This window comes from Lampris incognitus, chromosome 1 (genome assembly GCF_029633865.1).
Source record: "Lampris incognitus isolate fLamInc1 chromosome 1, fLamInc1.hap2, whole genome shotgun sequence".
In the NCBI taxonomy this organism is placed as follows: Eukaryota; Metazoa; Chordata; class Actinopteri; order Lampriformes; family Lampridae; genus Lampris; species Lampris incognitus.
The window spans coordinates 18,152,680-18,224,768 of NC_079211.1; the positions used below are offsets into that span (position 1 = coordinate 18,152,680).

General features: G+C 42.5%; 2 protein-coding genes across 3 annotated transcripts; one reads left to right on the top strand and one right to left on the bottom strand.

The window, feature by feature from the left end:
- The first annotated feature begins 3,389 nt into the window (after positions 1 to 3,389).
- On the top strand, positions 3,390 to 27,368 carry sh3tc2 (SH3 domain and tetratricopeptide repeats 2). Of its 2 annotated transcripts, none has more exons than XM_056283450.1 (22): positions 3,390 to 3,627; positions 7,552 to 7,650; positions 8,403 to 8,525; positions 9,521 to 9,648; positions 9,892 to 9,997; positions 11,824 to 11,967; positions 13,162 to 13,360; positions 13,555 to 13,628; positions 13,875 to 14,070; positions 14,483 to 14,619; positions 14,905 to 14,955; positions 16,079 to 16,383; positions 18,524 to 18,718; positions 18,822 to 19,682; positions 20,277 to 20,497; positions 20,622 to 20,788; positions 21,013 to 21,190; positions 21,491 to 21,641; positions 22,004 to 22,126; positions 22,363 to 22,513; positions 22,769 to 22,965; positions 26,089 to 27,368. In XM_056283450.1, the coding sequence occupies exons 1-22, from the start codon at positions 3,561 to 3,563 to the stop codon at positions 27,100 to 27,102; spliced, it is 4,887 nt and encodes a 1,628-aa protein (XP_056139425.1). In that variant the 5' UTR covers positions 3,390 to 3,560; the 3' UTR covers positions 27,103 to 27,368. The 2 variants fall into 2 exon arrangements, with proteins under 2 accessions (XP_056139425.1, XP_056139417.1); XM_056283442.1 differs by lacking the exon at positions 3,390 to 3,627 and adding an exon at positions 6,410 to 6,601.
- Positions 27,369 to 68,070: 40,702 nt separating this feature from the next.
- On the bottom strand, positions 68,071 to 70,385 carry adrb2a (adrenoceptor beta 2, surface a). The gene is made up of 2 exons (XM_056288890.1): positions 70,215 to 70,385; positions 68,071 to 69,794 (listed from the first exon to the last, which is right to left on the bottom strand). The coding sequence occupies exon 2, from the start codon at positions 69,789 to 69,791 to the stop codon at positions 68,544 to 68,546; it is 1,248 nt and encodes a 415-aa protein (XP_056144865.1). The 5' UTR covers positions 69,792 to 69,794; positions 70,215 to 70,385; the 3' UTR covers positions 68,071 to 68,543.
- Between the last annotated feature and the right edge of the window lie 1,704 nt (positions 70,386 to 72,089).

Below are 72,089 nucleotides of genomic sequence, written 5' to 3' on the forward strand. Positions count from 1 at the left end.
CCCCCTCTCTCTCTCTCTGCCCCCCACTTTCTCCCCAGCAAATTGCACGTTTCACTTCATCCTGCACTGTTCACTTTCTGCCATACCACTCCAGCATTATGTTGCAGATACATTTACCATGATTATTACCGTTACATACCTCTGTATATACTGTTACACTTCCATGTTACTTTTACATTTAATGTGTGACTTTTAAATTTAACTTTATTCTTCTTCAGCCCGTATAAACTGCATTTTTAGCTTATTTTTAGTCTATATATTTTTTTTAAAAGTTATTTTAGCTTTAGTTTTTAATTTCTCATGTTGGCCCATAAATACTGTAATTTTATAATTTTTTTTGTTTGTTATTTTTTATTTGTTTGTTTTAACTTAATCTGTTATGTCATATTATTTAGCTTTTTGAGGTTGAACTGATGCCTAAACCTTTCATTGCCATCACCGCTTGCCACACGGTGCATTTGACAAATTAAACAAATTGAACTTAAGTTACCCCTCGACTATTACCCCACCGTGAATTTATGGAGGAGCAGGCAGTGTGTGTGCCCTTTTCCACGTTTAACCTGGTCATTTGTCCAGTTTGAATTCTCCCATGACTCGACGTGAAAGGGTCGCCATCTAGCGGTCAAACACCGCAGATAGCCTTTGAATGGATAGGCAAAGCGAGGACACCGCTGCTGTTTGAACACCCTTAAGCAAACAGTGTCGTGTAATAGAGAGAATGATAGAAAAAAAGCTACTTTTAATGCACTTTAAAGCACCGCCAATACATGTATTCTTGGTACAAGGGTCATTTTCTGCCCGTACCCAGTGAGCTATTCAAGCCTGCCAAATACATTGTGATGTTGGTACTGCCACGCAGTCTGCCAGGGCCTGTGTGCTGAGCAGGGAGAGAGGAAGCCCCAGTTTGGAGACCTGAAGGAAGCAGGACAATTGAGGGATGTGAGAGGCGCCTCTGCCTCTCTCTCTCTCTCTCTCTCTCTCTCTCTCTCTCTCTCTCTCTCTCTCTCTCTCTCTCTCTCTCTCTCTCTCTCTCTCTCTCTCTCTCTCTCTCTCTCTCTCTCTCTCTCTCTCTCTCTCTCCCTCTCCCCCCTGCACACTGCAGCCCAGACTCTCCATGCTGGAGCTCACTGGCAGCACAAGACGTTCCCTCTTTGTCGGTTCATTTACTGCAATTACTCCCTCACTGCCTTTCATTGTCTTGCTGTGCTCAGTGTAACGTCGACTAGTGTGAACCCGTTGCTCTGCCTTGCAAGGGTAAAAAACAAGGGTGCGATTCTGATTCTCTAAAACAAAAGAGGGACTTAGAATACACACTTGGTATGGCGAATCTTATCAAACATACTTCATAATTAGCTAACATCTCATCCACTTATGTCTAATATCTTGTCAGTTTGTATACTCATTTTCCCAGAATTCCCAGAAACAAGACATAAAAGAAGAAAAATAATGGTAGGAAACCATATTAAAAGTGTCACGGATTCTGTCAGGAAATGACATGTTGACTGTTTTTGCTTGACCCACTGGCACTATTATCACGCACAAAGCTATTTCTGATAAGCAGCAGTCGTATGTGGGCTAATGAGATAAAACAATCAAGCTGCCCCAACCAACGCGTGTGCATTTGTGTGTTCATGTGGATGTTACTGCGCGGGTGGCTTCCCGGTGGTGTGCACCGGGTGCTGACCGCGCTCCCGTGTCAGTCCTGCTTCGTATTTTTGTCCTCCAAACTGACAGGGCAGAAAAACAGGAAGCTGGCCTTCCTGAGCATTGAAGGCAGATGGGCAGGAGGGCTATAAGTTCATCACTGCCAGCGGAGGCGCCTCTGTGAGCTAGTGCCCCTTTAGCGACACTAAAGGCAAACTTCCCCTGATGTCTGTTTTTGCTGGATCAAACCGGCACACCGGGACACCGTTCTCCCGCAGCGGACTGTAATGGAAACTGCTTTCCTGGAGCAAAGGGCAGGAGGAAGAGTACTCGGGCGTTGAATTTGCTCACCTTCGACATGTGCAGAATTGTCGAATCACAAATCAACACCGTTCAACTTTGTGAACCTAAGGAAGGTCTTTTATCACCCATAGGCTGAAAATCGTGCAGACTTCCTCACCGGCTTTTACTGCTGCCCTCATTAACATCTCGTATGGCCTTTTAAGGGTGTTTTTGCAGCGGTGGCTGGGTGATTATTGTGTGACAGTCACACACAAGTAATGCTCCACTATCACAAACACCGATCAGCAATATTGGTGCATTCCTTACTAACCCTTACAATCCCTGCCCTTTGTCCTACCACATGGCCTAGCTAAATGGCAACGGCACAGATACACATGCACACGGGCATGTTTGCGCACACACACACACACACACACACACACACACACACACACACACACACGCAGAGTGTAGGCAATTGTATGATCACGTGTACAGGGCTGATAGTCTGTGTTCAGGGTGACTTTGTCATGTTGCACCAGGGGCCGGGAATATACAATCGGTTCCAGAGTTTATATTTAACCGAGCAAGGCAAAACACTAGAAACGAAAAACACTGCTAGCCTGGGGATTATTATCTCACTCCACACAGATAGGGATGGACATGACCCAGAAAGTGGAAAAAAAAGGGAGTCAATGATAAAAAGAGGTCACTGCTGTGTGCACGGGCAGGGTTAGCTGCTCGGTGGTAAGTGGCGTGTACGGGCTGCATATTAACAAATCTTATTGACGTGTTTTGATTTCCCTTTGTGTCGGCACTAACGATGTCCATGAGAATTCAATTTGATCACATGCGCAAGTCCTCGCCGTGAGCAGAGCTGGGGTTTTAAAAGGAATGCAAACACAATTAGCTCGCCCGACGCCTGACCAATTAAACGAGACAGCTGATTGTTCTTGCTCTCTACCTGCTGGTATGCTCTGAATGCGAGCGCGTCACACCAAACTGGTGGGACTGGTGCTGGGGAATGAGGAAACAGGCTGTGTGTTTTTGTACCTGCACTACTCTTTTTCTGGCTGTTCGGAGAGGGCTGTCATCTCCCTGATAAGGACACTGCTTTGTGAGCTCTTATAAAGCGCTAATTAATATGTCTTAGGATCTTTTATCATGCTCCCGGTCTCCTCGTAGCCCCGTGAGTCTCTCAAGAGAAGACCTGCCGGGGGGAAGGGGGGGGTTAGATGAGGAAAAAGTAACAGAGAGAGAGAGAGAGAGAGAGAGAGAGAGAGAGAGAGAGAGAGAGACAGAGAGAGAGAGAGAGAGACAGAGAGAGAGAGAGAGAGACTGCTCAATTGCCCCCCCCCAAAAAAACGAGGGGAGGAGTTTCAGCATACTTCCTCAGTCAGTGGCATGTCAACCGGGGTAGCCTCGGTAGTGTTCAAACACAAACACCCACACACACACTTACACCGTCTTACACATATTCACTTGGCGGTTTGTTTGGTTGGGTTTTTTTCTCTCTCTCCTTTTTTTCTTCCCATACTTCTGGACTGGCACTGGCGAGGGATGGCACATTTTAAAGCAGCGGTGACGTGTATTACACCCAAGAAGCCTTGAGCCCACTCATAACATCCACATTCATGCACATGCCCGTTCTGCCACATACGAGGAATGAAGTGAGAGGGCAGAGTCGACCACAGGACAGAGGTAAGAGCTGCTTTCCGTAGCTTGCTCTAGAAATGTCTCCTCTCCGATTCTCAGCGTTTAGCTTCAGCAATGCTGTACCTCGCATCTGAACTCTGACCCGCCCGCATACATATAGAGCTGCTGGCATCCCCCAAAACAAATCAGTAACATTTAATAAACATGCCATGTAGTGATTTTTTTGTGTTTGGTTCTTCATTTTGTGTAGCAAATATATTACTGTTCTGATACCGTGTGTAAGGTCTTCCCCACCGCATACCACATAACTGTGAAGTGGACTTTACACTTGACAGTGTGTCACTCTCCTTATCTCGCTTATCTTCAAATCAATGCAACCATCCTTCGCAGCAGCCGGGCAGAATATTGGATTATCACAGTGAAAAAAAAAGAAGAAAAGAAGACCATTCAAAATGCATTATGATCAGAAAGGACAGCTTGCTTGGGAGTTGTGCATTTGCCTGTGTGGGAATCTCCCTGCAGCAAGCTCTGCCCCAGACATGCAGGCATGTGAGTGAGTGAATAGGGGGGTTAGTCTAAACTTAGAGTCCATAACCCTCGTCTCATATTACTCTCTTCTACGTGCCCCCCCCCCCCCCGGACACCCATAGCACACATCCCCGGCTTACAGACCCGCATTGCACTCGCGCACCTTAAAACAACTCTTGTTTGTCATTTATTCAAACACGGCCCCAAATGTGTTGACGCCATGTGTTTTGGATTTGGGGTTCTCTGTTTGAATGGGTCGACGAGTGTCAGAATTGCAGTCTGGGCTTTTCGCTGTGGCTCTGAACCCTTAGAAAAATAAGACCATTTGCGGTATGTGGTCACCGGGCCCTTCAGCCCATGTCTCTAAAGACAATCTGTATGCTTTGGACTGAATATGTCAATGGGCCTGGCATTGTTATAGTAGTATGAGGAACACTGCAGCATCCAGTCATTTACAAGAGGAAGGGTTCGCCACCACAGCTGGGAGGAAACAACCGCCAGCTTCCCTGTCGCCAAGGTGTAGCAGGACGTCGTTAAAGGGGCACATAGCAATTTGGCACTGAAAACAGGTCCAATTTACAATATCAGATATGCAACAGCCTTTTCTTTTCCGCTTTTTTTTCCCCCACATGAATTTTAGGAAGACGTCCACTGTGTTCAGCATAATTTTGCTGCTAACAAAGGGCTTGCTTGTGACCAAACTCGCCAGCCTCGTGTCTCGACTGGATTAGACAGACTCTCTCGGACCGTGAAAAAAAAAACCCAAGAAGAGTATGTTTAAGAGTGTCAGGATATCCCCTGGCACGCCTTCAGCCTGTTTACAGCTTTCTGCCTCACAAGACAAACACAAGATTCAATCATCATGACCAATTGGCTGACACATAAACAAGATAAGGAGACCGAGCTTGATTTTTTTTTTTTTGGACCGGTTTCGGACCGGTTTCACAATGGGATCAAACCCTTTGTTTATGTGCCATTAGTAGAAATGTCACATCCTGATGTGCAAAAGAAATTCTCATGGGTGCAACATCACCGGGGTTGTTGCTTAGATACGTGCAGTTTAAGCATCGTAAAGAACTGTCGCGCATCGTGCCTCCAGCAGCTCTCGGGTACCGACCCCTTTATTTCTCCTCTGACATCACAAAGTTGAATTTGTAACACACCACTTGTGGTTTCAAATCAAGCAGTTGACCTCTCAGTAAAGAAAATATTCGAAAATGTCCGAAACAATTTCTCTTGGTTGTAAAAGCAAGAAAGCCGCAGCATTTCCTGTTCCATGTAGCGCATGCAATAAAAAAAAAGAAAAAAAAGTTGCATATCTACAGCTTACCAGAAAGCATCGTTTTATTGGGTGAGTATTATGAGTAACAGCAATCATCCGGAAGAACAATGGCAAAAGAAGTGGACAGAGTGGTGTTGTTACCATCTTCTTCTCAGATTGAGATGTTACGGTTCACATAAGGAAAATTATTTCTTACTCTTCTTTGAAAAGACTGATGCTCTAGTATGTTGCCTTGACTGGAGGATGACGATGAAATCCTAGGCCTTGCCTCACTGGTCTAGCCTGTTTACACATCTCCATGGTGACCTCATAGAGTAGGATGACGTTTTCAAAGTGCTCTGATCCCATTTCATCTAACTTCCGACATAAAGGCTGCAATTGTACTTGAATGAGCTGATCCTCAATCTGTGCCAACAGTTAACTCCTACCCGCCACACTGTGTGACCTTGTAGCCTCTGTCCCTAAGTGGCATTGCCTTACATTGAATCAGCAACACATCTACACACACACTCACACTCACACATGTGCACACATGCATGCATATATGCAAACATGCAAAATGCAAAGCAGAATGGCACACACATGTGTGCACATGGATAACAAGCCGCCCATACACTTACACACACATAAGCCATTATGTTTGTGATATACATGCTCCACATATTTTCACAGACCCATACACACACAACACATTAGGAAGCTCTCACAGAGTGACCCCCCCCCCCTCCCTACACACACACACGCACACACACGCACACAGCAGAGACTGCTTTGTGCTTTCAGAGACTGGGCAGCTAGTGAGGAGAGAGAGGCTGGTGGGAGGAGGAGATGGAGACAGCAAAAGACAGAGGGATTACAGAGGGAGAGCGAGACGGAGACCAACAGAAAGGGGGAGATAAGGCTTGCTAAAGGAGAGAACAGACAGTTACAAAAAAAAACAACAACAACAAAAAAAAACCACGGGCCGAGGAAAGGAAACAGAGTGAGCAGGGCAGAGAAGGCGATACAGGAAAAGAACGGGAACAGGGGCTTGTCCAGCAGAGAGGAAGAGAGTGAGTCGCCAAAGAGGCTTGGGGGTAGCTGATGGTATGGCGCTGATCTCGGGCAGCTGCCGGATTCTGGGCCACATGGCGTCTTGTTGCTGCAGACCGCTGCTCAACTCTTCCTGTTGTGGACCCCTCATCAAAGTCTGCCTCTCTTCCTTGACAGGTCGGTCCCAGCCTGCTATCCGTGTGTCATCGTACTGTCATGAGGACTGGTACTCTCAGATAGGCAGCACTGTAGATCTATAGACAACATGGGTAACAGACCTAGCCATGAAGGTAAAAAGGCATGGAGTGTTGCTGGCATAGCAGCCTTACTGTGTGGTGTCAGAGAGTCCTGTTGGTGCTAACTGTGCTGTATGTTTTGGATACCGGGGGGGGGGGGGGGTAACTGATTGTCTTCTTCAGCACGCTGTCATATTGTATTGCATTGCTAAGTTGTGTGCCTCATTGTTTCGTTGTCCTTCGCTGCAACTGCTTTGCAAAAAATAAATAAATATATATATATATATATTGCACTATTGTATTTGTGTACTGACCAAGCATGAAGAGTTTGTTGAATGAAGACAAATACAGCATTTTAACCACGCTTTCATTTTACTTGGATTTCAGAGTGTGAACTGCATAGCTTCTTATATGCTGCGCCCCAAGTCAAGTCCCTTCCTTACCATGCTGGTTACTCATTGAATCCCTGGCAGTTTATGACTGTGCTGATATGTAAATGCATCCTCATCTACTACAGCGGTCAAGGGCGGGCCAGCCGTGTGTGTCCTCGTGGAGGTGTCTGTTTGGCTGATGTCAGTGCAGCTGTGTGGCTGTGCCGGGCCTTTGTGTTGTCTCCAGTCAGCGTCATGTTATCTCAGATCCCCCATAACTAAACCTGTAACTTTCCTCTGTCTTGGGGTTTCTGATAACTACCGTGTTCATTGTTTACCCCAGTGACCTTAAATGACCTCACCTCCTTCAGATCTTTTGTTGTCAATGTTATTAGTATGCATCTTGTAAACCAAATAACTTATGTACTGTTTACATTGTCCTTTGAGACGTTTTGAGATTTTTTTTTGAACTACAGGCGATTTTCTGTTGTGCAACCATACTCTCTCGTCTCCCTTGCAGACATTTCTCCTGCTGAGCTGGATGCTCTGTGGAGGGAACCACCATATACTCTTGGGGGAACAAATGAGCACTTCTCTGGAAATGATATCATGACTCAAGGTAGAGTAGGCGATGGATTTTTTTTGTGTCAGTTTAAAGTAGTTTTACTATAGGACCCTTCATTAGTTTTTAAAGTCTGCATGGATAACTAGCCTCATTATGCAGATGCGGCACGAGGCAATTTTGCAGAGGGAGTCTAGCTGCCGTGCCTGTGGTCTCAAATCGAGGAAATGTCTTGGACGTTTCCTCAGCACAATGGGGGAAACCAGAGCCCATGGCCACTGTACTTCCATAATTATCTATTATGTGCAAGCATCTGGTTGATATTTATAGTGTTTATGGGGATCCTGTTTATGTATTAAAGGAAAAACACTGGACACCTGCTATCTTCATACACATTTAGGGCTAGCTAACAAGTCTGGTGCTCATATTAGCATTAATTCTGCTATGACCAAAAAAAAAAGAAAAAAAAAAGGTCTGCTCTTGTATCATGTATCAACATTTGAAGCGATCCAGAACTCGCATTGTTGGTGCTGCAAACTCGGCACAGCTTCCTAATGACCTTCTGGATAAAACTATGCTTACATTTATAACACGCCTATCTCGATCAGCACGAGAATGCTTCCGTACCGTATTTTGTTTTGGAAACAACCGATTTACACAGCGCAGGGTATTTATCAAGTCCCCCGCTTCAATTTCCATAAAGATAAGCCCTGTTCTTTCTGCTCAGGGTCGCGAGGGAGACCAAATGATGCAATGCGACTTCTCACTGCTTCCTCTATCTGATGCGCTTTCCCTCTGTCTGTGGTTAGGTGTGGAAGAGGGATCAGGGGTGGAGTCGGCGGAAGGAGAGGCTGAGCCGGATAGCTACTGGAAGAGGAAGGAAGCGTTCCTCAGAGGAAGCACCGTGGGGGTGGGAGAGAAATTCTCCTCAGGTAACATCATGTTTTAACCAAAATCTGTCATTTTTTTTCATACGCTTGTTATTTCGCTAAATTGTCTGACAACCAGGTTGTGTATGCGTGTCTTACATTCGCAGGGCACCTGCATGTCATCTGCATCATGTCAGACGATGCACTTTTCACTCCTACCTACTCAGCAGCAGTTAACTGCGTCCATCGCTCTAGTCTGAGTTTCTCGTATGTCTTCCTCTTTAGATGGATTTAAATGGCCACCCTTAGAGTCCACTCAAAGGGCTGAAAGCTCTGCTATTCCTCTGGGCATCAAAGTTTTACCCACAAAGCATCTCATGGAAACATGAGCTCCCTTAGCCTTCAGTGAACCTGTGAAAGTGTTGTTTCTCCTGGTCTGAATTTGCTGGTTTATTTTACATTTTTCAGGTTAAGTGTATTTATACAGTGATAAAACACAGCAGAACAACAGTAACAAAAGCACATAGTCACACCACACTATAATTAGAAAATAACAAAGGAAAAAAAATATCAATTTCAGTAGATGATTCACTCAAGTTTAACTCTGGATAGGATTTCCTTGGACTGGGCATCCAGAAGAAGGAACGTGATAGGCGTGCGGGGAGCGTAGCGGTCTATTCCGTTGCCTACCAACACGGGGATTGCCGGTTCGAATCCCCGTGTTACCTCCGGCTTGGTCGGGTGTCCCTACAGACACAATTAGGCGTGCCTGCGGGTGGGCAGCCGGGTGTGGGTATGTGTCTTGGTCGCTGCACTAGCACCTCCTCTGGTCAGTCGGGGCGCCTGTTCAGGGGGGAGGGGGAACTGGCGGAAATAGCGTAATCCTCCCACGCGCTACGTCCCCTTGGTGAAACTCCTCACTGTCAGGTGAAAAGAAGCGGCTGGCAACTCCACATGTATCAGAGGAGCTTGTGGTGGTCTGCAACCCTCCCGGGATTGGCAGAAGGGGTGTGTTGTACTGAATTTATGAAGGCGTTCTGTATTGTGTTTTGGTGTAGAAATTGTGCTGGTGTTCAGTGGACGCAGGCGATCTGCTGTGGTTCCTGACTGTGCCCTACAGGAGGCGTTGCGCACACGTCTCAGGGTGGTGGAGAGCAACAGCCAGGATGTCATCCAGCTCTTCAAAGTCAGTTGCTGTCACCAATACAAGACAATCTGTACAACATGTCACATACAATTACTATCAACACTTCAGAAGCTAGACAGTGTGGCACTGAACTAGATGATCAAACATGGAACAATGCAATGCTGGTCAACATAATAGAATCAGATACCGTACATATTTGTAGAATTGAGAATTGCTTTGCAAAGTTGATATGTTGAACATGATCAAAAAGGAATATGAACCTCTTGCACATCGTCTCTGCAGGACTTGTCCGCCCGGCTGGTGTCAGTCCACGCTGAGAAAGACAGCTTTGTACTTAACTTCAGGACTGTGGAAGAGATCTGGAGGTTTTCCACCTACCTAGCATTAGGTAGGACTTATTGATCTGCATATGGTCAATTATTTGTAATTTAAATACTGCTACCACTGCTAACAATTTTACTACTTCTACGTTTACTATTCAAGTCATTCAAATCTTACTTTATTCAGACACATAGGTAGGTCCATATTAAAAAAAACAACAAAAAATACAACACAGGACAACAACACAAAAATATAGGTAAAAACAGCAATTCACAAGTCCACAATGATTAAAACCTATACACGCATTTGTTACAATGTTTCCGGAAACAAGAGGAGTACCTTGTCTCACTTTGTGTAGGCTGTTAAGAGCATTATAATGAAATTCTTAGAGTCAATTAATCGACACATAAATTTGTACATAAAATTCCTCAACACAGCATGAAAAGTGGGAACATTACTAGTCACAAACATATGACTTGCACTTGTCCATCTTGGAAGCTTGAGCAAGATTTTGAATGCATCATTATAGGCTACCTGAAGCTTTTTCATTTTTGCTTTACTATAATCGCACCACAAGTGGGCTGTATAGGGTGGAGTATGGTAGGCCCTAAAAAGAGCAGTTTTAACATCATCTGTACACATATGAAATTTGCGTGCCAGCATATTGGCTTGTGCATACAGTTTTCAACACTGGCGCTGCAGATCATTGTCATCACATAAATCATTCCTGACAATGTGACCCAGATATCTTACTTTGTTCACCGCATTTAGTGCTTGGTCTGCCAAGAAGAATGAAGGAAAATTTTGCTTCTGATCCTCCTTGGTTTTAGCAATCATGACAACTCTCTTTTTAGAGTTATATTTAATGTCACGCTGCACACCATAACTTGAGCAGACGCTGAGCAGTTGCTGTAAGCCAGCCAGCCAGCCAGCACTATAAGGAGACAGTATGACTAAGTCATCAGCATACATCAGATAGTTAATAAGACTATACAGCCAGTCTTACACTCTTTTAACTTTAGAAAGATCATTGACCTGCAGATATTGTCTCACTATTCGCATTATTACTCTTCCTACTTCTACTACTGCTACAACAACAACAATAACTTCTACTACTAGAACATCTACTAGTAATAATAATAATTGATAATAATAATAATAATAATAATAAAGATAATAATAAAAGATGGCCCTGTGATAACCTGGCGGCCTGTCCAGGGTGTCTCCCCGCCTGCCGCCCAATGACTGCTGGGATAGGCTCCAGCATCCCCACGACCCTGAGAGCAGGATAAACTGTTCGGCTAATGGAATGGAATAATAATAAAAAAATTCAACATCAACACAAAAGAAAAATGGTATGAGCACGAGCCCCAAACGGTAACAGAAAAAGACGACATCACAATCTTATGGGACATGCCAATACAGACAGATTGCGAGATAAAGGCCAACAGATCAGACATCGTCATCAAGAAGAAAAAAGAAAAAAGCTGCCCACTCATCGACATGTCCATCCCGACTGAAAGGAGCACCTCAGTAAAAGTAGCTGAAAAATAAAGACCTTGAATTCGAGATTGAACGAATGTGGGGAATGAAAACCACAACAATACGAGTAATGATAGGTAGCCCTGGGACTTGTAAAAAAAGGGATGGAGAAATACACCCAACGGATCCTGGGTAACATCAGAATACGAGAACTACAGAAGATCACACTACTTGGAACATCTCATATCTTAAGAAAGACACTATCCATCACTATCCATCAAATAGACTTCTACCTCATTCTAACCCTAGACCCAAGGAATGGGCCCGCTTATTATGTTGTATTATGGCATGAAGTCAAAGGAAATTTGTATAATAATAATGATAATAATAATGATGTCTTATCTGCTCTAGGCTACGTGGCTCGGTGCTTGGAGAATTTTTTGTGTGACCAGTCCTTCTGGCTGGAGCCAGAATTGCTCAGTGATCTGGAGATCAAAGTGACAGTGGATGAGGAACATCTAGCCACCCTCTACTTGGGGCTGCTGCTCCAAGAAGGTGAGCGTTATCTTAGTGTAGGAACAAGCACATGGACATTGTGATGGACTTTTATTTAAAATCCTCAATTTTAACATGGAAATTCCGAGGGTCACATTGTCTCTCACCGACAACAGATCATCTGATCAGAAGTGTAATCCATAATACAATGCAGTGGAATTCGCATCATAAGTAATACAATCTGATTGGTTGAATGTAATTTAATGCACTGATTACTTAGATTCACAATTCACCATTGCTAACTTCCAAACTGTAGTTTACAACTGCTATGAATCTTTATTTCAAAATGCAAATTGTTAAATTTAATTTCTCAGTCAAAATTTAAAAACACCCTCTCCCCTTAGCAAAAGTATTCCGATGAGTAATTTTCGATTATCACTTTAGTCTGGTTATTTAGTTATAACATATCTTTCACTGATTGCAGCTGCCATTTTTTGTAATCAGATTACTATAATCCCATTTTAATTAGACATAAATCCATATTATCTATGAGCAGTTATGAACAGACTGCCTCACAAGACTTGCAAAAGATGATACCTTGTAGTTCATGCATTCCTGGGTATTAAAAGATTGTGCGCCTCGCTGAATACAGCAAAACTAAACTACAATAGACCTCCAGTTCTCAGTTGCTTTGTGCCTTTGCCATCTAGGACCACAACAACTGCATTTTGTCTTCTCTACAAGAATACAGGCTTTACCTTATATGAGCACCTTGCTGTGGTTCTTTTTAATGCCTCACAACATAAAAGTCACTGTGCTGTTGAGCTAAGTTATTAAATCGCTTTGCTTCAGCAATGCAATTTATTTCCTCCTGTATCAGCATTGCAGACATCATTACTTTCCCTTAAACACTACCCTAGGACAGAACGTTCTAGTAAAATCCATAATAGCATTGCTGGTAAATTCGCTTTGTGAATTACATTAACCTAATAACGAGGATATGAAAAATCAGTCGTTCACCAGGAACTGAATCAGGGCACTCTAGCTGTTCTGCCAAGACTTAATTTAAGTGCTGCAACTTTTAACAAGAAAAAAGCACTTCCACAAACATGCACAAACTACATATATGCTCAGATGCCTGTGTGCATAACTGCTTGAACGTGTGTGTGTGTGTGTGTGTGTGTGTGTGTGTGTGTGTGTGTGTGTGTGTGTGTGTGTGTGTATGTGAACCTGCACATGTCCATTTCTTTGTAGGCGCCTTTTTTGCAAAGGCACTCCACACCAGAACTGATTACACTGATGATGAAGATGAGCTGTTGTTCAAGAAGAATGACTTGCTGATGGTTAGAGACACAGGCCAGGACCACATGTGGGAGGGCACCCTGCTCTCCACCGGGGACCACGGCTTGGTGCCAGTCAATGCTATGCAACCACTGCCATACCCATTCTACCAGTGAGTCATCCAGACAGTTGTGGTGGAATGAGTTGTTTCACTTGCACATTGCTTGGTCTGCACTTGTTTAATCAACTGCATAGTGACATCTTCTTTTGTCAAACATTTCGACCAGCACCACAGACAGAGGCCATTTGTAAGCATCAGTGGGCATAACATCGTCCCCCTGTATAAAGTGCTTCTTATTTTGGCAGATGGTTTCTGAGGAATTACCCAGGCTTTGCAGGATGCTCGCTCCCAGAAAAGGATCAGTCTGAACACCCAATTGGTAAAGCCACACTGCATCAAACATATAAGTCTACACACAGCACATTAAACTCACATCATGCCAAAATCACACACTCACACCTTTTTCATCCTCTATGATTCCTACTATAGTTTGAAATTTTAAAGTCCTATTTATAATAGTACAGATATGTGGTTTGTGGCTTTGCTCATATACATTCACATTCAAAGTGTAAGTTTGCACAGCCTTCGCCTGTTCATATCTCGTTCATCCTATCAAACTCTGCAGTGACGGGGTCTTGTGTGGCAGTGGTTGACTACAGTCCAGTGGGGCGAGAGGAACTCCAGCTGAGTCAGGGAGACATTATAAAGATTCAGGGACTGCTGGTTCGAGGCTTGGAAATGTTCATCGGGACCCACACCTCTACAGGCCACACTGGCTTTGTGCACAAGGCTCATGTCAAGCTTGTGGATGCCATACCCCTGTATGAGGTTTTGTTCTTTGTTAGCTAATGCAGAGTGTAGCTCTAACTCAATAAGATCATCTGTCTTTAAACACTTAAAATAGCTTAACATCAATCTAAGTGAATTTCTTAAAGATATTAGCTATACGTTTTGTCCGCATAGAGGTTACTCTCTATGGAAAAAGTGAATTAGATTATATTCAACATTATATGCTAAGCATGATGACAAAGGAGTAGCTGTTGCAAAGTGGTCTGTGACCTGTTTTGGGGAACTTACCACATAAGTACTTGTGTGTGATGGTTGGACGAATTTACTACTTGTCTTTATCTCATACTGTTTCGTGTGGTGTCTGTGGCCTAGAAAGGGTAGATTGTGTGAGGAGGCCGTTGGGATGGCTGAAATGATAATACTGTCTTTGTCTCTCTCTTACAGTGATGGACAATTGGTCTTTCTGACAGAGGAGGAGAGGGCAGCGCTGGCTCAGGTTAACCCCTGTAGTGCTGAACCGAATGACAGCAGCTTGCTGGAGAGACTGTTTTACTCTGACATCAGCTCAGTTTACAGGCTAGGTAAAGGAATTGCCGCACTGAGTTGCTTATAATATCCTGTGCCGAAGTCTTCTTGCTACATAAACAAGTAAAGCATACATAGGTGGTCCACAGGTAATTGATATTTATTATAATGATTGACTTGACTCTGACTTCTATTTTCTTTTTCACTGAATTAATGCATTGTAAAGAAATCAGATAGTAAAATGTACTTAGCAGTAGCATTTACAAAAGTCCTCCTTCTCAACTTGGGCTTGGAAAATAAACACTTAAACACTTAAATTAATTTACTCTGTGTTCTTCTAGACCGACGGGATGAGTCTGACTTCATGTACATCAGGAACTATCCAAAGCAAGGTAACTTGACAAAATTAAAAGGTATATGACTGGAGGTGTCTAGGTAGCACTGCGGTCTATTCTGTTGCCTACCAACACAGGAAACACCGGTTTGAATCCCCGTGTTACCTCTGGCTTGGTCGGGCATCCCTACAGACACAATTGGCCGTGTCTGCGGGTGGGAAGCCAGATGTCCTGGTCGTTGCACTAGCACCTCCTCTGGTCAGTCGGGGTGCCTGTTCAGGGGGGAGGGGAACTGGGGGTAATAGCGTGATCCTCCCATGTGCTATGTTCCCCTGGTGAAGCTCCTCACTGTCAGGTGAAAAGAAGCAGCTGGCGACTCCACATGTATCAGAGGAGGCATGTGTTGGTCTGCAGCCCTCTCTAGATTGGCAGAGGGGGTGGAGCAGCAACCAGGATGGCTCAGAAGAGTGGGGTAATTGGCCAAGTACAATTGGGGAGAAAAAGGGGGGGAAATCCCCCCTCCCCCCGAAAAAGGTATATAATTATATACCTCTTTGGGTGGCATGGTAGCACAGTGGTTAGCACTGTTGCCTCACAGCAAGAAGGTCCTGGGTTCGAACCCCAGGCCGTCCCAGGTCCCTTCTGTGTGGAGTTTGCATGTTCTCCCCGTGTCTGTGTGGGCTTCCTCCGGGTGCTTTGGTTTCCTCCCACCATCAAAAAAGACATGCATGTTAGAGTTGATTCTCCTGTCTGTGCCCCTGAGCAAGGCAATGGAAAGAAGAACTGGAGTTGGTCCCCGGGCGCTGCAGCTACCCGCTGTTCCTATACAATAGGATGGGTTAAATGCAGAGAACAAATTCATTGTAAGAATACAATTTGTTGTAAGGATACAATGACAAAATAAAGTCGTTTTCTTGTCTTCTTCCGTTTTGTGAATTCAGTGCACTCACTTTCCTGATGGCCTGACAAGAACAGTTAAGATAGATTTCCTCAAAAACCGATATGCTCTTTGAATCAAATTTTTGTATACCACATGCCACTTTCCTCTACCTTGCTCTGCCCTATCTGCTGTACTCTACTTAAGTGTGTCATTATAAAAAATTTTAAAAAATGAAGTCATACAGACAGTTGGCACACAGTCAAACTGATAATGGTTGTTGATATCTCTTTCTTCTGCCAGATCATAAGGCTCCTGCCAGCACTCGCCAGAGCCTCGTTTCAGAGAAAAGTGGCGGGACGCCCCCGTACCAGTCGTCTCCTTGCCCTTCTCTCTCACACTCCTCTCCTCGTCCATCTGTCTATCAATCCCACAACCCCTTGTGGCGTGACGGAGAGCCGCTGTCCTTCACTCTCGATGATACATTCAGAGAGCTGAATGAGTTTCAGGAAGATCCATCTATCTTCTTGGAGGAGAACAGCTGGGAAGGGGATGAATACGAGCTAAGCGACCCCACGCTAATCCTGCTGAACCAAAACCACTTCAAGGTCAGCCGACTTACAACAAACCTTCTTGTCCATTTTATTGTTGGTTTTTTTATGATAACTTCTTCAAAGTATCTTGCATTTTGCCCTGCAAGTTGCAGATCAACAAGAACGCATAGTGCCATAGATGCAAAGCACAACTCTTGCATGGCTAAACTGTGTGTGCTCAGCTATTGGAGTTGCAGATTTTGAGAGCGATTCAGTGCACTCACTGCCTGTTGTCTCATGTGTGTACACACAAACACAGTCTTTGTCCCAAGTTTGCCATTGGAAGTGAGCCTACTGACTCAACAGTTCCAACCAACTGGCCAATGTTGTGTATTATTTGTGCAATATCTTGACTGGATGCTTAATATCGACAGTGTAAAATAGATGCTTTTGCATTGCTTCAGCATACACTACCGTTCAAAAGTTTGGGATCACCCAAACAATTTCGTGTTTTCCATGAAAAGTCACACTTATTCACCACCATATGTTGTGAAATGAATAGAAAATAGAGTCAAGACATTGACAAGGTTAGAAATAATGATTTGTATTTGAAATAAGATTTTTTACATCAAACTTTGCTTTCGTCAAAGAATCCTCCATTTGCAGCAATTACAGCATTGCAGACCTTTGGCATTCTAGCTGTTAATTTGTTGAGGTAATCTGGAGAAATTGCACCCCACGCTTCCAGAAGCAGCTCCCACAAGTTGGATTGGTTGGATGGGCACTTCTTTGAGCAGATTGAGTTTCTGGAGCATCACATTTGTGGGGTCAATTAAACGCTCAAAATGGCCAGAAAAAGAGAACTTTCATCTGAAACTCGACAGTCTATTCTTGTTCTTAGAAATGAAGGCTATTCCATGCGAGAAATTGCTAAGAAATTGAAGATTTCCTACACCGGTGTGTACTACTCCCTTCAGAGGACAGCACAAACAGGCTCTAACAGGTACTATTTAATGAAGATGCCAGTTGGGGACCTGTGAGGCGTCTGTTTCTCAAACTAGAGACTCTAATGTACTTATCTTCTTGCTCAGTTGTGCAACGCGGCCTCCCACTTCTTTTTCTACTCTGGTTAGAGCCTGTTTGTGCTGTCCTCTGAAGGGAGTAGTACACACCGGTGTAGGAAATCTTCAATTTCTTAGCAATTTCTCGCATGGAATAGCCTTCATTTCTAAGAACAAGAATAGACTGTCGAGTTTCAGATGAAAGTTCTCTTTTTCTGGCCATTTTGAGCGTTTAATTGACCCCACAAATGTGATGCTCCAGAAACTCAATCTGCTCAAAGAAGTGCCCATCCAACCAATCCAACTTGTGGGAGCTGCTTCTGGAAGCGTGGGGTGCAATTTCTCCAGATTACCTCAACAAATTAACAGCTAGAATGCCAAAGGTCTGCAATGCTGTAATTGCTGCAAATGGAGGATTCTTTGACGAAAGCAAAGTTTGATGTAAAAAAAATCTTATTTCAAATACAAATCATTATTTCTAACCTTGTCAATGTCTTGACTCTATTTTCTATTCATTTCACAACATATGGTGGTGAATAAGTGTGACTTTTCATGGAAAACACAAAATTGTTTGGGTGATCCCAAACTTTTGAACGGTAGTGTAGCTAAAGTTAGCTTTTCTGACTGATGTTTTTGTGTCAGATGACACATTAGAAACAATTTAAAACTTTTATCAAAATACTGATTTGTTTGAGCACACTAAAGATGATAGAGCACATCTTACTTGCATGTCTGTCAATGGCATTTCTGTGAAATCCTCCCTCGAATGAAACTGCATGGGCAATGCATAGTCTATTCAATTCACTTGCAAGCAATAGAATATAAGGGAGAGGCTAAAAGTGAATAGCGGTGGGGGCGCATTAAAAAAATATTTTGCCAGTTCTTTTACCAATGAGGGTTGCAATATTAATGTTGCAAAACTATGTTTCAGCAACATATATTTTTAGATGCACTCCTGTCAGACATTTTTGGAGTGGTCATGACCCCCCTACATGATGGTAGGGCTAAATGTGAGACTGAAACATCAGTTTGTGAGTGAGTTAGAAGCCAGGTTCTGTGAGGTGCTTTGCATCTAAAAATTCACTCGTCATTGCAATATAACTATACTGCAGGCAGCAACAGCAAGCATGCTTTTGTTTGTGCATATTTTCTAGGAGGACTTCCTCCCGCTGTATGACCTGCAACATTCCTTCCTGTGGGTGACCTTTCATGATAAGGGGGAGGATGAACTCCTGGGGCACCTTGAGAACGTCAGAGAGGTTGCCAAGAGAACCGGAATGCACTGGGCACATCGTCGGGCATGCTTTCTCTTGGGAAGACTCTGTGCTAGGAAGTTAAAATACTCCCAGGTTTGTTCTATATATTTAGGGCTTATGTGGAAGCTATATTTAATGGATAAATTCGAATCTGCATTCGAAATGGATTTTTACATCACAATCCTCTCCACTTCAGGCCCGTGTGTATTATGAGGAAGCTCTAAGTGTCTGTGTGGATGGATTCTCTGACATGCTCCTCCTCATCGCTCTCTACACAAACCTCACGGCTGTCTACTTGAAGCAGCGTATGACAGACAAGCTGCCCCAGATCTTGGAGAAAGCCAGTACCCTTCTCCTGTGTTTCCCCAGCCATGAATTCACTTCCCTGAATGAGATTGAGTTGCTCAAGTTGCTCTTGAGGAGATCGGTGGTTGAGGGCAACAAACACTTGGAAGCCCGCGTCTGTTATCTCATTTCCAGCCTCTTTCTCCTCCTTAGGAAAACAGATGATGCCCTACCATTTGTTGAGCGGCTCCAGTTCCTCTCTGGGACTCTATGTGCCACACAGGGGCAGCCCATCGCTCCTTTAGACCTTAACTGGCTCCTGAGCCAGCTCTACCATCGTAAATACATGCCTTACTTGGTCCTGGCATCTCTAAGTCTGGACTCAAGACAGGACCACTCCCTCAGTGATGCTTTCAAAAGACTGGAGCTCTTTGTTAAGAACTCTGTTCGTTTGAATCCACACTGGAAGGAGGGAACCTCTCTGCTCCCTGCCCAGATTGTTGTCTATCTTCAGCAGGCTCTTGCAATTGCTGAACAGGGGGAAGACCTAAAGACCCAGAGGGACCTGTGTCTGGGCTTAGCTTCAGTTTACCTGCAGTATGGGGCTCTGCAAAAAGGAGTGTGTTGTGCTCAACAGGCTGTGGAAACAGGGAGCTATATCAACGAGGAGGAGAGCTTTGAGGCCTCTGTGCTACTAGGGTGGATGTTGGTGTTGACTGGTCAGGCTGAGAAAGCCCAGAAAATTTTACAGCCATTGCTTACATCACTCCAGGTATGGTACTAGACAATACAATGCACATTTCAACAGAGCAGGTCATCATTTTCATGTAAATGCACATGAGTGTGACATGTACTTTTGGATACAGTGGTGATTTCTGATTTCTGAGCCAAAATGTTCACCTTTGCAGGCTCTGTCCCCACCCCAGTATGATGTAACAATGAACTGGTTCACTATTATATCATAGTTCTAGTTCTACAACTAGTATACTACTAGTTCATTGTAACAATGAATTAATTCTTTGTAACAATGAGCAAGTTGAAATTGTTACATCATAGTTCTAGTTCTACAACGAGTCTACTACTAGTTCATTGTAACAACGAATTAATTCATTGTAACAATGAACAAGTTGAAATTGTTACATCATAGTTCTAGTTCTACAACTAGACTACTACTAGTTCATTGTAACAACGAATTAATTCATTGTGACAATGAACAAGTTGAAATTGTTACATCACTTTGCAGTTGGGTCAGAGCATGCAGTAAGGTGAAAATTTCAGCCACTAGATGACGGCAAAAGCAAGCATTTCAGCCTGTGTTTTATGCCCTCTAAGATGGATATTGTGAATAATGTGTTCATCTCTCCAGGGCACGGACAGTCCCACTCAGCGGGGAGTTATCCACAACCTCTTAGCCTTGTGTTTAAGAACGCAGCATCACATCCGAGAGGCAGGCTGGCACCTCCACTGTGCCCTGAGGATCTCCAGGGAGAGCGGCAATCAAAGAAACCAGGCCTTGGCACTGGCCAACCTGGGCTGCCTGACACTGGATGTGGGGGCATCCAGGTTGGCGGAACGCTTCCTGGTCAGGTTAGATATCACTCACAGAGTTTCTTCCCAACATATTTTATTACCAAACTGGATTCAAAATGCAGAAGTCAAGAGTTTTACAAAAAGTAATTCAATCTGATGGTAACAGTATGTATTTTAATAGATCCATACGCATTTTTATGGAGCTCTGGGAGAGTCCAACGGATGAGGAGCATGTTCAGGCCTACCTATGGCTGGGTCAGAGCTACAAAGACAGGGGGAGGAGAAATGAAGTCAGGGCGTGTTATGAAATGGGGCTGCTGATTGCTTTACATGCTAGAAACTTGCATAGTAAGTACAAGTGTGCATATTAAATCAACTACTGGAACAAATATTAGTATATTAGGAAATATGAGTTAACTTGCAGAGAAAATGCCTCATCTTTTTATAGATTTCCCATCCTTTGGGCTTAACTAAATAAAATGGAGATGTGCTTCGATTTCATATAATGAATGTTGTGTGTCTCGTTGTGCAGTAGCCGACAATATTGTTTCTCTGCCATCTCTCTCTGATAGGCCAGATGGTTGTGGCCAAGGTGCTTAGTCGTCTGTATGCAGACCTGCTGCTGTATGGTCAGAGTATCATTTACTATGAACACTGTGTAGCAGTGTCCAGGGAGCTTAAAGACAAGAGACTAGAGGGAGAGTATCTGGAGATCCTCAGCAGCCTCTACCTCTCGCTGAACACTGATAAGTGAGCCTCTGTTTCTGTCTTCCTCCTTCTCTCTGTCTCACTCTCATTCTATAAGCCCTCTTTTTTTCTCTAACACACTCCTGCCCTGTCTTTCTCACTATTTCACTCTCTTCTTCCCTCTGTCTTTTTTTTTCTTTTTTTAGGATTTTATAATCTCAACCTACTTCATCCCTCTAACTCTTTTTTTTTTTTTGCAGAGAAGGCCCACACAGGCTCTCTGATAAGATAGTTTTTATTTCAGTTGCCCTTGAAAAACTTACTGTTAGTTAATTTGTAACTGTGTTGGATTTTGTGGGGCAGGTCATCTCGTAAATCTCTCGACTACACCAAGCAGAGCCTGAGGATTTCCATTGACCTCGGCAAGAGGGAGGAGGAGTCGGAGACCTGGCTACAGGTGGGACGCATCTATTACCTCATCCAAGAGGACGAGCTAGCTGACATGTACCTTCAGGTGAGAGGGCGGCGGACTGTTGGGAAAGGGTGATGGTGACGTGTTTATTAACATTAAACAGCACTGATAATGTATTTTAATAGGCACTCCTCATTCCCGATCGACGGCTGCATTTCCTTTACCAAGGGAATAACATTTTTAATTTCGTTATCAGGAATCTAATCCTGCCTTCCACATAACACAGACCTATCAAAATTCATACATTCTCTGTTTATGATTTGAACAAACTAAGGATTTTATCATTTCATGATCATATTTCCACCCAGTGAACGCTGAGATGGGCTCCAGCACCTCATGAACCTAACTAGGTTAAACAGCTTGGAAAATGAACGAATTAATGAATAATCATATTTCGCTGACAGGCAGCAGTGAAGACAGCTCTGAGGATGAATGATCCTCGGTTTGCCATGAGCATCTATGAGGAGGCAGGAGACGTCTTCTTCAAAGGTCACAGGAACCGAATGGCCTCACTTCCCTACTACAGGGTAAGAGGACATAGGGGCGTATGTGTGCATGTTGTGTTAAGTTTGCTTTATAAACCTGAAAACATTTATAATGAAATGCAATCTATTTCTAAGATGATCCATTGTTTTTTTGTTTTGTTTTTTGTTTTCATGAATGACAGAAACCAGTTCTGGAAGACCATGTATAAGTTGTGATACCCCATTGTGAAAAACTATTTATTTTTTTCTGTTTTTGTTTTTTTGTTTTTTTTACTCAGGATGGCAGTCTGCCATTTGCACGCAGCATCGGCGACATCCATTCGGAGTTTCGCCTGCTGAGTAAACTGACAGAACTGTTGATGGTGCAAGGCGAGCAGGAGGAGGCTCTGCAGTACGCCACACTGGCTGTTCAGATTGGCAGCAAAACGGGTACTGAGTCAGAGAGTTTCAAACCTTTATGATGGTGATTTCATGATAAAAACTACAACAGGGAATATTAGCAAGATGGAACTGCAACCCTATGTTTGTCCCAGATTTCTATAAAAAGGAAAATTCCACCTAAATCCAACTTGCGATGAAACTATTATGGGTATTTTGTTGGCCCAGAAAAAAAAAACCAAAAACAGATAATGTTGCTTTCTCTGCAGAGACCTTTGATACTTTTTTGTTTTTTTTTCTTTCCAGGTGTGTTTGTGAATGAGAGGATAGCCTACCACCGCCTGGCTACAGTCTACTACCGCCTCCAGCAGTATGAGATGGCAGAAAACTACTACCTCAAGTCTCTTTCTCTCTGCCCTGCAGTGCTGGAGCACCCCATGGAGTGTCGCTACTACACCAAGGTCTACAGCAGACTTGGCAACCTCACTCTACATAAACTCAAGGTACAGGAAATATAGATTTAGAGGCCACAACCTTAACAAGTCAATGTGCTTTTTTAAATTTCTTTTTTTAAAAATCTTTGTTGTTCAATAGATTGCTATAGCAAAAAAGTGCAAATTGACATTCGAAAATTATGTCCAGCCTAACAAGTCACGGGGTCTAACATTCAACCATGAAACCTCAGATTGAAAAGGATGTTTGAAAAAGTTATATTTCTGTTGGATACATGACATTTTCTGACCCCACTGGAAAATGGTTTTCTGTAGCTGTGAAGTTAGGGTTTTCAGGAATCAGGAACACTTTATGTCATGTCATTTCATGTACTTGCGTATATGAAATGAAACGAAATATAATTTCCCCCAGCCTACAGCAGTGCAACACAAAGACAAAAGCACATATCTAAAAACTACAAGAACACATATATCAAAAGAAAAAAAATCACCTTCCGAGAGAACGAACGCCAGGATGACTGTCAGAACTGCCGGTCTGCATGGGCTAGCAGTTAGCTTAGCCTGCCCTGCTTCCGTATCCTGTCAGACCGCCCTCGGTGTTTCCTCTTCTGGAGCAGCTCCAGGCAGGATCGTGGTCCTTGGGCCCACTGGACGCAGAAGACCAGGCTCCTCAGTCGATCCAACGTCAACTCCCCCAGCCAGACACCTTCGACACACCTCCACACACTCCACACAACGACACCAAAACACAGTCAATGCTAGACGAGACCGCCACCAGACCGCCATCGGTGTTATCGGAACTGTTGGTCTGCATGGGCTAGCAGTTAGCTTAGTCTACCCCGCTTCCACATCCATTCAGACTGCCCTCGGTGTTACCTCTTCGGGCGAAGCTATGGGCAGGGCCATTGTTCCTGGGCCCACACGATACAGCAGACCAAGCTCTCCCAGCCGATCCAACACCAGCTCTCCCAGCCATCAAACGAAGATGTGGACAGACGTGGACAAAGACACTGCACGGACAGTACTGGGTGAGGCCGCTGCACACGTGAATTCACGCCGCCATCTTTGATACTCTATTAGATTGAATGACTTGTAAGAATGGATACTTTCTAATACATTTATGGTCAAATTATTAATGACCTCAACTTGTTGTCCCTGTGATAACTGCATGGACAAAATCAGCCCCTTGTAATGCCATAATGTAGTGTTATAATGTGAAAGATTAGGGATTTGCGTTTGACCTGATTTCCCTGTTCGAGTACTCACATGAAATTAGAAATAAGTTCTCATGCACTGGGTAGGCTACCTTAATTGATGCATATATATGCAAATTAGCTACCCTCGTCAGGGATAAACGTAACCATTTTATTAAACACTAATGGCTAAAGTTTTTCATTTCATGAATACACACCATAAACTTTATGCAAACAAAATTAGTTTATTAGCCGGGTGATAAGCTCCGCTCTAGTGGGCTCACAGTGGCGCCGGACTGCGTTGGTGGTCGTCTTGTCTTGTCTCTATGCTTGACTCAGTGTGCTTAATCACGAATGTACTTATGGTAGTTACATTTGATAGTGCATATCTTCCATCAGATCTATCAGTTTGTGCAGAATATTCCCACACCGCACTCTACTCGCCACTAGGGTTGCCAACTCCTTGAAATGGAAATAAGGAACAGGGGACAGGGACGGGGGATTGATGGACAGATGGACGGGGTGGTGCGGGTAAATACATATCCAAAAACTACAAGAACACATATATCCAAACTAACACATATATCTAAACTAAACAACAACAAAAGAAGAAGAAGAAGAAGAAAAAAATCACTGTCCAGGAAAACAAACGCCAGCCAGGATGACTGATGGAACTGCTGGGCTGCATGGGCTAGCAGTTAGCTTAGCCTGCCCCCGCCCTCAGTGTTTCCTGTTCGAGCACAGCTCCGGACAGGGCCGTGGTCCTTGGGCCCACAGGATGCAGCATACCAAGCTGCCTCAGCTGAGCCAATGCTCACTCTCCCAGCCTGACACCATTGACACACCTCCCCGCACTCCACACGACGACACAAAAAACACAGTCAAGGCTAGGCGAGGCCGCCACCACACCGCCCTCAGTGTTATCGGAACTGCCGGTCTGCATGGGCTAACAGTTAGCTTAGCCTGCCCTGCTTCCACGTCCTGTCAGACCGCCCTCAGTGTTACCTTGTTGAGTCTTCGCATTTGCAAAAAGCTCGCCCGGTTCTTTGATTCAGGTCGACATAGGCAAATAAGAAGTCAGACGACTTCTTGCTGGTTCGTGTCGTTTTATTGGCACACAACAAATAGTTCACAGGTAATGTAGCAGCACTGGAGACGTACCCTCGGTGCAACCGGGAGTCGTCTGCCCGACAGAAGAAAACATAATGATATATACTACAACAGGCGTGGTTCCTTTCGGAGATAGGCGTGATCTTCTTTTTGGTTTCCCTTCGTCACTGTTGGTCGCGTTTTCCTCGTGTTGTCTTGCATGTGTAGCACGTGTCCTAATCAGGTTTATGTGCATAGCGTTCCTGCTCCAAGGCCGTCCTAATGAGGTTGGTGTACATAGCGTTCCTACTCCAAGGCCGTCCCAATCAGGCCGGTGTACACAGCGTTCCTACTCCCAGGCCCAGCTCCTTTAACCTCTTCGGCACAGCTCCAGGCAGGGCTGTGGTTCCTGGACCCACAGGATGCAGCAGACCAAGCTCTCCCAGCCGATCCAGAGCCAGCTCTCCCAGCCAACAAACGAAGACAAACTTAGACGCAGACATGGACAAAGACACTACATGGATGGTACTGGGTGAAGCTGATGCAAACGTGAATGTGCGCCGCCATCTTCCCACACCGGAAGTGGAATTTGTCAGCGTTTTTTGATAATTTAGTAATTTAGTTAACTTCATCAGTGTCATACTGTTTTTATTCACACACACACACACACACACACACACACACACACACACACACACACACACACACACACACACACACACACCAGGTTACTTTTATTTTTCAAAATACTAAGGTTCTGAACTTCTATTCAAGCACTCATGCCAAGGATGATTTATAATTTGAATGAGATCTGTTTAATGTGTCCCTTTTATGTTATTATTATTATTATTATTATTATTATTGTTATTATTATTATTTTTACTCCCAACAGGATGCCTTCGATGCAGTGGGCTATTTTCAGTTGGCGCTGGCAGCTGCCCTTGAGGACCACGCTAACCCCAAGGCTTTGTATATTTTATACATGAAACTGGCAGAGATCTATGCCAACCACATGCCCGATACCCAGCTGTGTCAAACATACAGACACAGAGCCCACAGCTTAACGAGGGTTCTGGCAGGAGAGGAAGACCCTGACAGGGAAGAGGAAGAGAGGAGAGACCCAGACACAGAGCCTGGACAAAACCAGGAGGACATTTTAAAGTCTGACAGCTGCACAGACAGCTGTCATGCAGTGTCTTCTTCCATGATGACAAAAGAGATGAAGAGTATCTGTAGAGATGAGCACATATCTGGAACTGAAGATGAGAACTGTGTAGAAGACTCAATTGCAGGCACTTTGAGGATTCATATGGACACAGAGGAAGAATGTACAGACTCTGCAGTTGAGGATGCTAACAGGAAACATGGACACAATAATTCTGGTGGTCCCATTATGGATGACCCTTGTATAGACGCCACTATGACTGAAACGGAAATAATTAGCTGTCAGTCATGCATTGACAGCATGACTGAGTCTTTTGTTACAGCTCGAGAACAGTTCACCTGTGACTCCACTGACACTTTACAAACTGACTTGGATAAAATAGACGAAAAACCAGAGAACAGTGTTGCGTCAGACCTTGACACCGAAGCGAGTGGGCCCAGTGAAACTGTGTTCTTACCTGTTGGTAACACCTTTGCTGACTTTACCAGTGAAGGTGGAGGACACACAGGCACCCAAAACACAGAAATTGATATTCCCCAAGACAAAAATATCCCACCTGAAGAAACAGATGTAGATGTTGGTCTCAAAGATAATTCTAACACTGGTCAGATAGAAACTGTTGAAATGGATGATGATAAAGCTGACAATGTGTTATGTGCTTGCTACCACACCGAGAGAGGCAAGTCTGAAACTGCTGATGCAGAGAGTGAACACATTGACCTGGACCGCATCTGCACATAACATCTGCATGTAAGCTTCAGAGTACAAATTATGTTCCTCGATTATGTTTTGAAGTGTCCCTTGACCATAAAACTGTAACGTTCCATGATGTGCTTATTGAGAGAAAGATATTGCAGACACTTTTCTTAATGTACACTTTTCAGAGATTAGGTAACATTGAGACATGTACCTTTTTTATAATGTTTGCACTCTGCATATTACAGAGGTCATCAAGCTTGTAATATACGTTATGTTTTGTAAATACATATTTTGTATATCAATGAGAGACACGATTTAAAACAAAAGAAGTGGTTATTTACTCTTTATTTCTCTATTAATTTCATCCCAAGCTCCTCTTTGGCTATGGAACTAATGAATGAAACTCAATGGGGGGGTAATTTCGAAAATATGATATAGCTCAAATTTACCAGAAGAGGGCGGCACAATACAGGTTTTGTGTGCTTCGTTATTAAAGGCAAGGTGATTATGTTGTGCCTCAGTTCTGACAGTAGTGGGCAGTGATGAACAACTAATTCTTGCTAACATCTGTTACATCAGCTGCTGTAGTCATGGGCAACAGGTGAGGAGGAACTGTCTGGCCATGGCGCAGACCCAGGAGGAACACTCTGGGTAGTGTCCTCTCAGTCACACTTTGGGCTCAGGTTGACATCAAGGACAGTAATGATGTCCAGCTATGCGACAAATCCCATTCACACGACTGGGTGAGCAAAACGTGGGTAACTGAACCAAAAATGATTAAATGTATGTTTATAGAAGAAACTTCTTTGTTAATCTGTCAGTGATTTGGTCAGCCAAGATTTTGACCTCTTAAAATCATGCATCTTGTCGTTGCTTGAAAAGTAACCGGTGTCCACAATGATGCCTGCAGTACAAGTCACTGATATAAATTAGTTTACTATTTTTGGAGTTGCTACAGTAGACTAAGATTTACTGATGGGTTAATGCGAAGCCAAACAGAGATTAAAAAAAAAGAAAAGAAGGTGAGAGTGTGTTTGTGGTAAACCAAAAGAGGAAATGTTTGCATGATTTGAAACAGCGTTGCAGGCCCTGTTCCTTTCCTTCACGGAGCTTGGCGCAAGTTCAGAACAAGCCTTGGATTGTTCTTCCTTTTCGAGTATTCACAGGGTTACTCCCAAATGAACTTTGGGTACATTTGCTTAACAAGTGTATTCCCTGCACAGCTAAGAATGCTCTCATGAAATTGTAAAGACTTCCTTTTTATCAACCTAAAGTAAAAGTATTACAGCTGAGGCAAAACTATCTCAACAATGGTGGCATCATGAGAAGAAGAGAAAAAAAATAGGTAAGAGGTTGTTTTTGGTTATTATTTTGGCATCAGAAAGTGAATGCAAAATCTCCCAAGCCTCCATTTCTATGTCTTAGAATATGAAAACCTTACATGAATAGCAGCCTCTGAATTTGAACAGTTTCACGTACCTTTATAAATATTTCTTATCATATATGCATAATGGATTTCCTGTGATAACTCAACAGCTCGACCGGTTAGGAAAAAAAACAGCTGGAGGAACAGACATGTTCATTAAGCCATAAATCTGTTCATTCATGTTCTGCAGGAACTAAATAATAATAATAGGCCTCTTATGCTCATGTTAGCTTTGAAAATATCGTGACTTTATCTGAGTAATAGTCACATGCCATGTTAGGGAAGTGACTTTGAAAGCATAGCTTTGCAGGCTACCAATTGCGTCACACTGAAAGTTGAACTACAGCAAAGCTACCCTAGAAAGAAACTGTCTGGCTAACTAAAGTTACTTGGGAAAAACTAGTTCAAACTAACTAATTTGTAAAGAAAAACATGACCAAATTGATAGAGTACATGTGATACGAAATTGTAACAAAATATAATACAAGAAAAAGTCACATGCCAGCAAAAAAAACCACTCGATTGAGTTTTTTTGCAAAAAGGGCCCACTTGTTCTCAGGTCATACATAAAAAAAAGGTAAAATATGCCACTATTCACAGGAAAGTGCAAGGAATGTCAGCTTTTTCATTAGGGCGGCACAGTGGCCCAGTGGTTAGCACTGTTGCCTCACAGCAAGAAGGTCCTGGGTTTGAACTCCAGGCCATTCTTGGTCCTTTCTGTTTGGAGTTTGCATGTTCTCCCTGTGTCTGCATGGGTTTCCTGTGGGTGCTCTGGTTTCCTCCCACCATCAAAAAGAAATGCATGTTAGAATTAATACTCCTGTCTGTGCCCCTGAGTAGGGCAATAGAAAGAAGAGCGGGAATTGGTCCCCGGGTGCTGCAGCTGCCCACTGCTCCTATACAATAGGATGGGTTAAATGCAGAAGACAAATTCCACTGTAACCTGTACAATCACAAAAATAAAGTGGCTGCTGTTTCTTCTTCTTTGGTCCACCAGTCCATCAGCCTGCCTTCCAGAACTTAAGAGTACAGGTGGGGATATTGCACAAAGTTAGCCTGTGATGGCATGTCGGTCTGTCCAGGGTGTTTCCCTGCCTGCCACCCAATGACCGCTAGGATAGGCTCCAACATCCCCGCGACCCTGACAGCAGGTTAAGTGGATTGGATAATGGATGGATGGATGGATGGATAGCCTGGTAACGTCTAAAATAGCATGCAATGACTTCTCTCAACATTTGTTAATAAATAGCAATAATCAATATGTATGACTAATTGACACCTAATATATTCAAGTTTAGTTTTACAAATTCAGATTCAAAACATTAAAAACTATAACCAAATGTTTTTCATGGGTGAGCTGACAATCCAGCTTCCTGAAATACCCTTGAGACTTAAACCTGTCCTAAACAAAACAATCCCATCCAGGCTTTTTGCAAGGACAAAGTCGCAAGGAATGTTATATTTTTGTTGTAAACAAATCTGGATTTTCTATTATGTGACTACAACTAGAAAAAAATATTTAGCTTGCACTTTTTTACTGTTTGGCCAGCTTGAGCACTGGTCTAAAAAAAAAGGGCTCGTTGTGTTACTCGGCAGTTTTGTAACATCTGACTTGTACAATCTTGACAACTAAAACAGTCTTCAACTTGCACATTTTCACAGTATGAACACCTTGAACACTGGTCTAAACAATGGGCCTATCTTTTTTACTTATATGACACATGAGCAGTCTCTCAAAGTTCTTATCCGACAGGCGGTTCCGTTTAACACTGAAAATGTCCTTGCCAATGCAGAAAAGCTGCTCACATGCAGCACTGGCTGGGACACCAGTGTTTAACGTTATGAAGACTTAGCATTTTTGGCAGAGATGAGAACACAGGTAGTGGGGACGTATCCGGGGACTTGAGATAGACTTCCACCTGGTCTAATTTGCCATCTTTCTTCTTTGGGAAGAATGATTTTTGATTTTTTTTTAATATATAAACTTTATTCCCCTCAGGGATGAGTAAAGTATTCTGATTCTGATTCTGATTAATCCCCGTGGGAAAATTACACTCTGCATTTAACCCATCCTAGCTGTGGACTCCACAGCACCCTAGGAGCAGTGGGCAGCTGCCGTGCCAACCCGGGGGCCAAATCCAGTTCTTCTTTCTACTGCCTTGGTCAAGGGAGCAGAAGCGATGTCATCTCCACTTGCTGGTTCCTCTTCCTCATCAGCTGTTGTTGGAGATGCTGAAGGTGTTTGCAGCCATCTCACGACTTCTCTCAGATGTGTCTCTGTCTCTCTTCCGTTTTGTTGGTATGGATTCCATTCTGAACATGGGGTGGCTCACAATTGCCATGAGGCACTTGATGCTTTCTACAAATAGCATGAAAACAGATTAAATACCTTTTATTAATCCAAGGGAAATGCATCAGTATCTACAGAAACCTCTAAAAATGGTAAAATATGAAACATTAATTTCAGTAATAATCGTACTGGGACAAATAAAACAAAAAAAAAGTAATTTAGGTAGTATGTTTACAGGTTTCCCAATACCTCACTCTGTGTAGGTTTCTGTGTGTGTGTGTGTGTGGGGGGGGGGGGCACGTGTGTGTGCATGTGTGTCAAAGTCTCACCCCTGCTTTACCCCCCAGTAAGAGTGTCCTCCAATCTGGAGCTTGGATTCTCTCTTGATCTTTTGCAGTTTCTCTATGAGGTTGCAATAGTGGGCAGCAGCATGCCATAGTAGGCCATCATGTCAGATTGGAGGATATTAACCTCCTGAGACCATGCGGAATGAAGTATAAGGTACAGAAATGTGCATGTGAAGCATGGCATCATATGAGGCTGTATGGGATCAGGTTAAGGGCTTTTGCCAATGGAGCAACGACCTGAAACACAAAGTGGTATAATTTTTTAATAAGATGCTATATGATTGAATCTGAACAAGTATCCTCTAAAATACACTGCTATAGGCAACACTGAGTTCTAACCACTGGATTTCATGTTCTAACATGACCTCAAAATCAATCTCGGAACCCAGAGAGGCAATATTTCGGAGCTTCCGGTGTAGCTGCCGGCTACTTGCTTCCGTTTCCATGAAGACTTCCTCTTCCGTGCACCCGTTATTGTTTACAGCAGGATTAGCAACTGGCACGGGAATGGAGTGGGAGCTGAAAGATGAAGTGTACGACTGGATTGTTTCACAATTAGTCGACACGAGTTGACCATGTCTCCACACAATACACAAATGTGAATACTTTTGTTTTATGTCCAGGCGGCATTTCAGCCAGTGTGTATGAGGGGCCGTTTAGGCCATATATCAAGAAAATGTGCACATACACGACTTTTTCCTCACACATACACATAAAAAAGCTTGCGCATACACTGCTTTTGCTCACACATACACATGATAAAACTTGCACACACTATTATTACACATAAAAAGCTCACACACATACCACCTTTTACACTACTTTTGCTCGCACATGCACATAAAAAGCACGCACGCATACCACTTTTACTTTGCACATACACTACTTTTTCTCACACACATAAAAAGCTTGCACAAACACTACTTTAACCTCGCACATAACATAAAATAGTTCACGCATACACTACTTTTACCTTGCACGCGCACATAAAAAACTTGCACATAAGCTGCTTTTTCTCACAAGCTTTTAATGTGACATGTGAATGAAGAAAGTTGTGTGTACGAGGTAAAAAGTAGTGTGTGTGCGAGCTAACACTCAAATGAAGACCCAGCTGAACAAAGTTTGGTATGTGTTCAGTTAGTGTGAAGATGTCTCTGTTCAGAGCATATTGTACAGCACTCTATGCTGCACACCTCTGGTCAAACTATAAAAAAGCAAGCTTATAGAGGCTTCAAGTGGCTTATAACGATGCTGTGAAAATACTGCTAAAAAGACCTAGATGGTGTAGTGCAAGTGAAATGTTTGGGGCTGCAGGAGTCAGTACCTTTCAGGCTCTTCTAAGAAAGCTCATGTAGAAATGTATTTGCCGGCTCAATGACTCTGATAACGTAATCATCAAGAGTTTAACTAATATAAGATTCAGTGCCACATGCTACCAATCCCGGCAATGGGACCACTGGTATAGCTGCCTTCTTATAACACAATGACTTGTTCCATTTATGTTATTTTATTGTGTTTACTCTGTGCATTGTCTAGGGTTTGTCTTTTACCTATTTGTCTTTGCCTGTTATGGACCTTGAGTCTGCAATAAAGTTTTGAATTGAACTGAAAAAAATTGAACGCTATTGGCGGAGTGATTTTCTGAAAGGTCCGCCATCTTAACAATCGCCCTCTTTTAGAAGATGGTAGGCAGCTCGGACGCCCAGTCCCGTCAAGCCCGAAATCAAACAGTGAGCTTAAGTAGTAACATTTTGGCAGCACCGCAATCTTTGTCGTCTTTGGCAACAGCAACAACACCGAATAGGGCTACTCGTCTGGCACCACATTCTAATACCGAGGAGGAAATGTGTAGTCTTTAGAAGAACCAGCGTTAACTCCACCACAGCACAGGGGGCCGATGTGGGTGTAGGGGAAACGCCTGCTCTGCGACGGTCAATTCGCTACGAAACTAAGGAACTTTGGAAGCTGGTTCTTAGCGACGTTGAGAAAAAAAAAGGTAATTTGTCTGTTTCTCATCATTACTTACTTTTATTAAGTTTGCGCTTTTGTTAGTTAACCGGGTAGCAGGTGTGTTTGTGTCATGCCGCGTTGTGCATCCCTGCCGTAAAATCCACCTTACCGCCACCATCTTGTTGGCGCGAGTGCAGAGCTTGAACAAGTTAAATGTTCATGAAAAGCAAAGCAAAGGTGCCATTGAAGATGGCGGCGCGAATTCACGGTCGCTGCGGCCTCACCCAGTACCGTCCAATCAGCGTCTTTGTCCACGTCTGCGTCTAAGTTTTGTCTTCGTTTGACGGCTGGTAGAGCAGGCGCCGATTCGGCTGGGAGAGCTTGGTTTGCTGCATCCTGTGGGCCCAGGGACCACGGCCTTCCCTGGAGCTGCGTCCGAGGAGGTAACACCGAGGGCGGTCTGACAGGACGCAGAAGCGGGACAGGCTAAGCTGACAGCAAGCCCATGCAGACCGGCAGTTCCGACAGTCATCTTGGCTGGCTGGCTGGCGTTCGTTCGCTTGGACAGTGATTTTTTTTGTTGTTGTTTAGTTTGGATATGTGTATTCTTGTAGTTTTTGAATGAGTTTTTGTCTTTGTGTTTCACTGCTGTGGGCTGGGGGGAAACGGCATTTCGTTTCAAAAGTATTCCTGATTTTCTCCGCCATAGTAATGCCTGTCCGTACCTTGAACGGACAAGAAAAATAAATTCTGAGGTGGGCTGTGTCTCTTTTCCGTGTTGGCTAATGTTACTTTAACAGGTCAAGGGGGGCTACAAACCGAGATAAATCTAAATACGCCGAAATATTGTGCAGTCGCTTCTTTTTTCAAGACAATCTTAACTTGTCAAGTTGCTTTTAGTCATCAAAAACTGCAACAACGTCGTGACTCAATGAGAGGGATGCATATTCCGGCAGGTTGCAGAAGAGCCATCTGAAGAATACGCCACACATATCCCTTGAAAGCACAAGCCAGAAACATTAAGCTGCATTGCTACCTTGCCAACATTGTCAGTCTATTTCGCATGGTAGAACAAATTGCGACTAGGTATGTGTGTGTGTGTGTGTGTGTGTGTGTGTGTGTGTGTGTGTGTGTGTGTGTGTGTGTGTGTGTGTGTGTGTGTGTGTGTGTGAGAATGTGTGTGTGTGAGAGAGAGCCCTGTGTGATGGCCTGGCGGCCTGTCCAGGGTGTCTCCCCGCCTGCCACCCAATGACTGCTGGGATAGGCTCCACTCTAGCATCCCCGCGACCCTGGAAGCAGGATAAGCAGTTCGGATAATGGATGGATTTCGAATGACAGATTAAATGATGCAGACATCATTGGCGATACATGAGCTAAGTTTACTGGCAGACTTGCTATTGGTACCGTTCTTTACCAACTATAGCCCACAGTTGATTTTACAAACATGGTTATTGCGGTTAGTATATGGGTGCAGCCTATACAGGGGTTAACAATTTAAAGACATGTTTACAAAATTTTATTATCTGAAAGAAATATTTTACGTGATAGGCCTATGTAACTGCAACAACATTTGTTGATTCCTTTCTACAAACTGTCAACAAGCATGGCCTAATTGTTTTCAAGACTAAATCTGTTTTCACCTGTTTGACAGAAGCAGAACAATGGATGTAGCCTAGCTGAAATAAAACAAACCAATCAGCTTTGCCGAGATTAATGTGTAGATTATAAACAAAGCTGTGCCTGAGCTGAAAGAGTGTGCTTTTAAATGATATTCAGCATTAGGCTGAAGGGGTAGAGTGAAGTTTAAAATCTTTAATGCTCTTCTTTGTTGCGTATATGTTTGTAAACTGTGGTGCCATATTTGCAGGGTCTGAGCACAGTATCATGAGACCAACAACAACAACTACTACTACTACTTTCGGCTGCTCCCGTTAGGGGTCGCCACAGCGGATCATCCGTTTCCATTTCTTCCTGTCTTCTGCATCTTCCTCTGTCACACCAGCCACCTGCATGTCTTCCCTCACCACATCCATAAACCTCCTCTTTGGCCTTCCTCTTCTCCTCTTCCCTGGCAGCTCCATATTCAGCATCCTTCTCCCAATATACTCAGCATCTCTCCTCCACACATGTCCAAGCCATCTCAATCTTGCCTCTCTTGCTTTGTCTCCAAACCGTCCAATCTGAGCGGTCCCTCTAATATAATCGTTCCTAATCCTGTCCTTCTTCGTTACTCCCAGTGAAAATCTTAGCATCTTCAACTCTGCCACCTCCAGCTCCGCCTCCTGTCTTTTCGTCAGTGCCACTGTCTCCAAACCATATAACATAGCTGGTCTCACAACCATCTTGTAAACTTTCCCTTTAACTCTTGCTGATACCCTTCTGTCGCAAATCACTCCTGACACACTTCTCCACCCACTCCAACCTGCCTGCACTCTCTTTTTCACCTCTCTACTGCACTCCCTGTTACTTTGGACAGTTGACTCCAAGTATTTAAACTCAAATGCCTTTGTCACCTCCACTCCTTGCATCCTGACCATTCCACTGTCCTCTCTCTCTTTCACGCATAGGTATTCCGTCTTGCTCCTACTGACTTTCATTCCTCTTCTCTCCAGTGCATACCTCCACCTCTCCAGGCTCTCCTCAACCTGCACCCTACTCTCGCTACAGATCACAATGTCATCCGCGAACATCATCGTCCATGGAGACTCCTGCCTGATCTTGTCCGTCAACCTGTCCATCACCATTGCAAACAAGAAAGGGCTAAGAGCCGATCCTTGATGTAATCCCACCTCCACCTTGAACCCATCTGTCATTCCAACCGCACACCTCACCATCGTCACACTTCCCTCATACGTATCCTGCACCACTCCTACATACTTCTCTGCAACTCCTGACTTCCTCATACAATACCACACCTCCTCTCTCGGCACTCTATCATAAGCTTTCTCTAAATCTACAAAGACACAATGCAACTCTTTCTGGCCTTCTCTATACTTCTCACTCAACATTCTCAAAGCAAACATCGCATCTGTGGTGCTCTTTCGTGGCATGAAACCATACTGCTGCTCGCTGATCGTCACCTCTCCTCTTAACCTAGCTTCTATTACTCTTTCCCAAATCTTCATGCTGTGGCTGATCAACTTTATACCTCTGTAGTTGTTACAGTTCTGCACATCGCCCTTGTTCTTGAAAATCGGTACCAGTATGCTTCTTCTCCACTCCTCAGGCATCCTCTCACTTTCCAGGATTGTGTTAAACAATCTAGTTAAAAACTCCACTGCCATCTCTCCTAAACATCTCCATGCCTCCACAGGTATGTCATCAGGACCAACTGCCTTTCCACTCTTCATCCTCTTCATAGCTGCCCTCACTCCCTCCTTGCTAATCCGCTGAACTTCCTGATTCACTATCCCTACATCATCCAACCTTCTCTCTCTCTCATTTTCTTCATTCATCAGCCCCTCAAAGTATTCCTTCCACCTTCTTAGCACACTCTCCTCGCTTGTCAGCACATTTCCATCTCTATCCTTGATCGCCCTAACTTGCTGCACATCCTTTGCAGCTTGGTCCCTCTGTCTAGCCAATCGGTACAAGTCCTTTTCTCCTTCCTTAGTGTCTAATCTGTCATACAACTCACCATACGCCTTTTCCTTTGCCTTTGCCACCTCTCTCATTGCTTTGCGCTGCATCTCCTTGTACTCCTGTCTACTTTCTTCATCTCTCTGACTATCCCACTTCTTCTTTGCCAACCTTTTCCTCTGTATACTTTGCTGTACTTCCTCATTCCACCACCAAGTCTCCTTGTCTTCCTTCCTCTGTCCTGATGACACACCAAGTACCTTCCTAGCTGTCTCCCTCTCTACTTCTGCAGTGGTTTTCCAGCCATCTGGCAACTCTTCACTACCACCCAGTGCCTGTCTTAACTCCTGCCTGAACTCCACACAACAGTCTTCCTTCTTCAACTTCCACCATTTGATCTTCGGCTGTGTCTTCACTCGCTTCCTCTTCTTGGTCTCCAAAGTCATCCTACAGACCACCATCCGATGCTGCCTAGCTACGTTCTCCCCTGTCACCACCTTGCAGTCTCCAATCCCTTTTAGATGGCGCCTTCTACATAAGATATAGTCCACCTGTGTGCACTTTCCTCCACTCTTGTACGTCACCCTGTGTTCCTCCCTCTTCTTGAAATATGTATTCACCACAGCCATTTCCATCCTTTTCGCAAAATCGACCACCATCTGTCCTTCCACATTTCTCTTCTTGACTCCATACCTTCCCATCACCTCCTCATCACCTCTGTTCCCTTCACCAACATGTCCATTGAAGTCCGATTCAATCACCACTCTCTCCTCCTTGGGTACCCTCTCCACCATGTCGTCCAACTCACTCCAGAATTCTTCTTTTTCATCCATCTCACACCCAACTTGTGGGGCATATGCGCTGATAACATTCAGCAATAAACCTTCAATTTCCAGCTTCATACTCATCACTCTGTCTGACACTCTCTTCACCTCCAGCACGCTCTTGACATACTCTTCCTTCAGAATTACCCCTACCCCATTACTCCTCCCATTCACACCATGGTAGAAGAGTTTGAACCCACCTCCGATACTCCTGGCCTTACTCCCCTTCCACCTGGTCTCTTGCACACACAGTATGCCTACCTTTCTTCTTTCCATCATGTCAGCCAGCTCTCTCCCTTTACCAGTCATAGTGCCAACATTCAAAGTTCCAACTCTCACCTCCACATGCCTACCCTTCCTCCTCTCTAGCTGCCTCTGGACATGCTTTCCCCCTCTCCTTCTCCTTCGCCCAACAGTAGCATAGTTTCCACCGACACCCTGCTGGTTAACAGTACCGGTGGCGGTCGTTGGTAACCCGGGCCTCGACCGATCCGGTATGTAAGTCTTATTTATGATCCGCATATTTGATTTGGCAAAGATTTTACGCCGGATGCCCTTCCTGACGCAACCCTCCCCATTTGTCCGGGCTTGGGACCGGCACTAAGGATGCACTGGCTTGTGCATCCTCAGTGGCTGGGTTCATGAGACCAACAACAAAGATGTCATATTGCTCACAAATCCATTATGGGGCATGGTGTGCACGCACCAAATGAAAGAGCGGCTGTATCAACAAAGGAATATCCTCAGTGCCTTCGAGTTTCGCAAGTCATGGGACTACCAGACCGTAATCAGCCAAATCAGGGATGGGTTTGGAGAGAAAATGCCCTCTGACATAAGGTAGGCCTTCTTAATGGTTACATAGTATCTTGTCTGTGTATTAATGGCAATTATTACAGAAGTTATTTGTTTAAAAGGACATAATAGTTTAATTTAGTTTAGTTGAGAAGGTCACGTGGTGCCACTCCCATTTTATCGGTGCAGTTTCATTTTCAGGCGCAGTGATCGTATGACTGCTCAATTCAGGTTGGGATGACCCCCCCCCCCCAGTGATCGCACCACACCCAAATCCTTTCTTTTCTTTTTTTTTCAGTGTTATTATTTTCTTTGCAGCCGTGAATGTCTAATGGATTGTGTAAACAAAAACTTATTGCCCTTGTGCTCCGTGATGGCCAGGACCTCAATAGATTGCTGCTGCACACAATTTTTCGATTGAAAGCAGTCATATTTGGAGTATTTCTCTGCAGCCAACATTTGGTTACAGCTTTTTTAGATGCTGCCAAGAAATTTTGCTGGAGATAGGTATCACTTTTACATAAGTTTTTTTGGGGAACTCTAAGATACAGAGAGGAAAAAACACACCAATATTGAAGCCCAGGATCCTAGATATCAAACGTCTCACTTTTTCCCCAAAAAGGTTGAATATGTAGACACAACCAAAATATGTGGGCATGGGCCACTTGCATTGATCCACACTCTCTCCAGCAAGGGTGGTGGGTCCCAGAGAATTTGGATTTCTGCTTTGGTGTTATAAAAAACTGAATCAAGGCCTTCAAGCAGAAGTCCCTCCAGGTCAGTGAGTTAGTGGTGGTGCAAAGAGTTTCCCAGGCATATAACCACAAATCCTGAGGTATTTCCACCCACCTATCGTTTTTCCAACGCTGTCGTACATAGTCAACTGAATTTCTGTTCATTGAAGTGATAGCGTTGTATAATTTTCCAATGACCCGTTTGTTACTTTCACCCTTACAAAAATCTGGATAAGTTTTGAAAGATTTTTAGGTTGAGGGCCTTTGATCTCCTTCAGAAAAAAGTGGCGGACCGATAAGTACCTATAAAAAAATCCTGTCTATTATTGAGTTCAAATAATTGGCATAAGTTCTGAAAGCTGTCGAGTGCCCTGTTTGATATGATTCTACAGAATGCAGTTATGCCATGGTGGGTCCATTGCCTGTGTCTGTGGTCATATACTGCTGGTGTAAAGTTTGGGTTGTAGGCTGGCCAACTTAGTACTTTTATTTATCTATGAAGCTGGAATCGTTTAACCACCTCTAACCACATCTTAATGGAAAGGCCGACACCTTGGTTTTGTGACTGAAATATTTCTTTCACTCTTTTGAGACAACCCAGAACCGACTGTGTTGGTGTATCCACCAAAGAAAATTCTGTCTTTCCATTTAGCTTCATATGTTGAATTACACCAAAGCACTAGTGAACTTAATTGAGCAGATGAAAAATGATCTCTCAAGTTTGGTAGTTCCATACCTCTCCTCTCCCTAGGCAGCTGCAGGGATGAATATTTTATTCGAGGTCTTTTTTTGTTGTTCCATATGAACCTAGAAATGTGTTTGTCCCAATCTCTAAAACTGTTTAACAGGGATCTCTACTGGCAAAGCTGTGAATAGATATAGTAGTCTGGGGAGGGTATTCATCTTGATTGATCTTATTCTATTGCCTATATCCTATTTCAAGAAGAGGGAGAAACACAGGGTGACGTACAAGAGTGGAAGAAAGTGCACACAGGTGGACTATATCTTATGTAGAAGGCATGATCTAAAAGGGATTGGAGACTGCAAGGTGGTGACAGTGGAGAACGTAGCTAGGCAGCATTGGATGATGGTTTATAGGATGACTTTGGAGACCAAGAAGAGGAAGCGATTGAAGGCAGAGCCGAAAATCAAATGGTGGAAGTTGAAGAAGGAAGACTCTTGTGTGGAGTTCAGGCAGGAGTTAAGACAGGCGCTGGGTGGTAGTGAAGTTGCCTTATGGCAAGGCAGGCACTGCAGAAATAGTAAGGGAGACAGCTAGGAAGGTACTTGGTGTGTCATCAGGACAGAGGAAGGAAGACAATGAGACTTGGTGGTGGAATGAAGAAGTACAGAAAATTATACAGAGGAAGAGGTTGGCAAAGAAGAAGTGGGATAGTCAGAGAGACGAAGAAAAGACAGGAGTACAAGGAGATGCAGCGTGGCAAAGGCAAAGGAAAAGGCATATGGTGAGTTGTATTACAGGTTAGACACTAAGGAAGGAGAAAAGGACTTGTACCGATTGGCTAAACGGAGGAACTGAGCTGGGAAGGATGTGCAGCAAGTTACGGCAATCAAGGATAGAGATGGAAATGTGCTGACAAGCAAGGAGAGTGTGCTGAGAGGGTGGAAGGAGTACTTTGAGGGGCTGATGAATGAAGAAAATAAGAGAGAGAGAGAAGGTTGGATGATGTGGGGATAGTGAATCAGGAAGTGCAGTGGATTAGCAAGGAGGAAGTGAGGTAAGCTATGAAGAGGATGAAGAGTGGAAAGGCACTTGGTCCCGGTGATATACCTGTGGAGGCATGGAGATGTTTAGGAGACGTGGCAGTGGGGGTTTTAACTAGAAGGATATCAGAGGAGTGGAGAAGAAGCATACTTATACTGATTTTCAAGGGCGATGTGCAGAACTGTAGCAACTACAGAGGAATAAAGTCGATCAGCCTCAGCATGAAGATATGGGAAAGAGTAATAGAAGCTATGTTAAGAGGAGAGGTGATGATTAGTGAGCAGCGGTATGGTTTCATGCCATGAAAGAACACCACAGATGCGATGTTTGCTGATGGCCCGGCGGCCTGTCCAGGGTGTCTCCCGACCTGCCGCCCAATGACTGCTGGAATAGGCTCCAGCATCCCCACGACCCTGAGAGCAGGATAAGCGGTTAAGATAATGGATGGATGGATGAGTTGTTATCTTGTCCTGCATGCAAGTAACCCTGTGCAATCTGACAAGCAGCTAAACACCTTCTGCCATCAATCACTGGAGACTGGGATCATGTGTCAGTTTATTGACAGAAAAAGGGTGAAACTGAGAAATAAAACACCATTACAAATGTCACTTAAATATAGAGATGAGTCACAAACACCATACAACAATAATTGTCAAAAGAAAATACGGAAAATATAACTACATATAGCATAACACAAGGTAAGTTTAGCTAGCTAGCTTACTCAAACATGCTAGCATGCTGCCGTGCTGATATGAGCTATCAAACAATCATCATCATCAAAATACTCACATTGCACATCAAACTTAGTAAGCATAATTAACAAGAAGTTAGAACCGTATGTCGGTATACATTTGACGTACCGAGAATGCTACCAAAGGCATGGAATGTAGAACAGTGTTTCCCAACCCAGTCCTCAAGGACCCTCTATCCTGCAGATTTTAATTGTAACCTGCGTAGGTAGCCCTGCTTTTACTTACTCAACGAATCATATCATAGCGCTTAATTATGCAAGGTGTGCAAAATCTGACATAATTCATTGCTGATTGGTTGAATAACTACAAACAGGTGCCTATTCAGGGTTGCAAAGATAATCTGCAGAATAGGGGGTCCTTGAGGACTGGTTTGGGAAACACTGACGTAGAAGATTGAAGCGGGTTGAAAAAGGCAAATTTCGACAAAAACCATGAGGCTGTTATGCTCACAATCAACTTCCTGACTGAGTTACATGCTACAAAGGTCACATGCTTGAATGCATAAACTGATGTTATAGAAGGAACTGCCAGCAGAGGGAGATAAACCAAACTAAAAGAACATAATATCCTGATGGGGACAGAACAGTTGTGATAACTTAAGTTTTATATTATTTACACCAGGTGATATTTGGGTTGTATGTAGACATGAAGATGAAAATTATGAGTTAATTGAGTAGTGGAGAAGGGGTAGGAATAAATAAATGTGTACTTACTCCTAATCCATTTCGAACATGTAATATTTAATTTTTTTGTTGTTTTGAGAAGTTGTTTATTGAGTTGTGTTGGTTTGTTGTGTTTTTGTTCTTTTTTTTTACATGTTTAGAATAAAAATAAATTTAAAAAAAAAGTATAGTTAAATGTATATAGAATCTTATAGAGGTTACCTCAAAATTATCTTGCACTACAACACATGCTGAGTATATTGTAAACTCGTCTCAAAACTGCTGTGTCAATAGCATATACCTTGACATATTCACTGAATGTCTTCTCTACCTATTTGAAGTGAGGTACCTCAAGCCTTCCACACACATCATCCAGTTCTCCTTCTCGAGCAGTGATGATTTTCTTCAGTCTCTCCAGGGCACTGCAGGTGGAGAGCCAATGAGTTGCATTGAAATGACTAGCTGGCTTCCAAGTATCTCCTGGATGATGTCTGAAGCACGCATGTGGATCTGGTTATAGGGTGGCACGGTGGCCCAGTGGTTGGTGCTGTTGCCTCACAGCAAGTAGGTCCTGGGTTCGAACCACAGGCCCCACCGGGTCCTGTGTGGAGTTTGCATGTTCTCCCCATGTCTGCATGGGTTTCCTCCCATCATCAAAAAGACATGCATGTAAGGGTTAATATTCCTCCTGTCTGTGCCCCTGACCAAGGTAATGGAAAGAAGAACTGGAATTGATCCCCAGGCGCTGCAGCTGCCCACTGCTCCTATACAATAGGATGGGTTAAATGCAGAAGACAAATTCCATTGTCACCTGTACAATGACAAAATAGGTGGCTTTCTTCTTTCTTGTTCCCAAAGGCTTGACATTTCCCAAGAGTGGATCTGGATATTTTTTTTTGAATGGCTCTGAAATTTTGGCAGCCTCTCCTGCATTGTTGGTTGCCACGAGGTTCAATGTGTGACTGGCACATCTCTGGGGTTGTGAAGTGTTAACCTTCTCTCCAGGATCATTAAGTATGTTTGTCATTTCGATGAAGACCAGGTCTCTGTCATGTTACCCTCCCTCTCATCAATGTCTTGCATGTCGGAAAACACTTGGAAAGCCTTTACAAAGTTAGACCCATTGTCTGTGGTTGTGAGACTAACTTTGTGCTGGATCTTAAAATCTTTGTCTTCCAGCATACCAGCTAGAATATCAAATGTAGAATGACTATCAAATGTAGAGCATCAAATGTCTCCCATGGTTCTACGGCAAGCAAGAGGTCCAGACTGAATCTGGAGTGTTTCTTGATCGATGCAATAAACAGTGACACCCAAAAAGCTTCTGTTCCTGGTTGACCATGCATCAGTTGTTGTTGCCACAGGTTCTTGTTCAGAGTGAGTAATGCAGAGGTTTGTGCGCATGTGCACAGACTCATTGTCCACCATCTTCACGAGTGTCTTTCTTGACAGTTGCTGCCTTCCAGGTACCGACTCATGGAGATACTTTTTAAATTATGGTCTCTCAAAGATGCTGAGTGGATGGAGGCCTTGCACAAGAAACCTGAAGGTTTGTTGAATTTTGCCTGGGACACAGCAGCACTAACTATTTGCATTGTGAGAAACTTTGCAGTTGTATTGGGCTGATCCCTAGCAGATCCAGACTCATCATCTGAAGACAGCCGTGGTCTTTTCCAGAATTCCTGCTGCAGTCTTTCCATCTCTTCGTATTTGTGTGGATGCTTCCTCTAATAGTAAAAGACATTTTGAATATGAGTTAACAGAATAGCATGATATTTATAATGGTCTATAGAAGTATCCTCTATATCACCGGATCAACTTTAAATAAAATTGCATGCTGCTGCTGTATTAACCTTGGGTGGCAAAAGAACAGCAAGCCAACCTCAGCCTAGCCAGACCTTCATTTGAATGATTTTCTTTCCACTATTTAGCTTCTTTTAATGTAGGTTAAGATAAAAATCATGGCGAAATGAAGCAGTTTATTTAAGTTTGTCATAAAAAGACATCATGAGGCGCAGGAGGACGAGAATTCAGCTCAAGTTCAGCCATCATTCTCAACCCAGACACCTACTCCCGGGCCAGTTTCTCAACAAGTGCTAAGTAATAACGACACTTATTTGGCAGCTAAGTCAGCCCTTTCCCCATCAGGAGCTGTACTGTTGAAAGACTGTTTTCACCTGTCAGTGGGATAAACTGTCAGTCAGGCATCGATGATGACATACAGACTGACTTTGAAAGAGAACCGACTGAATCGTTGGGCTATAATGAAACAATGTTCAACACCAAGTCCTGTAGTTTCCTGCTGTAATCACCAAAAGTAAGCTAATTTACAACTTTGGACTGTAGTAGCCAATTGCCTGTTTTAATATTATTAGGTATAGTTTTTGTTGGGTGTACAATTGAATATTATGCTGATGCGGTGTGTGTGTGTGTGTGTGTGTGTGTGTGTGTGTGTGTGTGTGTGTGTGTGTGTGTGTGTGTGTGTGTGTGTGTGCGCGCGCGTGTGCGTGTGCGTGTGTGGCCTGCTGGTGACAAACCTTTCACTTGCTCTTAAAATAGCTCTTTATTTGTGTTACAGTAGCCTAGAGTATCCATCCATTATGCTTATAAGAGGTGGTATTAAGGGCTCCTCTGTTTGCATGTGCATCAATGGGGGAGGGGTGGTGGAGTATCTACGGGCTGGTTGTGGTGGGCTGGTCAGGGTAAAAAAGTCCATTGCCATTTTTTAGTCTGAGTCCAACCCTGACTGGTACTGTCTGTTCTCTCTGCATGCTCATTACCAAGACCTGAAATGTGCAAAGCTACAGGCTGAAAATGTATTATCTTATTATCATATGAAGATACCAACCTCCTCTTTGTAATATATGCTACAATCCTTCTCAATTTTGAACTGGCTTGGAGGAAAGCTTGATATGGTAAAAGCAAAAAAAATGTGTCATTTTATATTTTTGGTTTGTAGAGTTTTCTTTATTTTCCATCCCTACTGAAAATTAATTTAGACAATGCAAATTCTCATCCTGTTATATTACAATTTGTTTTTGAAGAAAGATTAGCAACATCACATGCATTAAATACTTTTTATAAAGGCAGAGTCTGGCTTAAAGGGGTACCTAACCTTTCAACAAAAATATTGTCCATATGATACAAATGATAAAATAATTGCAGAATACATAAAACATCATGTTAGGTTATCTGAAACATATGTCAGAATTTTATTTTGCTATTTCTCGTGTTTCTCACACAGATGTGGGCGAGAATCTGAAGTGTGTCCAGTTGGCAGATGAAACAGTAGTAGAACATAGCAGCTGAAACGGTTATTGAAACCAATTGTCAAGCTGGTAATTCTACTACTACTAATGCTAATGTTACTGGCAGGAGTTTTGTTTTAAAATACAGTGCATAGCTTCCACTTCGCCTGCTGAGCTCCTCTGATGAAGTGCAGTATACGGCCAGACATTCCCTTGCCATTGGACGTTAACCATCCAGCCCCCCACCACACACACACACACACACAGACACACACACACACACACACACACACACACACACAGATAAATACAGCAGCACACATGCACCTCATACCACATCGCTATTTGCAGCACCATATTAGGCACCTGTTTACTCAACTGACAAGGATCTTTGTCTTGTATTTAGTAATCTTCAAAAGCATGTTGGGTAATGCTTGGAGAGACAGCCACTTTGGTGTCAAGGGATAGACAGAGATTATGGGAGGATTAGGGGTGGCATGGCACAACAAGGCTCTTGCTGTGACAGGCCAGCACCAAAAAAAAAACCAAAACCTGCTGCTGTTGGACTAATGCATCTCTAATTGTTCTCTGCCTCTGTGCTTCCTGTGCATGATTTAAAACCAGAGAAAAATTGAGATATTTAAACAGACTTGATGATCGTTAATGAAGGTCACTATCCTCCAAACTTTCAACCTAAACAGTGAATGACAGTCTGATTTTTGTCAAACTATTCCTGTAAATCAAAGTGGCCAGTCTCTAGTTACAATAACAGTAGGACATATGGTTAATGTAAGCTATTCATTATTACAGGTCCAGCTAATGACTGTGCACCACCAAACCTCCTGCATGGTGAAGTCAATCTATTACTCTCCCAGCTTGTGTCAGAATACAGACAAACAATAGAGGAGCTACACTTGTAAGTACCACTTAAAAGGAGTGTTGTACTCCAGCCACTTAAACACAAGAGTCCAAGCCAACTTCCAAGTCTTCAGTGCTATAATTCAATTCCTGATGGAAATGTTCAGTCAGTCTAAATTGACTCCCTAAATCTGTGTCCAATTCAGGTCCCTCACTGCTATTGTAAACATACAACCGAGTGGTCCAGGAGTTTGCATGGAATCCAAACAAATACACTGTACAAACAGGTTATGTTCACAGGCCTCTTTGGGGAAGTGGTAAGTGCAGCACTGAGCAAAGTCATTAGAAGATAATTTACCTCTGTAGCAAATGTTATGAAATTCGCCTGTGGTTGAATAGGGGAAAATGGATTGCTTGGCAGGAAATTGTCACCTTAAGGTTGTGAGATGATTGAGCCATTTCAGAACAGGGAGAGAGAAAGAAACAGACGAGACGTGTTTATTTATATAGAACCTTTTATACACAAAGGCAATTAAAAATGCATGAGAGAGAGAGAGATGCAGTCATTACTTTAGGCTATAAAAAAAACTTTGTTCTGCATTCTTGCTCTTACGTTGCTGTCTTCTTGGCATCTTCCATTTCAAGTCATAGATCCAGTTTAAGTAGATGTTAAGGTCAAAGTTATCCATAACCAAGTCAACAGGCAATCAAGAATCAGAACTGAATCACAAAATATGGACTGACGTGCTAAAACATCAGACAGAAGAAACATCTCCATTCAAGTAATATGCACAAGAATTCGCTGAGGGGACAAGGTGTGCGATAGAGTCCATCTCAGCCATTTGTGAAGCATGTGCCTGCATTTACACGTTCACCCTCACTGAGCAAACACACAAAGACATGCATAAACTCTTTCTTGACCTCTAAACATTGCATGTTCCATTACACAATGCAGTGTGGAGACACACATATTGACTTTAACTAATTAGTCAGTCAGTGTTGCTCCCAAATGTAAACAATTTCAGTGGACAACATGCAGAAAGGAGTGCTGCGTGGTAGAAACCTTCTCCTGGCAGATGCTGTTTTACAGGAAAAAGAATCCTGAAGAAATGATAGTCACCAATTTGCAGACAAGGTAAACCTTGATAAGAGAAGTAGGAAAAATAGTAGCTAAAATGAAGAGAATAGGGTTTGTAATTTTCCAACTAATACCACTATTTCGTATTAGTTGGGCCATTCCACCAATCCGATTTACCCTTGGTAAATTTACCCTTGTGCAGGATATTTTTTTCTTGCTCAATAATCACAATTTGTTAGCCTATTTCTTCAACATATGTCTCTAGAAAAAGGTGTATCATTTTGAAAAGAGGCCAGCTTGAATGCTTTTGCTGCGCAGTCTTCACTGGTGATAAACATTCTCTCCAGTTGGCTGGTGGGTTTTGGGAACTGGAGCATTAATAAAAAAAAAATGTCACAGAGAGAGTAACATTATAAACTTTACATACATATAGGTGATTTAGACATAGGGCATCCTGAGCTAGTCTGTCAACATGACAAATGAGCAAATTTGCGGGGTAATTGTATTCAGTGTGTATCAGTGGTAAGGGTAGCATACGTGGGAAAGAAACACAGCAGGTTGCAGAGTGGTACACTTAGCTACACTATTTCTTTGACTAGATGTGTTTTATTTATTGCATTTTCCTTGGCAATGAAAACCAAATGAAGCCCATCTTTTGAGCCAGCATTTGCTTTAATAACCTTGTGTACAGTGGTGTTCATTTTTCAAAGGGGCTGCAGACATCGTGGTGCCTTGGTCACAGTGCTTGGTTGCTAGAGTGCCTGGGGACATTTTGATCTGTCAGAGCTGAGACAAGGTTTTTATATGCTCACATCATGTATGCTGTCTGCCGCTGCCATTGTCAACATTTTGGAAAATGTAGCCTCCTCACAGCGGAGATAGTCTCCTCATTCAAGAATGCTTCTACTCTCCCCTTTACTTTCACTTGCATTCAGCTGTGTCTCAGAAAACATAGCCAGCCTGTATATGAAAAACGGCCTGTTTTTATTTTGCTTTGATGTGAGTGGGTTCGTCACATTTTTATGATGGATAATGCCATTGGGAGAGCTGACAGTCTAAATAGACTGCTCAGTGAGAGCTGACAGTCTAAATAGACTGCTCAGTAGATGGACAGCTTAGTTGTTTTTTTTTTGTTCCTAAATTTTCCTCCCTGCGTTCTTTATTTCAAATTCAAATACAGTCCAAAAGCTCCACATAGAATGTGATAGACAGGGGCGTTGTTAGGCCTGGGTGCCTGAGACTAAAGCCCTGCTGAATATTTTATGAATAGCCCCAGCTCAATTTAAAAAAAATAATTTTTTTTTTAGCTGGATCAGCCAGCGGGGAGAACCCTACAAACGTGAATGTCCCTGACTGACTGAGTGATCAGTTTTGACACGATTGAACTGCTAGATTAGGTGACCAGTGACAGTTCCAGCAAGGGACAATCAACGACATCACTGAAGTTACATGATTGGTCGGCCGACTAATGACATCACTGGTAAACACGGAAGTGGGAGTTTCCCTATTGGTCATGAATCAGTTCAGTGGTTCACAAACTAACAAACATGATATATTGCTGCTCGCTGATACTACTGAGATGCCTCATTGGTGGTAACTGAAGTGCATTTCCAGTGATCATGGCAGCAGTGATTGTAGCCAGGTAATTATTTCATATAAAACAATAAATTGGCACTATTTAACTGTATAAATAATCAGGGTTTGACAACTGTTATGCAGTGCAGCCGCTGTTCACAGAACCGATGTCAAAACAGCCACTTTTTAAATGTAGTTGCACAAAGGTCCTTTTCCACCAAGGCAGTTCGAGGGCTGGTTCGGAGCTGGTGCCTAATCTCAAACCAGTTGTTTGCATTTTGACAGCCAAAGAAATGGCTCTCAGCCAGAAAAAAACTGGTTCTAGAGCAGCACCGACTCTTTGCTAGTCTAGAAGCAAGAACCGCTTCCGTTGAGCTGGGGCAGGATTATCAAAATCAACAAGACCAACTTGACAGCAACAATCAGTTTTGCTGAATAATGCATGCCATATACCCCTTAACCCTCAGTAAAAACACTTCAAATCAAAGTTGATAGGAATAAAATGGTTTTATAGGCACATACTTTGATTGATTTTGACAGAGTGAATTTGGCATCCCACATTCATTTTTCATTTTAGCATAACTTGACAAAGAACACTGAAGAGTTTGTCCTATACTGCGGTAATACATTGCAATAGAATGCTCATTGATGTACCTCTGTTGCTGCATTGAATATTGGTCTATAGCTGGAATCCAATAGTGTTGCTGTGTTGTGTGACTGTCAACCAATATGGAATAATGAACATTGATGACTATTTAGCCCCATAGGATGGAATACTGCATTAATGTTTTACTTATGTATAATCCTGATCTTGGTTGGTGTGTTCAAATAATTGGTTAAATCTACATATAAAATAAATTGATAAATAACGTGTTTATCATCTAAACTGATAAGGTTTCTGTTATCAGTAACCAGTTCTCTGAGCCTGACCAACTCTGTCTGCCGCTGCCAGCTAACAGTGGCTCAGTCACCTCATTCTCCTGTCTGACCAAAGCTTCTGCTGGACTCTCGTCCCACTACCTGTCCGCTGGACCTGATACCATCCAACCTCCTACAGATCATTTCCCCCGCACTTAAACCCGCAGTCACACACATTATCAACTCCTCGCTTACAACCAGTGGCATTCCCCACTACATTTAAGCAAGGTCGGGTCACCCCACTGCTCAAAAAAACTACACTCAACCCAGCCTTTGTTGAAAACTACAGACCGGTTTCACTCCTACCCTTTCTATCAAAAATACTTGAGCACACGGTCTTTAACCAAGTCTCTGAATTCCTTTCTGAGAACAATCTGTATGATCCAAACCAGTCTGGCTTTAAGTGGGGTCATTCTACCGAGACTGCACTCCTGTCAGTAATGGAATCACTGCATTTGGCTAGAGCTGCTGGTCAGTCCTCAGCTTTATTGCTGCTAGATCTGTCAGCTGCCTTTGACACGGTTAACCACCAAATCCTCCTCTCTACGGTGACTGAGCTTGGTATCTCAGCATCTGCCCTCCACTGGTTCATGTCCTTCCTCTCAGGGAGATCTTTTAGAGTATCTTGGAGGGGAGAAGTGATAAACCACATAGCTTATCCACAGGGGTGCCTCAGGGGTCAGTGCTCGGTCACCTTCTCTTCTCAGTATACACCACCTCACTTGCAGCAATCATCCATTCCCATGGTTTCTCATACCATTGCTATGCTGACGATACGCAGCTCTTGCTATTATTCCCACCAGATTTCACAGTCTCGGCACAGATATCGTCATACCTTGCTGATATCTCTGCATGGATGAAAGAATGCCACCTTCATGTTAACCTATCGAAGACCGAGCTCCTTGTCAGCCAGTCCATCCATACACATCAGATCAATATCCAGCTCCGATCAACCCAACTCATGCCCACAAAGTCTGCCCGAAACCTGGGTGTCATGATTGATGACCAGCTAACCTTTAAGGTTCATGTGGCCTCAATTGCCTGGTCGTGCTGATTTGCCCTGTACAACATCAGGAATATTAGACCCTACTTGTCTGAGCATGCAGCACAACTCCTGGTACAGGGTCTTGTAATATCACGCATTGACTACTGCAACTCCTTACTGGCAGATCTCCCTGCATGCACTTTCAAATCTCTGCAAATGATCCAGAATGTGGTGGCATGTCTGGTCTTTAACCAACCCAAAACAGCACATGTCACTCCGCTGTTCGTATCCCTCCACTGGGTCCCAGTTGCTGCCCGCATCAAATTCAAAACCTTGATGCTCGCTTATAAAACAGCAACTAAAGCGGCTCCCGCCTACTGGAACTCCCTCATTTAGGTCTACACTCAGTCCCGCTCACTACGCTCTGCCAACAAAAGGCGCCTGGCACTTCTGGCCAGATTTCTCTTCCGTAGTTCCCCAGTGGTGGAATGAGTTACCAAACTTCATTCGAGCTGCTGGGACCCTCTTTAAGAAGAAGCTAAAGAACCAGCTCTTTTACAAACACCTCAACACCTGATGGTATTAATAAAAATACAACCCCCCCCCAAAAAACACGCATCTATGCACCCTATGCATTGCCTTTGTGCACTGCCTGTTGACACTTATGTCTTATCGGACTTGAGCCTAGTTTTTTGGCACTTACTTGCATTGTTCCTGACAGATCCTTGCTTGTGTTGTATTAACTCTCAGATGTATGTCGCTTTAGATAAATGTGTCTCCTAAATGAAATTGTAACATTGAAACATTGTAACTTTCACTTAAAAAAATTAGAGATTTGGTTAGATTTTGGTCGGCATATGCTGATTCCATTCTGATTTGATACATTAAACTTTCCTCTCAAATTATAAACCCCCTCTCTTGTCGAAGAATTTTTTTTGTATATTACCCGGTAGTAAATTATTTCTTGCTACATTATTTGTGCTGTGCTAAACTCTACGACATCCGTGAACTTCAAGGCACGTGACTCTAAAAACGGTGTGTTAGTGTGTTGGTGAAATCCTAAATTGTTAATTATCCTTATTAGCCTTTTTTGCAGTATGCATCATGGATATAGCATGCATTTGGGGGTGTTACCCCAAACCTCCACACAATAATTCAGATATGGCAATACAAGTGAACAATATAGCATGTAAAATGCTTTATGATACAAAATGGGCCTTGTTTTTCCCAGGACTGCAATTCTCCTTGCCAGCTTTGCTTGCACATATTTTATATGAGATCTTCAGCAGATTTTGTGGTCTATTATCACACCTAGAAATTTATTTTCATATACTCTTTCTATGTTGACATTGTCTATCATCATTTGTACCTGAGTGTTTATTTTACAATTTCCAAACAGTATAATCTTTGTTTTGTTCAAATTTAATGATAGTTTATGTCAAACAACCTTTTTAATTTTCTCCTTTCTGTTATGATCACCTCCAAAAGCTGCTGTAAATTCTCCCCAGAACAGAAAATATAGGTTTTATCCACAAATAAAACAAATTTCAATATGTTTGATACTCTGCATATATAATTTATATACAAAATAAACAATTTTGGGCCTAATACTGACCCCGGAGGGATTCCACAATTAATCTATGCATGTTAATTTATGCTCACATATCTTCACAAATTGTTGCCAGTTTCTTAAATAACTTCTCAACTAATTCAGCACAGCTCCTCTGATACCATACCTTTCCATTTTATCAAGTGATATATTGTGATCAATGGTGTCAAAAGTTTTTTAGATCTATAGATATTCTTACCGCATACTTTTTTGTCTATGCAATTAGTAAGTCCTACCAGTTCAATTAGCGCTATTGATGTTGATCCGTTTGTTCTGAATCCATACTGGCTCAATCAGCAATTTGTGCTTCTCAATGAATTCGTCTCATCTGTCGGTAAAGAATTTTTCCAATATCTTGGAGAATTGGGAAATTAAAGAAACAGGCCTATAATTTGTGAAATGGTGTCTGTCCCCAGTTTTATCTAACTTTTGCGATTTTCATTTTGCTTGGAAATTTACCAGTTTGAAATGCCAAGTTACGGATTTGAGTTAGTGATTTTGCAATACCATCGAGGATTTTTTTTTTTTTTTCACTATTGTAATATCAGTGTCATTCCAGTCAGTAGTAATTTTTTTGTTTTTGCTTACAAGATCCATGATCTAATTTTCTTCTACTTCTTGAACTCAAATTTCTAGCACTGTAGTCATCATCAGTCCCCTCTTGGGGTTGTTTCTGAGTCATAGATTTTTTTCTGTCAATTTTGGTCCCACACTTATAAAGAAGGTATTAAAACCACTAACCACACCATTCATATTATTTATGGTCTTATCATTACTGATAAAATACAGAGGGTAACTTGAGTCACCAGATCCATTTCTAATAACGCCTTTTAATACACCCCATATATCTTTAATATTGTTTTTATTATTCTCTTATTTATATATATATATATATATCAACACGGATACAGGAAAAAAGATTTATTTTTTCCTGTATCCGTGTTGATATTCCGCTCCTCATTAGTCGAACACTCACAACACCATTGACGGTTTCGGAAAAAAACACTATATATATATATATACTAGAAGAACCCTGCTACAATGTAGCGGTTTGGTTATCCGCCCGTCTAAATCTCCCTCCTCTTCATCCTGCCAGCTAACCGCCTTCCCCCTGCCCCTAAACTCCCTCCCCCCAAATGCTCAGAATCATCTGAAATGCCGAGAAAAGTGGTTTTTAGCCATTTTTAGAAAATGCATATTTTGCATAATTATGCATAATTATATTTTAATTTTCTACTATTTTTCTGGTCCTCTCTGGAACAATACCTACCACCTCCAAAAAAAAATTAGGATCATAAGTGCATTTTTGCAAAAATGCATATATATTTTGCATAATGCCAAAACATTTCTAAGTCCCAGAAATTTTTTTTTATATAGTGCATCTGGAAAGTATTCACACCCCTTCACTTTCCCCACATTTTGTTATGTTACAGCCTTATTCCAAAATGGATTAAATTCCTTTTTTTTCTCATCAATCTACACGCAATACCCCATAATGACAAAGTGAAAAAGGTTTTGTAGACATTTTTGCAAATGTATTAAAAATAAAAAACTGAAATATTGCATGTACATAAGTATTCACACCCTTTGCTATGACACTCAAAATTGAGCTCAGGTTCATCCTGTTTCCACTGATCATCTTATACTTTCCGGATGCACTATAGGTGAAAAAATCAAAGATGCTCAGAATCATCTGAAATGCAGAGAAAAGTGTTTTTTTAGCCATTTTTAGAAAAATGCATATTTTGCATATTTATGCATAATTATGCATAATTTTAATCTTCTGGGATTTTTCCCTTACTCTCTGAGACAATACCTACCACCTCCAAAAAGAAAATATATGAGTAGATATATAATTTGTGGGCCCTGTGATGGCCTGGTGGCTTGTCCACGGTGTCTCCCCGCCTGCATCCAAATGACTGCTGGGATAGACTCCAGCATCCTTGAGATCCTGAGAGCAGGATAAGCGGTTTGAATAATGGATGGATGGATTCTCTAATATTTTATTATAGTATTCTTTCTTACATATCCTAATAATATTAGTTATTTTTATATATTTATATTTCTTTCCTGCCTCTTTAGTTTTATATTTTATGAATTCTGTATCTAGAGTGTTTTTCTTTTTGCAGGCATTTTGTAATCCTTTTGTGATCCATGGACTGTCTTTATATTTTTCTTTCCTACTGTATTGTTTAATTGGGCAATTTTTATCATGTGTCTTTATATGATAATAATAATTATCATATAAAGACATATTTTTAAGAATGTGTCATATGCTTTGTTGATATCTTCTTCATCGTATATTCTCCAATTTTGTGTTCGCAATTCATTTCTAAATGAATTGATGGATTCGTTTTTCCTTACTTGCTTGTATTTCAAGTTATTGACATCCTTATCCTTCTTGTAGTTACTGTCATAGACTGCAAAAACTGGTAAATGGTCACTGATGTCACTTATTAATAGATATTTATTGTCTTCGATAACATTTGTGAATATATTATCTATTAGCGTTGCACAGTGTGATGTAATTCTGCTAGGTCTAATGATTTTTGGATACAAGTTCATGCTATACATTGCATTGATAAACTCGTCTGTCATTTTATGCTTATTTGGATTAACAGATTTATATTGAAATCCCTACAAATGAACATAACCTTTCGAATTGTTTTAGCAACAATTTCGTCTATCCAATCCTTGAATGTTTCAATATTAGATTCCGGTGCTCTATATATGCAGCTCACAAATAAATTTTTATTTTTTCCATACAGATTTCTATTGTAATGCATTTTAGCGCGTCATCAACTGCTGTTGTCATGCTTTACACCACCTTATAATTGAAGCTTTTATCCACATACAAAGCCACACCTCCATTGTGTTTCCTGTTCATATAAGTCGATTCGTATCCGTTCACTTAAAGTCCACACCCTTCTCAGGGCTGAGCCAAGTCTCGGATATCGCTATTATATTGAATGGATTCTTGAATTAACTTAAATATTCTTTGATGTTTTGGAAGTTGGCATATAGGCTTCTGCTGTTAAAGTGGATAATTGATATTTTATGATCAGACTTAACCTTCATGTTAAACTGATCATCTGTGTAATAACAGACGTTGTTGATATTATTGAAGAAATTATCCGGATCAGTATAATTTTCCATATCTTGTGATTTATGCTCAGTATATTCAAAAGTTTTAATGCCAGTTTATCATATTCTGTAATTCTTGTTGTTGTTTGCTGTTCATCGTCATCTCTAGAGTCCAGACAGAGATGAATGACTTCTTTCAGAACTTGTCATGGTTCTAAGTAGTGTATTTATGTAGTCACTCTTTAAGTTTTTTTCATAACCTTGTTGTACTTTTGGACTCACTTGTGTTTGTCAAATTCCTCCATGTCTCTGATGACTACCAGTTTAGCCTCTCTGACCATGCAGATTGGATCTTCCTCTGCTTCTTCGAAAAGCATGCCTTTCTGGTGATCCTTTTAGTCAGACGTTTGTTCAAGTAGACATCCGATCCCTTCAGCTTTTTTCCTTGCTGTAGCAGTGTGGTTTTATGCTTCTGTTCGAGAACCTTGTTATTATGGCCTGTTTATCACTTGTTTTTCCGAGGGAGAGGGTGACATGCCTCAATGTTGTTATTGTTCACTTCGATTCCCATAGACCAGACATCGGCAACTGGTGGCCTGCGGGCCGCATCTGGCCCCCGTCGTCACTCAGTATGGCCCGCGGGTGAATTTCTAAATATCAATAAATTGTTGGTTTCACAGGCGTTGAAAGCATGTGGGCCATTTGACCACATTTGAACCAGCTCCCAATTGTAATCATACTGTCCACTGATGGAGAGCGTTCCCTCAAAACACAAGAGGCCTGTAGCTAAGTAACTGCTTGCACATGGTCTCGTCTTGATCTCAGCAGGCCTCTTCCGCAATGACACGTGACAAGGAGAGACATGAGCGGCAAAAAAAAGAACTTGACCTAGGGAACCATGTCTTCTAGGCAAGATGGGAAATAGAATATTTTTTTTATGGAATTCAAAGGCAAACCTATGTATGTGTGTGTGTTTAGTGTGCCTGCAAACAAAATCAGCCATGAAGGATTTCAACTTGAGTCGCCACTACAATACCATGCACAAAGACAAATATGGCATGTACATCGGAGGTGCCAGAGCCGCTATCATCGCTTACCTCAAAAGAAAAATCCACTGACAGCGGAGCCTTTTTTATCAAATCCACATATACACAGGAGTCCTCTCTCAAGGTGTCTTATACTGTTTTCCTTGAGCTTGCTAAAGCAAAGAAGCCCATGTCAGATGGCCAGTGACGCTATATGCAGTAGAGATGGCTAAAGCTTTTGGAGATGATGTTATTCGTCCGTCGCAGCGACTAGGAACAACTAGTCATCCTGTGATGGATGACTGATGACTTGCGCAGTGATTAAAGTGAGGAAGAGTTGCGTATCATCAACCCCACTCTCTCGTCCGAGACCACCTACTACCAGTGGCAAGACTAGCGAGACGACTGGCAATGGAGACGGATGCAGATTTTTCCTCAGGGTTTCTTCCCAAAGCCTTTCCCGTGGTCGAGTATATTCGCAAGGCAGCGGAGGGTTTAAATCAGAGTTTGCCTTCTAGATGAACTGCCCGACAGACTAATGAGCTTCATCTACCCAGGTTTGAAATCAGAGTTGCCCTTCTCCTAGATTGGCTGCCAACCAAGGCTAATGAGTCCAATTGACCCACATGGTTATACCGCCAGCAACCCACTCGTCCCTGCATCAGACTTTGTGAAAACAGGAGGTACCACGAGAAGGTGTTGCTGTGGACACATTTGCGTAGGAGCAGCCATATGCTAAGGTCCTAATGGACTCGTAGGATCACTACACCAGGAAGTGAGAGGCCACCCTACCGCTTCGCATTCCTTTTGGCAAGCAGGACATCTGGCCCAATGCTTGCCAGTATTGGGCCAGATTGGACCCAATACAAAGTTCTTCGCCATGTTATCATGGAGACGACAACATGGCTAAGAACTTTGAAACGGTCTCTCTGTCCCATCGCACAGTGACATAAAATGTTTTTGACATTCAAAATCATGTCGAGGGAAAGCTAAAATAAGTCATGCATGACTGCAGGTACTTCTCCTTAGTATTAGATGAGAGTACAGATGTGATGGATGTTAGCCAGCTTCTCATTTACATGAGCCAATGACAGTTCATTTGAAGTGCACGAAGAGTTATTGAAATTGGTGTCTTTGCATGACACAACCAAGGGTAAGGATGTTTTCAATGCCGTTAAAAGTGTTTAAGTGAGCATGGGGGCTTTGACAAACTTCCAGCTGTTGTTACCAATGTCGCACCATCAATGCGAGGATTCGCCAGGCTCCTCCAACAGATCGGCATTGACTGTCCAATATTGCACTGCATCATACATCAGGTGGGTAAAGTTATTGCTAGCTCACTAATCGTATTTCATTTTGATCTTACAGGAGGCCCTCTTTGCCAAGACAATGAACTCTAGCCATGTCATGGATTGAAGAGTTTTTTTTGTTTTTTTTTTGTGCTGCACACTGAAATCCCAGTGTTCTTAGAGTATAGCATTCAATGTGATGCAAGTGCTTACTGCAGTAAACTCAGGGATACAGATTTTCTCTGCGATATGGTGTTCCTTGTGGATATTATCTCACATCTTAATCACCTTAATATTCAGTTGCAGGGAAGCAGCCAAACTGTGTCGGATCTCTATGCACACAGGAACTTATTTAAGCATAAATTAGCCCTGTTCAAAGAAGGCTTTTCATCTGACCATCCAAATTTGGCAAACTTTCCTGCCTGTGAAGAGATGCGCAAAGATGCCCCCGAATGTAAGAAAACATTGCTCAAGTACAGAGCAGACATGGAAACACTGCAGCAGCAGTTCAAAGAACACTTTGAAGATTTCCACGCCATGCAGCCACAAATTGCATTATTCACTGACCCTCCTCTCTGCTGCTGTCAGTGAGCAACCCCTAGAGTTGCAGCTTGAACTTTGCGAACTACAGTCAGACCCCTTCTTTCAAGCAAAGTGCAATGAAAGAGGCATTTCATTTTGGAGACTATTATCCGAGTCCCGCTTTCCACTTTCCAGGGATTTTGGACTCTCAATGGCCAGCTTGTTTGGGAGCACTTAACATCTGTGAAAGCAGCTTCTCAACAATGAAGCACATCAAGTCAAAAGAGAGAAACAGGCTGACAAATGAAACTGTGTTCCAGCTCATGCAGATTGGATGCACAAACATTGACATTGATATTCAGTCTATTGTACGCCAGCAGGAGAGGCCACAAGTATCTCATCAAGACATTAAGATGGAACTTTATAATGATCTACCTGTGGGTGAGTTTCAATGGCTTTCAATGGCTTCATCTGTGTATGAATGTGTATACGAATGGGTAAATGTGAGGCATACATTTTTTTTAAAAGTGCATTGAGTGGTCAGTAGACTAGAAAAACACTATATAAAATGCAGTCCATTTACCATTTTCCCATTTTGAGCTAAACACATGTTTATTTGAAACATGTCATGGAATGGGAGAGCAGAGTAGAAGTGCACTACAAACATGAATATTAGTTGTTGCACTTAGTTTGAATGTTAATTTTTGTACCATTATTGAATGATTTTTGGGACTCCATTGCACTAAAATGATAGTATGTCACTCAGGTATGTGGACGTTTTGTTTCTGTGTTAAGCTCATTAAATAGAAATGTTGGTGTAATAAACTGTGATTGCTGGTATATATTTTATTATTTTCATTAAATTAGTAGGTATAACTGGTTAATTGAGTGATGGGATTACAGTATCCCACTGGTGGAAGTGCATGGTCATAATCCGGCCCTCTGGTATTGAGGATAACATTTTTGTGGCCCTCTCTATCATCAGGGTTGGCCATCCCTGGACCACGTCAATTGTGTGCCTCTCTTGCTGTCAAAAACAATGGTGTATTTTGAGACTTATTAATTATTTCGGTATTATTTTATGTTGTTTGTCTAGTTCACCATTAGGCAATATTTAATATTAAAATGTTTTTATTAGAAAAAAGTTATTGAATTGCTCTGCGTGCCCATGCTAATGGCCTCGCATGCCACCGTGGGCACGCGTGTCATAGGTTGCCGATGTCATGGGTGTATGATCTGGGTCATCGAGGCTCACCTGTACCCATCCCCTGATTGGCGTTTCGGTTCACCTGCGCCCGTTGGCCTGAGTGACCTTGGTGACCCTGATTGCCTGGCTTCACTCACCTGTTCCCTTTTCCGATTGGCTGTGCAGTTCCTGCCCTGTCCTGTGCACCTGTGCCCAGTCTCCCTCCTCTTTCTCTGATTGGCTGTACGGTGCCTGCGCACCTGCGCCCAATCTCCCTGGTTGGACCTTTTGGTACAGTGCATCCGGAAAGTATTCACACCCCTTCACTTTCCCCACATTTTGTTATGTTACAGCCTTATTCCAAAAATGGGTTAAATTCCTTTTTTTTTCTCCTCAATCTACACACAATACCCCATAATGACAAAGTGAAAAAGGTTTCGTAGAAATTTTTGCAAATTTATTAAAAATAAAAAACTGAAATATTGTGTGTACATAAGTATTCACACCCTTTGCGGTGACACTCAGAATTGAGCTCAGGTTCATCCTGTTTCCACTGATCATCCTTGAGATGTTTCTACATCTTTTGGAGTCCACCCGTAGTAAATTCAATTGATTGGACATGATTTGGAAAGGCACACACCTGTCTATATAAGGTGCCACTGTTGACAGTTCATGTCAGAGCAGAAACCAAGGCATGAAGTCAAAGGAATTGTCTGTGGACCTCCGAGACAGGATTGTATCGTGGTACAGATCTGGGGAAGGGTACAAAAAAATTTCTACAGCTTGGAACGTCCCGAAGATCACAGTGGTCTCCATCATTTGTAAATGGAAGAAGTTTAGATCCACCAGGACTCTTCCTAGAGCTGGCCGCCCAGCCAAACTGAGCAATCGGGGGAGAAGGGCTGTGGTCAGGGAGGTGACCAAGAACCCGACGGTCACTCTGACAGAGCTCCAGCATTCCTCTGTGGAGATGGGAGAACCTTCCAGAAGGACAACCATCTCTGCAGCACTCCACCAATCGGGCCTTTATGGTAGAGTGGCCAGACGGAAGCCTCTGCTCAGTAAAAGGCATATGACAGCCCACTTGGAGTTTGCCAGAAAGCACCTAAAGGACACTCGCACCATGAGAAACAAGATTCTCTGGTCTGATGAAACCAAGATTGAACTCTTTGGCCTGAATGCCAAACGTCACGTCTGGAGGAAACCAGGCACCTCTCATCACCTTGCTAATACCATCCCTACAGTGAAGCATGGTGGTGGCAGCATCATGCTGTGGGGATGTTCTTCAGCGGCAGGAACTGGGAGACTAGTCAGGATCGAGGGAAAGATGAATGGAGCAGAGTACAGAGAGATCCTTGACGAAAACCTGCTCCAGAGCGCTCAGGACCTCAGACTGGGGCGAAGGTTTACCTTTCAAGATGACAACGACCCTAAGCACACAGCCAAGACAACGAAGGAGTGGCATCGGGACAAGTCTGTGAATGTCCTTGAGTGGCCCAGCCAGAGCCCAGACTTGAACCCCATTGAACATCTCTGGAAAGACCTGAAAATAGCTGTGCAGCGACGCTCCCCATCTAACCTTACAGAGCTCGAGAGGATCAGCAGAGAAGAATGGGAGAAATACTCCAAATATAGATGTGCCAAGCTTGTAGCTTCATACCCAAGAAGACTTGAGGCTGTAATCGCTGCCAAGGGCGCCTCTACCAAGTACTGAGTAAAGGGTGTGAATACTTATGTACATGCAATATTTCAGTTTTTTATTTTAAATAAATTTGCAAAAAATTTTTCAAAACCTTTTTCGCGTTGTCATTATGGGGTATTGTGCATAGATTGATGAGAGGAAAAAAAGAAATTTAATCCATTTTGGAATAAGGCTGTAACATAACAAAATGTGGGGAAAGTGAAGGGGTGTGAATACTTTCCGGATGCACCGTATATATGCCTGTGGTTGCTCAGGCCCCTTGTCAGATCGTCTCAGACACTCTCAGAGACTCTTAGTCGCCGAATGCGCCGCATCATTTGAGTTTTCCCACTGTCTGTACCTGCCGTCTGTTCCTGCTGTTTATAGTTTTTGTGTAATTAAAAAGTTGTTTTGGCCGATTTTGTCACTGCTGTCTGCACTTGGGTCCTCTCTCTACCGTCGCCGTGACAGCTGACCCCTGATTTAGCATATGAGTGCTTCATCAAAATCAAGGCTCTTATTTTGTCTTAGGGTTTTATTCCTGCTGTCAAGAGAATAACGAAGCTAAATGAGAACTCAGATTGGATTCATTGTATTTATGTTGATTTCATGTGGTGAAAGCCAGCCTACACACCTGATTCGAACCTTTTGGTAGAGCACAGTGTCTCACATCTTATATTCATTTTACTCTGATATAATGTGAAAAATTAGCAGTTATCAGGTGAAAATCTAAAGATTTCTGGCCTGGGCTAAGCCCCCGATGTTCCAAGATCTTAACAATGCCTCTGGTGATAGACGACGGTCTTCTGATACTACTTGTGAACTGGCCTTCATTACTCTCAAAAGTACAAAAAGCAGTTGACTAGACGGGTATAAATTGCTATGTGACGAGTGGTTCTGCCACAAATGCAATTAAAAACCTGGGTTTTAATGATTAAGGAGAGGGCATTGAAGAGCTATTTAGCGTAGAAGTGGAGACACTTACACTGCACTTGGTCAACGCTGATGTTGACTGAAATTCAGTTGGACGAGGTAGGCATGAATTCTGTGTACTTCAGTGTCAGCAGACCGACTCTTCAGAGTTCAGTTGATAGGCCAGGCTCTGTAATTGAAGGGCATAGTTGAATATCGCAACAGTCACATTAATCTTTGCAGCATGTGGCAAGTCACTCAAAAGTAATCAATATAAACAATGTAATTATGTCAGTGTGTGCATGGAGATCACAGGAACAGAAAAACAGTGAGAGACAGATGACAGAAAAAGAGGGGGCAAAGAAAGGGAGAGAGCGGAAACAGCATATATTAGATTTCATAGTCAAATAATGTCACCATTCACTGTGCCTCTTGTCCATAGTTTCTGCATTTGACTTGTCATATGAGTATCAGTTGAATAGAACATATTCAAATTGTGTGTCTTTTAACATCCCACTCAGTCATATGATGAAAAATAATATGGTGCATGTATCAAGGATATGGGCATATCAGTTTGGACAATGTGAACATTCCGATAACCACATGAGCCACACAATAATCTCTCAAATATTTGCATAAAAAATTGACTGGTATAGGAGACATAGATGTATTTAACCATCTCACTTTTGCATGCCGAAACACATGCACACAGTGTGCAAATGGTTGTACACTATACCTGTATTTATTCATCATTATATCTACAATGCGGAAATACCAAAAAATAATTTGAATTTGCGCTGTGTGTAATACGTACAGGTGTGCCAGGTACATATGTCTGAGATAGGGCAAAGTGAGCTCTGCTGTGAAATGACATGCAAGCTTAATGCATTGTGGGTGTTTTTCCAAACACCAAGGCATTTTAATGCTCAGTATGTCTTTTCTGTCCCCTTTCTGGAATAGTGTAAGGTGCTGTGTGTGAAAATGTGAATGAAAATGAAAACGGTAGTTTTTCATTATGTTCTACCTGTTCTCCCCATCTCTCTATTTGACTTATGTACTGATGACTCTTTTACCCATACTGGAAAAGGCCATTACGATCATGCAGTGTGCAGGCCTGATGCATTCAGACGATATACTCCCTATTCTGCAGGGTTGTTTTTTTTGTTTTGTTTTTTTCATAATTTGAAGTGGGATAGGCTTCTTTTTTTGTTTTTTTGTTTTTTTGCATTTGTACTTAATTATTTATTGTGTTTTTGCTGCTGTCCATGTGATGTCGTGTGATAGTGCTTCAAGAGAAAACGAGGATTACCTGGAAAAGTGGGCCTCAGTTCTCAGTTTGACAGTGATGCAAGGAGCTCTTCATACAAAATGAATAACAGTCAGTCAGAGGTTGCACTGCTGTCATCTTGGTTTATGAAACACTTTGGCCTAGTTTTCATCATCCATCCATCCATCCATCCATCCATTATCCAAGCCGCTTATCCCAACTGGGGTCGCGAGATGCTGGAGCCTAACCCAACAGTCATTGGGCGGCAGGTGAGAAGACACCCTGGACAGGCTGCCAGTCCAATACAAGGCCAACACACATTCACACCTAGGGACAATTTATTACGGCCGATTCACCTAACCTACTCCATGTCTTTGGACTGTGGGAAGAAACCAGTGCACCCGCAGGAAACCCACACAGATACGGGGAGAACATGCAAACTCCTTATAGAGGACGACCTAGGACAACCCCCAAGGTTGGACTACTCCAGGGCTCGAACCCAGGACCTTCTTGTTGTGAGGCGACCGCGCTAAACACTGCATCACCGTGCCGCTCCTATTTTTCAGTGTTTATTAAAAACTGCGCCCAGATATAAATAAACTAAGCTTGTTATAATAATTGTGAGTACTATGTCCCTTGTCATCTTTTTACATTTTAACTATTTGAGGGTATACCCATGGAAAAAAAACACAAATATTATCTTGAAAAATATAGTGATGACAGATAAAGCTTGGGGGGGGGGGGGATGGACAAAGTAGCCCAGTCATTATTGTGTTGTTTAGTGAACAAGGAGGACGCATTAGCAATGAAATTGTGTGCAACAAGTGCATCAATTATTTATTCAATACAAATCTCATAGCATTTCATAAATACCACAGGACACCATACATATTGTAACATATTTTCTTAACTGGACAAAGAACAAAACTTGTGCGAACACAGCTTGAAAAATAAACATTGAGTAAACAGTCAACTGATTGACAACATTTGCACAGTGGCTACAAAGCAGTTCGCATATATTGGGTTAATTTTAAGAACGGTGATTGAAAAGCAATATTTCATTGTCACATAGAATTCGTATTTACATTCAATGACATCATGATTGGTCAGTTTCAAATACTACCAATGCAGGAAACCTAGTCATCACTGGTGTCAGAATTTTTTTTGTTTGTTTTACTAGTAACAAATAGGCAAAATAACGGTCATGAACATAAGTCATAGAATAAAAACAAGAAAAAGAAAACCTAAATCTAAATCACAGAACCTTTTATGTGTTTGGTGAACTATGTGACTGAAATCAATGTGGTTACCAGTGGACGCCATCATAGGTGGTTAAAATTTAGAGTTTGAATATGTTTAATGAGAGTGAAATACTGCATGTTTCAAAGATTAGACAAAAAAACCTGGGTAAGCTGATACCCATCTGCAGGCGGGAGTGTAGTGAGGCAGGATGACTTGGTTAATCGTCACAGTAATGACAGATTGGTGTTTATTAGCCATGCTAATACTTGACCATCTTATAATAAACTCATCCATGATTTATATCTGATTCTAAAGTTTTGTTTTTTTCTTCCGTGAACATGATGGCCTATGTCCATACATACATAACAAATAATCCATGCTAAAATATGCCCTCAAACACATGATTTATCAAAAATGTCCTTATGGAAAATGGAAGGGGGTGTATTTTCACCCTCTGCTTCTGCAGTGTCTCTCTAGAGCGGGTAGACATCAAGTACCTCACTTGAGTTTACTTCGACAGGTATGATGGCCTCATGGGGCATCCGTCCTAGCCTTCTGGTTGGTGATCTCACACTCTGCTGTCCCATGTCCAAAATATACAGCTTGCACATGCTGGTTTGATCAAAACTAGTTAGCTTAGTAATGCTGGCATAGCTTGTAGAAAGGCAACGTATAGCCAAGCGTCAGGGGAGGTGCTGTGTGTACACTATGTGCATAAGTGCACAGTGGGCAAGGCTCATTGTTTCACACAGCTGTGCTTGGAATGTTGCAGTGTTAGCGACTTATTTAAGAGTCATTGCACATGAATGCATTGTGTCATTCAGCAAGAGCAGGTGAAGACACCAATGCCATCCCCCAGTGTACCACTTTATTGATGAAACGACTAGAAAAATAACTGACACAGCCGAGGTGCAAAGAGAGGCTATAGCCAGGAGGGAGCAGTGTCGATACATAGTTCTCAACCTACTCATCATGACTAATAAAGATCATATTTAAAGAAGACTATGAATATATCACCATCTATAGAGAAAAGACATGCTAACACTCACTGGTGAAGTGGATGTGAAAACTGAAGTTTATGTTTTATTTTTACATATAGATCATGGCCATTTTCTATTATCAGCAGTGACTAATGGCTTTAGCAGTGATCAAATATTTGGACTCCCTCCATCTTTGCATGTTTGCTTGGTGTGCAGTATAGTAACATTTTTGAAAAATATAATAGAAAATTAGTTGTGAAAATCAACTTGATCATAAATCCACGGCATTCAAATCTATGAAAAAAAAAAAACACACACACACACACACACACAATGAAAAATGTGTTTTTCACATTGCAAATATTAATCTAGGATGACACCATTTTCATGTCCATTGCAACTTGTCATTAACGACAGTGCCAACTACATCTAGCAATACAGTACAGCGAGATTCCTCCGAAGGAACAAAGTTCACAGTTTTGCCAGTGTCAGCTGACCTCACACCAAAGGCAATGCCACATATACACAGGTCACTAACACTGATTTAGATTGGCAGAGAACCTCTACACCCCCTCCCACCCTCAGTTGCTACATTTAGCATGCTGCTACTTTGATCACGACATACTAGAGATCACAAGCCTGACTAGGGAATGGGAATATGACCACGCAACGCCTCCATTACGCTTAGTGAGTGAGCCTGTTTTCTTGCCCCTGACTGTGCATCATTTGGACTGCAAAGTTTTAACACGAAAATTATTAATACTGAGCTATCGATTACACTGCCCTGTGTCCAAAGTGACACACCACACTCTAAGTACATATGTTCATAAGAGGAGCAATAAAAAAAAAAAGGAAAAAAAGAGTGTCTTTTTGAACTTGGCGTTTTGCTTCTCATTGCAACCAGTTAATTTAAAATGAAGTAATTTGTAATCTAATGATCTATTCTTAGTGTTGTTTTTGGGAGGGAGTCATCTGATTCTCTGGCTTAAAAGCAGAGATAATGGATTTATTGGTGTTTATTGGGCTAGGCTCAGCTGGACCGGGGCATTTCCTGAGGACTGTAAATTGCGGGAGGGTTAGAGGAGAGAGAGCAGACAGCAGATTTGGAGGGAAACCGACTGAAACATCTGGAACAGCACATAAACTATACAGGGGATGCCGATGTATCCTACACAAATGTTAGGTAGGGTTCCTACAGATCCAGACATCTGTTTACACTGAGAAAACTCTGGCAAGTGTCAGTGAGTACAAGTGAAGGTACTCAAATCAGTACACCGACCACTTCTCTCATCCATGTTTACGGAGTTGAGCGGACACTACCTCCAAGCCTTGGAACTCTGTTATTACTTGGCTATTTCCATACACTGTTTATTATTGTGCTCAGTTTGTACCCTGGTGCCATGACCAAGGAAACGGCCGCTCTGGTTTCAGTAAACACTGCATGCTAAAGCAAAGCAACCACATAATCTAATCAGCAAACAGGCACTTAGGCCACAAAGGAGACCTCAGAGCATACAGTAGGAAGGGGGTGGGATCAACGGTTTGTCTAACACTTGCTTAATGTCAAGGTATGCAAGGTACAAAGTTATAGTGGTTTATATTGGTTTGTACATGTCACAAACACATCAAAGTGAGCTTAACATTCATTGTGCAACTATTAAGTAATTATATATGAGAAATTCCCCTATTGGGCATCAGCAATTACAAAATGCAGAAAAGTGCATTGAAATCTATACATAAAATGAATAGATGCTTCATAGACTCTAACCCAAGACTAACCATTTTGTCAATTAATGATTTCTGCTTTGGATTGAAATATGGTAGATAATTGTATTTCTGAAATATACATGAAGTCCTGCTAATCTATTAAATTGTAATGACTAACTTTAACTCGCAAAAGCTCACTATAGATGTTCCCCAGCTTGCACCGCAAAAATGAAGATACACAATCTGTGAGTGTTACCCTTTTCGAGTGTTATCTGCTGGCAACAGAAACTCCTTTGCAACTGGCTGTAAAACATTACTGCATGCAGGGAGAGGAGCTTCAGAACATTGTCAGAGTGTCTGAGGCATGAAGTCTGGCACCAAAGACAGAGAGACAGGTCTTGGCGTTGTTGCTCATCTCTCATACTCTGAAAATTCACTAAAAGAAGAGGAAATTTTACAGTAAATACACAACTGCAATCTGTGTTAGTGCGGAATGTATGACTTAAGAAATAATGTTTGGAGTTTGATCGTAATATACTTTTTCGTGCAGTTTGATAAGAAATAGTTAACTTCATGCCTGTGCTCTTAGCCCCAATGAAATTTGAAGACTCCTTGAGCATTTATACATTTACGCGCGCGCACACACACACACACACACACACATATATATATATATATATACAAAATTTATATTCTTAAATTTTGGTTGGACAACTCAAACAAATAAAAAATAATTTTACACACAATTCACATACTTTCCTACAGCAACTTTTTTTTTCATTAAATATTGTCAGGGAAAATATGAAAAAGGATCCACAGACACATTCCTTTAGAGCCTGCCTGTTCACAATAATACACAGGCCACCTCATAATATACTACAAAGATACTGCCCCAGTGTACTTACTGTCAACAGTGAGTCAATATGTCATTATTTAGAGAACAGAGTAAAAAATAAATACTGTAAAAATACGGTGAGGTAGAAGCAAAATCAGCATGATAAAAATAAAAGGAAAAGTGATCTACCTACAGTATTTATGTTTTGATGTTGAAACAAATTGTGAACCTTCTTTTCTGCTCAATATGTGTTTCATTACTGTACCCTTGGACCAGTCTCCAGAGACTCCACCAGCAATGCTGACTGGGCTTATCTTCATCAGTCAATTGGAAAGAGTCATTGACTGCAGTGTAAACATCTCTGTGTTGTTCTTTGGACATAGTGTTCAGGGTTCAGAGGTTAAAGGGCAGTTGTTAGGGTTTTGCTGCAGTTCCCATTAGTGTCTGTTGTTCTGTCTGCAATCTCAGAACTCACCCCTCCTTTCTCTAGACTCCCTTCATTGGGGTCACTCTCTTCTGAACTGTCCTTGCTCCTCCCCTGCTGTCCGCTTTGCCAGCTGTGTCCACTGTAGATGTATCCATTGCTGGGTGTCAGATTGGGAAAGCGGTTCCTCTTCATACAAAGGATCTCCTTGAAGGCATGTCTGAACTCAGGGCTCCGGCAGTAAATGAGTGGATTGAAGGCTGAATTAGCATAGCCTACCCAGTTGAGTATCCTGAAGATGAGGTTGATGTCACCCACCTTCCATATGGCCACCACCACATTGAGCAGGAAGAAGGGAAGCCAGCACAGAGTGAAGATGCCCATGATGATGCCCAGTGTCTTCAGGGCCTTGTGCTCCCGCAAGCAGAACTTTGCTCTCTTGGTGCTGCGCCCATCATTGGCTTCCAGAGATCCCGGGTTGTTGCTTTGACTGTTGCGGAAACGGCCCTCACTTTGGACGATCTTCCGCAGCTGGCGCCTGGCCTCCTGAAACACGCGACTGTAGACAAAGACCATGATGACCAGAGGGATGTAGAAGGAGATGATGGAGGAGGTGATGGCATACGCCATGTTGGTGTTGAAATCACAGCAATTACTGTTTTCAATGCAACGCTTAGCCTCAATATCGTCCGACGTCCACCACTTCATGTGAATGGGCAGGAAGGAAATCAGGGCAGCAATTAACCACACCAGCACAACCACAATGCGAGCCTTGCCCTTGGTCAGCATAGATTGATAACGGAAGGGTGAAGTGATGGCCAAATAGCGGTCTAGAGCTATGACACACAGGGTCTCTATGCTAGCTGTTACACACATCACATCCGTAGCAGTCCAGAACTCACACCAGAAGTTGCCAAAGTGCCAAGTATTGAAGATAATGTAACAGGCTCCAAAAGGAACTACAATGAGCCCCATTACCAGGTCAGCACAGGCCAGCGATGTAACAAAACAGTTGGTGACGTTTTGCAGACGCTGGAAGCGGGCAATGGCTGTAATGACCAGGATGTTGCCAAAGACAATAGTCAAGACAAGCAAAGACATGATCATTCCCAGTAGAACCATTTCTACCTCACTGTATCCACCATCATTGTCAGAATGGTCTGACAATGAGACGTTCCCTTCATCACTCACATTGAGGAATACTGGATGGGTGGGACTTCCCATGATCTGAGGAGACCAGATGTGGATAACACATACACGCAAATACACACACACACACACACACGCAAACACACAAGGGTGAAAATCACAGTTTACACACAAACTATACAAAGTTGATATGGACAGTAAAGAAAAATAATGTAAAAAGAAATCTATTTTCACTGGGAAGAATATTTACTTGACAAGTAAACATGAAAAAAACGACTATTTTACCATTTCAATATAACTAACTTTAAACAAAATGCTATAAGCTGAATTAGTAAGCACACATGTGTCTTCTTTTGGATTCAGTTCTATAAAACATTAAGAGAGAGAGAGATGTTCCTTTTTTTAAGGTCACCATTTGGTTGGCGTGGTTTCTTTACAACCCCCACCCCCCCAAACTTGAAACTGCACAGCTTGACATTAAAAAAAAAATTCACAAACCTCCACAGGTTGCTGTCCTTTTCCTGGCCTCCCATACAAAGTAGGAATCTCAAGTTTTGGGTTGTCCCTGCAAGTTGTCAGTCTCACATGTCTTTGCCTGCTCTCTCTTTTTGATAAGCTCTATGTAAGTCTTTTGGTCTCTGCGTCACACTCACTCACTCAGTCCTTCAGTTGAGCTGCGTTTCTTCTAATGTGTCTCCTGGGCTATTTGTCAGAGCCCTTATAACATTCAGCGATGACATCATTGTCAGTGCTCAGCCAATCAGGCAGCCAGTATGTGGAGGGAGCTGAGGGCTGCCATGTGTTTAAACAGATAGCCCTCACTGCACTACGCTGCTGCAGAACCGCATGAGAGAAAATGAAAAAGTCAAGCAAACTCTCAAAACTTTTTGAGAATTTGCTTCCTCTTTTTGCTTCCTCTCTACATGGTTTCAAGGTCTAGATATAAAATATTGTCTAATAAATTCACAAGATTTTTTTGCGTACGTCGTCTTCTCAGTTCTCTGAAAAGTGCTATACAAGTGTTGTAAAGAAGACTTTACAACATTTGCTTAATGTAAGTAGTTAGAGATATCCATAATGTCTCACAAAGCTTTGACCAGTTTCTCAGGTGAGGCAAGTTTTTAACTTGTGTTACAACCGTTTCAGGGTTGTAACATCAGTTAAACTTAATGGTGTTTTTCGCTCATGCACTGGCATTAGCATTTAACGTTTGATTTACGGGGAAGCTTATCTGGCTGAAAATCAAAAAGACCATTCCCACTGGCTTCTTCCTGCCCAAACACTGCCAACTATCTTTTAAAAAAAAATTTTTTTTTTAAGCATCGTTATTAGGGTGCAATTCTCAGAATTGATTAGGTTTTTAAGTCATTGCAAATACATGAAATGTAAAAAAAAAGAATAAAAATTATGGAATATTGATATTATTTCATATTTCTAAAAAAAATTGGAAGTTAGATTACTCCTATTTCTCTCTTATTTGAGGATTGGCCTCTCGTATCACAAATCCACTCACGGAGTATATCTCACCAAAGTCAGTGTATTTATCATAAATGATTTAAGAGCGTGAAGCATCGCTAAACTATAAACTAGGCCGCGTACTTTACACGACCTCCTGCAAACATCTGAAATTGTAAGCATTAATGAAAAGCTCTTCGAATTTTGAGCGAGCTCTTATTATTACTCAGTATTATCTTTGACTGGGCACCAGCACTGAGCTGCACAGAGCAGTGATAGGGGCGATGGTAGAGAAAGTGGCTGGGATTAGAACTGAGCAACCAGTGTGGCGTGTAAACGGTTTTTCAATGATGGGTTGCTGTTGTCCTCATCCGCCTCCTTCCCCTCACCTCAGCTTTGTCAGGCCTGGCCCAGTTCACCTTGGGTCTGTATAATGTCTAACAGCTAGCTGAATAGCTTTCACGTTACATGTTTGTTGAGGCAGGTACTGTGGAGTTGGGGGACAGTGTGCTTGTCCATGCCCAGAAGGATAGCTGCGTGTATTTCACTTTCCATGAGTACACATGAGACTGAGGGACAACTAGCGTAACAACCACAAGACCTGTGAGTCTCTTTGTACTGTCAAAATATTAAGGAACTTGTGGTAATTAAGAGGGAGAACAATTATTGCGTATATATCGATACAATTGCCGTTTGTTCAAACTGATGTTGGCTGTTGATCATATGGAGAGCATTTCAATCCAATGGGGATAATAATTTCTTTTTGTGCAGATTGTGTGTGTGTGTGTGTGTGTGTGTGTGTGCGTGCGTGTGTGCGTGTGTGTGTGCATGCACTTACCATAATAATGTCTGCCACTGGCCCATCACGCTGGCAGGGAACATTCCCTGCCAGCGTGATGGGCTGATCCCTGCCAGATC

Bases quoted from the DNA above. Each gene is read 5' to 3' on its own strand.
- sh3tc2 (XM_056283442.1), top strand. From the start codon at position 6,481: ATGGCGCTGATCTCGGGCAGCTGCCGGATTCTGGGCCACATGGCGTCT. The intron at 7,651-8,402 runs GTAGAGTAGGCG...GTCTGTGGTTAG, and splicing joins AAATGATATCATGACTCAAG to GTGTGGAAGAGGGATCAGGG. The intron at 22,966-26,088 runs GTACAGGAAATA...TACTCCCAACAG, and splicing joins TCACTCTACATAAACTCAAG to GATGCCTTCGATGCAGTGGG.
- adrb2a (XM_056288890.1), bottom strand. From the start codon at position 69,791: ATGGGAAGTCCCACCCATCCAGTATTCCTCAATGTGAGTGATGAAGGG.